At 36.3% G+C, this 60,948-nt stretch overlaps 2 long non-coding RNA genes across 3 annotated transcripts in view; both read left to right on the top strand.

The window, feature by feature from the left end:
- The first annotated feature begins 3,760 nt into the window (after window positions 1-3,760).
- Window positions 3,761-40,971, top strand: LOC126830423 (uncharacterized). The gene is made up of 7 exons (XR_008788977.1): window positions 3,761-3,883; window positions 12,086-12,188; window positions 17,089-17,457; window positions 30,959-31,066; window positions 32,018-32,104; window positions 32,889-32,987; window positions 34,640-40,971. It is a non-coding gene; the product is annotated as an uncharacterized LOC126830423 (long non-coding RNA).
- A 16,776-nt stretch (window positions 40,972-57,747) lies between these two features.
- Window positions 57,748-60,948, top strand: part of LOC126830422 (uncharacterized) — a 27,322-nt gene continuing 24,121 nt past the window's right edge. For both annotated transcript variants that reach the window (XR_007683842.2, XR_007683840.2), the window contains exons 1-3: window positions 57,748-57,847; window positions 59,857-59,937; window positions 60,848-60,948. The exon at window positions 60,848-60,948 is cut by the window's right edge and continues 205 nt beyond it. This is a non-coding gene — a long non-coding RNA (uncharacterized LOC126830422). The remainder of the gene's footprint in view (window positions 57,848-59,856; window positions 59,938-60,847) is intronic.

Below are 60,948 nucleotides of genomic sequence, written 5' to 3'. Positions count from 1 at the left end.
CCCAGACAAACTATATCTAGAGAAAAATTATATATTTCTGGATATAGGACCATGGATGTAATATAATAACACTACACGCGTGTCTATCAAGGGGCACCAGGGCGACATGGGTCGGTCCTGAAAGGGGGGCGGGGGCACAAGCTCATTGTTGAAAATTTAGAAAAACAAATTCTACCCGCAAAACAGGAACATAACCTCCACAAAACTAGGTAATGTCCAGTTTAATCCTTTAGTCGTTTTTCTGGCTGCTAACTGTGACAGCACTGTATATTCTAAGCCATCCCTAGTGCAGCTACAAGCACACGTACAACATGACCTGTCACTCTTGCATCCACATCTTGTAATGTTCTCAGTTTAGTATCCTTCTCCCAGCAATACTGTTCCAGATTAAGTTCCAGTGGATTGCGATCTTCCAGTGAACGCCACACAATAGCTTGGTGATGAGCTCGTTTTACGTTCTCTGCAAATGTATCATTTGTTAAGCAAGACTACATCGTTTGGGTGGGGAATAATGACGATACATTTCCAGTTTTAGATGTCCACACCCTCCAGCGTTTTTCAGGCATAGATTTTTAGAACTCTGTCCATAACAAGCTGAAATAAATACAGTGGCCCGTGTAACTGTGTAAGCAATGATTCTATTGGAGTGTCTATTACTCCGACGAGTGAGAAAGAACACAATCAATTTCTAACCACTTTCAAAGCTGTTCCTTTCCCCCCACGACGTAGCCACATGTAACCGTGTCATATAGAGTAAGAGCACGAGTTGGCAGGCTTTCAATGACAATTTGATAATTAACATGTGTTTCTCCGTAGTTTGACCAATGTCAACGGTTGTTCTTTCCTCGATTTGGCGATTCCACTGTAAGCTTGTTATGGACAGAGCTCATGCAAATCGATGACTGAAACACACTGGGGGTATAGGCATATAAAACTGGAAATGTGTCGTCATCATCCCCACCTAAACCATGTAATCTAGCTCCAACGAATGATGCCTTTGTAGCGAACTTAGAAGTATGTCATCGCAAATCTATTGTGTGACGTTCACTGGAAGATCGGAATCCGCCGGAACTGTATTGCTCGGAGAAGGACACTAAATTGAAAACATTACAACCGGTAAACTTGCTCCGGAGTCTGTCATGTGGCTCATCAGATGTTGATCAAGAGTGACAGCTCGAGCAGCACTAGGGATGGCTTAGAATATACAGGGTTTTTTGCGCTTGTGCCGTCACAGGTTGCAGTCAGAAACACGACTAAAGGATTAAACTGGATATTACCTATTTTTGTGGAGGTTATGTTCTTGTTTTGCGGGTAGAATTTTTTTTTTAAATATTCATCAAACAGCTCGTGTCTCCCATTTCGGGACCGACCATATGGTCCTTGAGCCCCTTATAAGGATGTATGTGGTGTTATCCTATATAGGCTATAGTTTGTCTCTAGATATAGTTTGGTTCGGTGAATTAATCGCCCCAACCGCTGCTAACGAGTTAAAGGGCCATGTTGTCTGGCATGTTTGATTTTACTATCATCTAATCACCTAACAACATAATGGACGATTTCTGTGTATTCCTTGACCCCCAAAACATACGATTAGACACCAAAATTATCATCCTAGAACAAATACTATGTATGGGAGTTTTAGGGGATTATTTGATATGGCAGTCGTCTTTGGCGCCATCATAAATTTCTCAAAACGCTCAAGGGTGACCGGGGTTCACCCGGCAGATTCTGAAGAGGACACCCCCCTAGGCTACTTACAAAATCAAGTGGACACAGATCACCAAATATTCATACGCCGAAACAAGGGCCAAAGCTATTTTTAGTCTTCCTCTCCCTTTTCCTTTTTCCCCCTTTTGCATGGCGATTTTTGTTGACTTTTTGGTGTAGAATCGAGGAAAAGGGTTTGAAAATACATTTTCTGCCAGGTTTTGGTGAATATTCATAATTTTGATGCGGAAGGATACAAGAGTTGAGAGGTTGGTTAGGTTGAAATGTAGGGCCTGAAATTGCATGTTTATTTGTCTCTACTTCCAGCTTGTGTATCTCAAGTTTTTCATGAAGAACCTCATACGTGCTTTTGGGCAAGTGGTTGCCACATGTTGCTCCATCTTTGGTAGAAAGCGTTCTACCCAACGAAAATTTGGGAAAAAGTTAGAGCCGGTCTAAGATACAAGAATTAACATTGGAGTCAATGGGGAAATCTTTAGTGATCTGTGTCCAAGTGCTCGGTACAACGTATTCCGCGCCTTCGATATATAAAATAAATTGAAAGTAGTCTATTTTTAGTAACTGGGTTATTGTCTGATGGCGACATATTTCTTTTTATCTGATGTAAAGTATGTAATCGTGAATATGCCGGGAAATAACAAGTAGCTAAGTCTCTAACTCAATATCATCCAAAGTCTTACACGTTGAAAATGCGAATTATTTGTCAATTCAAATCAACATTGATGTTGTGATCTTACCAGGAAAAAGCAGGCTTCTGATATCCAATATATTTACTAAGACAAAATAAATATTTTACCATTGGTACATGAATCGTGTGCCATAGTGCGTTTTAGCGTCATTTGCAACAAGTGACCAGAAAGAACGAGGCTAGACATATTCAACTGGAGAGCCTGCTGAATAAACTTGAATAACCAGACGCTAGACATAACTGATTTGAAATTAGAGTCAAAACGGAAACAATTGAATGTAAATCAGTTTATATACAATCAGATTACCTTACTATATGCGTTGCGACCCATTTGGGTCAACTTCTACGTCCCAAGTATTAGCGATTTAGCACCTTTAAATAGCCATGAATAAGAGTATACGCAATTTTGGTTTAAGCCCCGCATTTTTATCTCACTACCCCACCCTGCCCCCACTCGAGAACGTGAAAGGGCCGGGGATGACGGGTGCAAATTAAAAATGCTACGTTTAATCCAAAATTCTGTGTATATATATATATATATATATACTGAAAAGTAAAGTTAATCCTCTCTTTAAGTATGTTCATTATCTTTTAGGAAGAATGCGTATATAGGCCTATATATACTTGTTTTTTTTGGGGTGTTTTTTTTTTTAAAAAAAAATGATAAAAGTTTGTTAGCTTGCACTGGTTGAATTATAATAAAGTGGTGGGAGGGGCGAGTGTTTGATGTCAAAATACGTGTTAATACGAAATTCCAATTAAATCAACTTGTTATTTTCTGGCACATTATAATTTACATACTTTAGACGAGATTAAAGTTGAGCAAAGAAATAGGTCGCCATCAGACAGGTTCCAAAAATAGCCTACTTTCAATTTATTTTATTTGTTGAAGGCTCGGATTAGTCATAGAACTAAATAAAATTTTATTGATTAGCCCTTGTACACTGATAAGTCCATCCAAGCATGGATCGTGTACAGGGGCTTGTTTCACGAAATTTTAACAGTAGATACTTTAATTTTGATTGGCTAAGCACTTAAATCAATTTAATATTATCCAATCAAATTACTAAAATTTGGATTTTATCTTAGTTAAAATTTTGTGAAACAGGCCCCCGTTCTAATTTCTATGATCAAAGCATGTGATTTCACTGAAGTCATGGTTATCCAACGAATTCCTTTCTGTATATTGAGTTGATTCGCCCTTATTGCATGGTGGCTTATATTGTCTGCCAGGTTGATCTAACGTTAGCTAATAGTCCCGACTAACACACTCGGCAAACCTCCGCAGACTCCAGTATCCAACATCTAACTAGATGTATAAAACCGGAATAAACCGATGTTTAGCGAGTGTCGACTACCGGACAAATGCTCTAATGTTAATAGATGTGTAAAATTCCCGGAGAATGAGTGTTACGCCCAATCCCTTTTATTATTGTGGTTTGTACAACTAGCTGTGACTAACGAACGGTAGGAGCTAAATTCTATTTTCGCCCATTCATTACACTGGATTACAATTGTTCTAACATCATAGTCTTAATCTTTGAAATTCGTATGCGTTACCGTTGGGTTGATTGACCCAACTGAATTTTAACGTTGTTTGTAGCGGCGCTATTGCACTTTCGTACCTCTACCAGTTCCCGTGGTCGTAGGCACTTGAAATTTTCAGAGGATGTTAAGGGGGGCTAGCAATGACCACACACCAAATTTCAGCCGAATCGATAAATAACTTTTTATTTTACCGACCTTTTAATTTCTAACGAGAGAGAACTTCATCCGTTTGACGCCATTTGCTTTGTTTACTAATTAGACTTGAATAACAAGACACTAAGACGGAAACCGACTCGAATAACAAGACACTTAGACGGAAACCGACACACTGCACTAGCTGCCTAACACTGCAGTTCATAAAAATTAATATAATTTTCGTATACTTTAATTTTTGCGCGAAGCCACCATTTTCTATAAAATACTATTTGGTGTTGATCAGTGGATTGGCCTTTAGGTGTGAATATTGCCGTGACCTTGATTTTGACCTTGAGGCCAAACTTCCCATCCATATCGGGGCCTTTGCGTTTATGCTTGCCGTGGCCTTATTTCCTACTGTATTATCAAAGTTAATGTTCGAGGTGAAAGCAGAGATGACGTCCTTCAGAAAAGATACTTGGGTTAAAGTCGTAGGTCAAGGTCATGTTACAGAAAACTAAACTCAAACTTTTCAAAGTCATTTTTGGGACATTTGACCTTGACTTACGACCTTGACCCCGTTACCATTTTCGAAGGCTATCACATTGGCTTGAATCATGAACGTTTACCTTGGTCCTATAGCACACTGCTCGGTCAGAAAACGGTCAAACGCAGAGGGTCCGTGTCCGAAAGGAAGTCAATGGGCGTGGTCAATGTGAAAGGTCGTGGTGACCTCCACTAGTCACCGTTAACCATCCGTAACCTTGACTCTGACCTTGAGTCCAAACGTCCCATCCATCTCGGGCCCTTTGCGTTTATGCTTGCCGTGGCCTTATTTCTAACTGTATTATCAAAGTTAATGTTCGAGGTGAAAGCAGAGACGACGTCCTCCAGAAAAGATAATTGGGTCAAAGTCGTAGGTCAAGGTCATCTTACAGAAAACTAAACTCGGACTTTTCAAAGTCAGTTTTGGGACATTTGACCTTGACTTACGACCTTGACCTCGTAACCATTTTCGAAGGATATCACCTTGACTTGAACCATCGACGTTTACTTTGGTCCTGTCACACACTGTTCGGTCAGAAAAGGGTCAAACGCAAAGGGCCCGTGTCCGAAAGGAAGTCAATGGGCGTGGTCAATGTGAAAGGTCGTGGTGACCTCCACTAGTCACCTTTAACCATCTGTGACCTTGACTTTGACCTTGAGTCCAAACTTCCTATCCATCTCGGGCCCTTTTCGTTTATGCTTGCCGTGACCCTATTTCTTACTGTATTATCAAAGTTAATGCTTGAGGTCAAAGCAGAGACAACGTCCTTCAGAAAAGTTAAAAGGTCAAAGTCGTAGGTCAAGGTCTTGTTACAGAAAACTAAACTCAAACTTTCAAAGTCAGTTTTGGGACATTTGACCTTGACTTACGACCTTGACCTCGTAACCATTTTCGAAGGCTATCACCTTGACTTGAACCATCGACGTTTACTTTGGTCCTGTCGCACACTGTTCGGTCAGAAAAGGGTCAAACGCAAAGGGCCCGTGTCCGAAAGGAAGTCAATGGGCGTGGTCAATGTGAAAGGTCGTGGTGACCTCCACAAGTCACCTTTAACCATCTGTGACCTTGACTTTGACCTTGAGTCCAAACTTCCTATCCATCTCGGGCCCTTTTCGTTTATGCTTGCCGTGACCCTATTTCTTACTGTATTATCAAAGTTAATGCTTGAGGTGAAAGCAGAGACAACGTCCTTCAGAAAAGTTAAAAGGTCAAAGTCGTAGGTCAAGGTCATGTTACAGAAAACTAAACTCAAACTTTCAAAGTCAGTTTTGGGAAATTTGACCTTGACTTACGACCTTGACCTCGTAACCATTTTCGAAGGCTATCAACTTGGCTTGAATCATGGGCGTTTACCTTGGTCCTGTCGCACACTGCTCGATCAGAAAACGGTCAAACGCAGAGGGGCCTATGCCCGAAAGGAAGTCAAGGGCGTGGTCAATGTGAAAGTTCGTGGTGACCTCCACTAGTCACCTTTAACCATACGTGACCTCGACATCGACCTTGAGTCCAAACTTCCCATCCATCTCGGGCCCTTTTCGTTTATGCTTGCCGTGACCCTATTTCTTACTGTATTATCAAAGTTAATGCTTGAGGTGAAAGCAGAGACAACGTCCTTCAGAAAAGATAAATGGGTCAAAGTCGTAGGTCAAGGTCATGTTACAGAAAACTGAACTCAAACTTTTCAAGGTCAGTTTTGGGACATTTGACCTTGACTTACGAGCTTGACCCGTAACCATTTTCAAAGCCCATCATCTTGGCTTGAACCATCGACTTTTACCCTGGCCCTGTCCCAAAAATGAAATAAGGTCACGGCACGCATAAACGCAAAGGGTCCGAGATGGATGGGAAGTTCGGACTCTAGGTCAGGGTCAAGGTCACGGATGGTTAACGGTGACTAGTGGAGGTCACCACGACCTTTCACATTGACCACGCCCATTGACTTCCTTTCGGACACGGGCCCCTCTCCGTTTGACCCTTTTCTGACCGAGCAGTGTGTGACAGAACCAAGGTAAGCGTCCATGATTCAAGCCATGGTGATAGCCTTCGAAAATGGTTACGGGGTCAAGGTCGTAAGTCAAGGTCAAATGTCCAAAAAATGACTTTGAAAAGTTTGAGTTTAGTTTTCTGTAACATGACCTTGACCTACGACTTTGACCCAATCATCTTTTCCGAAGGACGTCGTCTCTGCTTTCACCTCGAACATTAACTTTGAAAATACAGTAAGAAATAAGGCCACGGCAATCATAAACGCAAAGGCCCTGATATGGATGGGAAGTTAAGACTCAAGGTCAAAATCAAGGTCACGGCAATATTCACACCTAAAGGCCAATCCACTGATCAACACCAAATAGTATTTTATAGAACATGGTGGCTTCGCGCAAAAATTAAAGTATACGAAAATTATATTAATTTTTATGAACTGCAGAGATAGGCAGCTAGTGCAGTGTGTCGGTTTCCGTCTTAGTGTCTTGTTATTCGAGTCTAAATAGTAAACAAAGCAAATGGCGTCAAACAGATGAAGTTCTCTCTCGTTAGAAATTAAAAGGTCGGTAAAATAAAAATGTTATTGATCGATTCGGCTGAAATTTGGTGTGTGGTCATTGCTAGTCCCCCTTAACATCCTCTAATAATTTCAAGTTCCTACGACCACGGGAACTGGTAGAGGTACGAAAGTGCAATAGCGCCGTTTGTAGCTAAGTCTCTAACTCAATATATCATCCAAAATCTCCAACATTGAAAACACGAATTATTTGTCAATTTAAAACAACGTTGATGCTGTGATCTTACCGGAAAAAGATGGGCTTCTGATATCCAATATTTAAGACAAAATAAATATTTTACCATGTCCATAATTGGTACACGAATCGTGTACCATATGCGTTTCAGCCCCAGTTCTAGCAAGAGAAATGAAATGAAATGAAATGAAATGGGGTTTAACGTCCTACTGTTCTGCTCCGTTTTAGCAAGAGACTCGAGGAACGAGGCTAGACATATTGCACCAAACCAAACGGCGTATGTAGACTGGAATAACCAGAAGCAAGGAATTTGCTAGTTACTATACTTGTAACATTAAACTGTGTGTTTAACGTTACAATTGATACAGTCTAAGAATCCTTACGCAAGTTCAAATAGGTTCAAACGCACCATTGTCAACACGTATCATTACAGTTTGTATTGGAATAATTAATTCTATGACAAATAGTGAAGACGGACCACAGTGCAAACAGTTACGAAGGAGTTTTTCTTTGTGGTTATGCGTTCTGCATAAGGGAGGTATAGGCCAGTAAACTTTTTGTAGTGATTTCACTAAAAAACTTGCGCAAAGGAACTCTGTAAGGACGAGCCACTACTGTGGCTGGAGTAAGGCGGAAGACATCAGTAGTGGTACCATTTCTAGGAATTTGCATTCGATTGAGACTGCTGGCTTATTTCACGGAACATAACTGATTTGAAATTAGAGTAAAAACGGAAACGATTGAATGTAAATCAGTTTATATACATTCATATTACAGTGCGACCCACTTGTGTCAATTTCTAGGTCCCAAATGTTAGCGATTTAGCTCCTTTAAGTTTAACCGCTGGTGGGAGCCCAATCTGTTTCACAGAGGATTACGAGAGCCTTAAATATCTCTGTAAAAGATGATTACCTTTAACACATGACCTCTTATCACGCGGGGTCAATCATTGGCTCAATGGCGCGTGTATTGTTTACATAACTATAAGACGTTCTAGTTTGGGCAGAATGGAGACTTTTATTCATTTTAATACCCATTGCACTAAATAGGAAATAATTTTTACCTACAAATACGCCTTTATTTATTTTTCTTATACATAAAAAAATGTTTTAGAATTTAATTTGTTGCAGGAAAAAAGTTAATATTTCTGGCTCATTAAGTCCTTATCACTAAGTGATTGTAGCGGCCTAGCGAAAAATTCACTGCTGATCAAAACCAAACCTCATCTCTGAACCCTCCGTGTTTCGAGAGGAGAGATGGTGCTACATACATGTATATAGTTCCACGTAGCATATCCGACACAAATCACATCGGGCCTCGCCCTCACGGCCTGCAGTAAGCAAAACTGACAATATTTCATCAAAACAACAATTGATTATTGTTATTTATATTTCTGCCACATCCAACTACAATTAAGCATATAATCCTACCTGAAACGGGTATAAATCATCGTATTTAAAATCGAAGCGTTAAGCCGTTACTAGGAACGTGATTTTTAAACGGGATATGTATGATTGATGGTGTATGTCCGATAAAAACAATGCTTCATTAATCTAAACGCGTTACATTGGCCTTTGTAAGTTTAATTAGTCATAATAAAATTATCTTATTTTTAAGATGTTACATGCATTAATTAAGAAATTCAGTTTTCTACTTGGATCTAAATGAAATCTATACTGGGCAAATGAAGACGGGCATACGCCATACAGTGTGCTATGAGGGAAATTTTGCCCGGGCAGCGGCACTATCGCTTACTCTTATATCGAACTCCAATAGCCATGGGATCTTTTATGTGCATTCCAATGTATACACGGGACCTCGTTTTTTACTCTCATCCAAAAGGACTAGACAGCTGTCCTTGTCATGCCCTCCGTACTTGGAATGAAATGCACCCAATCGTAGCTAAAAACAAGAACGTAGCTAAAAATGTTGAGATATACTGATGTTCAGCTCTGAACCAGCCTAAGGACAGCACTGTCTAGTCATTTAGATGGCACAAAAAAACTGAGGCCCTACATGTAAACATTGGCATGCATGTAAAAGATTCCTTGGCAGTTGAAATTTGATATAAGAGTAGACTGTAGCGCCTCTGTCGGCAAAATTTCCCTCGTAGCACACTGTATTTTTATGGCGTAGGGCCTATGCCTATCTTCATTAGCCCAGTCGGAGCAGAACCTTAGGACATTTAACCCTATTTCATTTCATTTCATTTTTTCGACCCCTGGCAGTAGCATGTACCAACCAAATTATATTTTTAAGCAAATTTAATTTGCCTTTTGGCACAAAAATTCTCTCAAATCATAGAATTTGACTTAATGTTGTCTTCGCCCTTGTCTGTCCCGTCCCGTCCACAGTATGTTTGTGGACACTCTACACTAAAGGTCACAATTTTTATCCGATTTTCACAAAACTTGAAGTATAGGTTTATTTCGCAAAGATCAATTGGCTCCTTTCCGGATCGTACCTTCCTGGATTATGTCCCCTGATTGTACGAAAAATCACGTTTTTAGCTTGTGGACACTCTAGAAATCACAATGTTTATCCAAATTTAAAAAACATTCATATATTATACCGTTATACCCTAATGATGTTTGAGTTCGAATTTTGTGAAAATCGGACGGAAACTACACAACAAAATGATCGCTCCTCATACTCATGCCACACTCTAGAGATCACAATTTTTATCAGATTTTGAAGAATTTTGAAAGATGTTTAACTTTTTATCCAAAGATCTTAGTTTTCCTTTTTATACCCCACATTTTCATGTGGACGTATATTGTCGTCGCCCCTGTCCGTCCGTCCGTCCACAATTTGTTTGTGGACTCTCTACAGGTCACAATTCTTGTCCTATTTTAACGAAACTTGAAATATAGCTTTATCCCCAAAAGATCTCGGCTGCTTTCGATATTGGCATGTATCAGATCGGAACTTCATGGATTATGGCAACTGTTTGTACGAAAAATCACGTTTTTAGCTTGTGGACCCTATAGAGGTCACAATTTTTATCCGATTTTGTTGAAACTTGACATGTAAGTTTATAACCCAAAGATCTCAGTTCCTTTTGATATTCGTGCATATCGGACCATAACGTCCTGAATTATGGCCCCTGATTGTACGAAAAATCGCGTTTTTAGCTTGTGGACCCTATATAGGTCATAATTTTTATCCGATTTAAAAAACCGTATTATTATATCACCGTTACACCCTAAGGAAGGTTGAATTCGAATTTGTAGAAAATTGGACCAAAATTGCTGGACAAAATGGCCGCTGTTTGTACGCGAATAGTGTAAAAATAGAATAAATCAAGGTTGTGGACCCTGTATGGGTCACAATTTTAATTCATTTTTGATGAAACTTGAAAAGCATGTTTATAACCTAAAGATCTTGGTTCTTTTCGATATTGTCACATATCGGATCGTAACTTCCTGAATTATGGCCCCTGATTGTACGCAAAATCGCCTTTTTTAGCTTGTGGTCCCTCTGGAGGTCACAATTATTATCCGATTTAAAAAACATTTGATTATATCACTGTTACACCGTATTGAAGGTTGAGTTCGAATTTCGTGAAAATCGGACCAAAATTGCCGGACAAAATGGCCGCCGCTTGTACGCGAATAGTGTAAAAATATGGTATATGTCAAGGTTGTGGACCCTGTAGAGGTCGCAATTTTAATTCGATTTTGATGAAACTTGAAATGCATGTTTATAACCTAAAGATCTTGGTTCCTTTCGATATTGTCGCATATCGGATCGTAACTTCATGAATTATGGCCCCTGATTATACGAAAAATCGCCACTTTTACCTTGTGGTCCCTCTGAAGGTCACAGTTATTATCTGATTTTAAAAATCGTTTGAATATAGCACCGTAACACCATAATAAAGGTTGAGTTCAAATTTCCTGAAAATCAAACCAAAACTGCCGGACAAAGTGGCCGCGGCTTGTACGCAAAAGGTGTAAAAATATGGTATATCAAGGTTGTGGACCCTTTAGAGGATACAATTTTTAATCCGATTTTGATGAAACTTGAAATGTATGGTTATCACCCAAAGATCTTGGTTCCTTTCGATATTTGCGCATATCGAATTGTAACTACATGAATTATGGCCCTTGATTGTAGGAAAAATCACTTTCTTTTTAGCTTGTTCTCTATCCATCTCTCAAAAATGTGGGCGTATCCTGCCTGGCAGCCGCTGGTTATATTCGGTCGCAAATATTGGACTGTAACTTCTGGATTATGGCCCCTTAGTGTACGAAAATTCTCATTTTTAGCTTGTTGACCCTTTAGAGGTCACAACTTTTTATCTGATTTCTATGAAACCTAATATATATATATATTTATATCGCAAAGATCTTGATTGCTTTCTATATCGGCGCATATTGGATCATAACTTAGCTTGTGCGGGCTTTCAAGAGAGGACAATAATTATCTGATTTTGATGAAACTTATAATATATGTTTATAATCCAAACATCACGATCACAGTGTCATTCGATGTTGTCCATGTCGTATCGTGACATACTGGATTATAGCCCCTGATTGTTCGAAAAATTGCTTTTTTTTAGAGCTTGTTCTCTGTCCACTCTTGCAAAATGTTGGTGTATGTTTGTTTCACTTTTGACTCTGAAACCTGATGCAAGCTTGTTTTTGTTTCAATTGATATTATTTGCTTGTTAGAAATGTGCGTTAATATTTCTATTTGTAGATTGGTATAACCTCAACAAACAGTATCAGTATGGTTTGTGTAGTAAGGCATGATGTTTATCAACTGGTCTTGACAATATGCATGTTTGTAGTCTCTGTCAATGGTAAGAATCAGGAAAAGATTTAAGTGGGTGTTAATGAATAAAATTTCCAATGCGTCCATGGCTGTCTATCATTTAATTTTCCCAGAATTTTTATACGGACACATTTCCATGTCGGCTGCTTTCGATATTGGCATGTATCGAATCGAAACTTCATGGATTATGGCCCCTGATTGTACGAAAAATCACGTTATTAGCTTCTGGACCCTATACACACATGCGTTGAGATACTCACAGGGTAAAAAAAAAGTTCACTGAGTAATGTTTATATATTCTTGAAGGAGACATGGGTGGTTTCAAAAAATGGTATAAACAAAAAAAATCGAATGAGCCCTTTAGAAACAGGGAACACCGTTCAGAAAATTTTCTGATATCAACTCCCCAAAGGTTACCGCCCAATCCACCCTTTGGGGAGATGACATCAGAAGATTTTCCCAAACTGAAAAACCGTAGGGTTGATATCAGAAACTTTTCTGAGAGGTATCCCCCCGCATCCCGTTCACCTATAGTATGAGAGCTACAAAAATAGCTTCTTCACCGGGTAAATATAAAAGTTTCCTGGCTTGCCTGAGTATCACAAAAGTTTCCTGGCTGACCCAACTCATACATAATTGTTTGCAGTATTACATTTTATACATATTACCCAGTGTATAATAACAAGCTCAAGTATTTAATTTTAATGACAACTGTCAGAAATGCCGAAAGATGCGCTATCACACGAGGAAAATATTGTATATCAAGGTTGTGGACCCAATAGAGGTCACAATTTTTATCCGATTTTGTTGAAACTTTAAATTGAAGTTTATAACCCAAAGATCTCTGGGCCTTTTGATATATGCACATATCAGACCTTAACTTCCTGAATTATGTTTCTGATTGTACGACAAATTACGTTTTTAGTTTGTGGACCCTTTAGAGGTCATAATTTTTATCCGATTTAAAAAATCGTTTTAATATATCACCGTTACACCCTAAGGATGGTTGGGTTCGAATTTCGTGAAAACTGGCCCAAAAATGAAAGACAAAATGGCCGCCCCTCTTTCTCAAATAGCGTAAAAATATGGTATATCAAGGTTGTGGACCTTATAGAGGTCACAATTTAAGTTCAGCTTGTGGACCTTCTAAAGGACATAATTTTTATCCGATTTAAAAAAAACATTTAAGTATATCACCGTTACACCCTAAGGATGGTTGAGTTCGAATTTCGTGAAAATCGGCCCAGTACTGACAGACAAAATGGCCGCACCTTGTTCTCAAATAGCTTAAAAATATGGTACATCAATGTTGTGGATCCTGTAGAGGTCACAATTTTATAAGTTTTTAACCCAAAGATCTCGGTTCCTTTCGATACTCACGTATATCGGACTGTAACTTCCTAAATTATGGCCCCTAAGTGTACGAAAAATCGCGTTTTTAGCTTGTGGGCCCTATAGCAGTCATAATTTTAATCCGATTTAAAAAGACGTTTAAATATATCACTGTTAAAACCTAAGGATGGTGGAATTCAAATTTTGTAAAAATCGACCCAAAACTGACAGACGAAATGGCCACCCTCGCACTCAAATAGCGTAAAAATATGGTATATCAATGTTGTGGACCCTCTAGAGGTCACAATTTTCTTTTGATTTTGATGAAACTTGAAATGTAATTTTATAACCCAAAGATCTTGGTTCCTTTCGATATTCATGCATATCGGATAGTAACTACCTGAATTATGGCGCATTTCAGACCATAACTTTCTGGATTATGGCCCTTGATTGTACAAAAAAACCTGTTTGTTTTTAGCTTGTCCTGGCAGCCACTGGTCTTTTATTAAACATTTAAGATATTTAATGGTAAATTAGTATACAGTTGCATCAGACAGAGGGCCTAACAACGGCTACATGTTTTGTTTGTGGACACTGTACCTACAGCTAATAATTTTTGTATCCGATTTTGACGAAACTTGAAGTTTTGGTTGAGTTCTCAAAGATTTTGAAAGAATCGAAAAGTAACTTCATGGATGATGATGGCCCCTGACTACAAAAAATCATGTCTGTAGCTTATTTTTATCTGATTTTGATGAAACTTGAATAACACAAAGATCTAGGTACCTTTCGATATTCATGCATATCAGACCCTAACTTCCAGGATTCTGACCCCCTATTGTACGCACAATCACGTGTTTAGCTTTTTGTCCCTCTAGACATCACAATTTTTATCCGATTTAAATATACGTTCGACAATATCGCTGTTACACTATAGTGATGGTTGAGTCCGTGTTTCATGAAAATCGGACCAAAACTGCCCGACAAAATGGCCACTCCTAGCATAAATGAAAAGTACACATATAGTGTAAAAGTATGGTATGGTATATCAAGGTTGTGAACCCTCTAGAGGTGACAATTTTGATCTGATTTTGATGAAACTTGAAATGCATGTTTATATCCTAACGATCTCAGTTCCTGTCAATAATAGCGAATATTGGAAGTAACTTTCTGGATTGTGGCCCTGATTGCATTTTTATACGCCCACATTTTCATGTGGACGTATTATGCCGTCGCCCCTGTCCGTTCGGACGTCCGTCCGTCCGTCTGTCCACAATTGTTTGTGGACTCTCTACAGGTCACAATTCTTATCCGATTTCGACGAAACTTGAAATATAGATTTATCCCCAAAAGATCTCGGCTGCTTTCGATATTGGCATGTATCGGATCGAAACTTCATGGATTATGGCCCCTGTTTGTACGAAAAATCACGTTTTTAGCTTGTGGACCCTATAGAGGTCACAATTTTTATCCGATTTTGTTGAAACTTGAAATGTAAGTTTATAACCCAAAGATCTCAGTTCCTTTCGATATTTGCGCATATCGGACAGTAACTTCCTGAATTATGGCCCCTGATTGTACGAAAAATCACGTTTTTAGCTTGTGGACCCTATAGAGGTCATAATTTTTATCCGATTTAAAAAATAACGTTCTATTATATCACCGTTACACCCTAAGGCTGACTAAGTTCGAATTTCGTGAAAATCGGCCCAAAATTGACAGACAAAATGGCCGCCATTCGTTCCCAAATAGCGTAAGAAAATGGTATATCAAGGTTGTTTTTTAGCTTGTGGACCCTATAGGGGTCACAATTTTTATCCGATTTTGTTGAAACTTGAAATGTAAGTTTATAACTCAAAGATCTCGGTTCCTTTCGATATTCGTGCATATCGGACCGTAACTTCCTGAATTATGACCCCTGATTGTACGAAAAATCACGTTTTTAGCTTGTGGACCCTATAGAAGTCATAATTTTTACCCGATTTAAAAAAACTTATTATTATATCACTGTTACACCCTAGGGACGACTGAATTCGAATTTCGAGAAAATCGGCTAAAAATTGACAGACAAAATGGCCGCCGTTCGTTCTCAAATAGCGTAAAAAAATGGTATATCAAGGTTGTATACCCTATAGAGGTCACAATTTTTATCCGATTTTGTTGAAACTTGAAATGTAAGTCTATAACCCAAAGATCTCGGTTCCTTTCGATATTCGCGCATATCGGACCGTAATTTCCTGAATTATGGCCCCTGATTGTACGAAAAATCACGTTTTTAGCTTGTGGACCCTATAGAGGTAAGACGCTGGCTCGCTGGCCTGGAGGTTGTGTGTTCAATCCCTGCGTGGTTCCCCCTTGTCAGTGATGCAGGATGGAGGACCTGACAAGGACAGCTGTCTAGTTGTTCGGATGGTAGGAATAACTGAGGTCCCGTGTACACATTGGAATTTGATATTTGAGTAGGCCGTAGAGCCGCTGTCCGGGCAAAATTTCCCTCATAGCAGACTGTAGGACATATGCCTGTCTTCATTAGCCCAGTTCGGAGCAGAACATGAGGACCTTAAACCTCAGTTCATTTCATTTCTAATCTATACCAATGTGGTTTCTCCTTGTCAGTGGTGCAGGACCGAGGGCCTGATAAGCACAGCTGTTAAGTTGTTCTGATGGGACAAAAAAAAACAAAACAAGGCCCTGTGTATACATTGGCATGCACGTAAAAGATCCCTTGGCAGTTGGAATTTGATATAAGAGTAGGCCATACATGTAGTGCTGCTGCCCGGGCAAAATTTCCCTCATAGTACTCTGTATGGTGTATGCATGTTTTCATTAGCCCAATATAGGAGCACAACATTAGGATGTTAAACCACATTTCATTTTTGTGGACACTCTAGAGGTCTCAAATTTTTATCCGATTTTGTATGGTTATATCCCAAATATCTAGGTTCCTTTGATATTCGCACATATCGCACCATAACTTCCTGAATTATGGCCCCTGATTGTACGAAATTTGGTTCCTTTTGATATTGTCAATTGTCGGACTATTACATACTGGTAACTGGATAATGACCCCCGATTGTAGGAAGAATCACTTTCTTTTTTTAGCTTGTTATCCGATTTCTACGAAACTTGAAAGTTAGGTTTATCTCCCTAAGATTTCGACCCTTCTGTATGTCACATGTCAAGTAAAACGTTCATATCTTTTCTTTGGAACATGACAATGAGAAATCACCAACTGTCCTTCAAATGGTGGCGGGTGGATGGCCTAATGGTTAGCATGTGTCGGCTGTCATTGAGTTAACTGGCGTGGTTTCGATTACCCAGTTGTACATACAAGGAGTAGTGCCGCCTGTCTAACCTTGTGGGTTTTCTCCGGGTCCAAATTATTGAATTAAAATTGAACCATACGTTAGTCCTGAAATGACCTAGTTTGTAACAAGTAGACCTTAAACCCCATCTCTTTCTTTCTCTCGCTCTCTCTTCAAATGGCATACATTACTCCTATTATTGGTTTCATTTTGTCAGCGATTGTCAATTGAGGTATCTTTATATCACACATTAATGGAATTACCCATGTAGATATTCTTTTCTTTATTTAGGTGTTGCACAGACAGCAATATCTTGTGGTGAATCTGAAGGAGTTGTAGGACAGCCACAAGTCCTAAGTTGTAGTATTTCTGGTAGTATAGAAAACAATATATTCTGGTATCGTTATAATGCAACTTATAACGAGAATATAGTTCAATGTTCTACTTCATTGGCCAAAACTGTTAGTACATGTGTAGCACCACCTGATTTAAGATCTCGGTATAATGTTAGCACTGAGAAACAACCCCCAAGAAAGCCATCATTTACAATTATCTCTGTATCAGAGGAAGATTTAGAAGTATTGTGGTTATGTTTGGACAGGATTACGTTCCCAGATAGAGCATCAATACCGTATTCTTCAACATGCAGTTTAAAACAAGGTTTGTAGGATTTTGTAATTACCAAATTCAATGTTAGCACATACATTTCAGTCTAGACATCCGGGTTAGCAAAGTTTAATATTTCCATAATTTAGCACTGCAATATTATTTTGACCTATGCCAAATGGTTGTTTCATGTGGAATAATATAGAAGGAAACTATGTAAACACATCCATCACAGTTTCTTACCAAACATCATTTAACATATTATGTGACCTGTGCTGGCAAAATGAGTCACAATAAGGAAATTTCGACAATTGAGTTATTGTTATTTTCACATTCTCCAACTTATTACCTGCAAAACGATGTATGATTGAGTAACAATGGGAGACTCCTTTTTTCCGGTTTATAGAAGGTTTTAAAAGGTTTGTTAAAAAGAAATATAGCAACAATAAATTGGAATATCATACACTCGAAGCCATTAAAAGTGCAATGCCAAATTCAAAGTTTATTTACTGCAACAACTTTTAACAAATGTACATAACAATTGACAAAATCGAGATAACAAGCATCTGTGGATAATTTCATGAAAGAATTCACTACAAATGCACAAAACAATAAAAGTGAGCAGGTGTCAGCTGAAGTCAATATCGGGTATTGCGTTTTTAATAGCTTTGAGTGAATAATAGTACAGAATGAAGATTGGGACATTTTATTTAGTTACAGCAAGATTGAGATCGGCACTTTAAAGATGTTAGTATGTTCCAAGACAACATCACATAGCAACCAGGCAATTTATTTGCTATTTAGTCGTATGATATCCACATTTCCATTGATCAAAATTCGTGAAATTGGAACAAAGGCATTTTTTTCAAAAAATGCCACAGTAATTCCTTCGTGACTACGGCAGTTTTTATATGCACTAAGCCAAAACTTTTAATTTACCTTCGTCACTACGGTATTTTTTTAAACTGGGAAACTTTGACATATATCGATATTATTACGGAATTTGTCCAGAATCAGGTCACCACAACACCCTTAAATTTACGTACACCGCAGTCCATGAATATCGTAATATGAATCCGTTTTATTTCTTCGAAATCAGAAGACCTAAAAATTCTTGCAAGTCCGCGAATCTGCTTTGGCTCAGCGACACGAAGATTTGTGCAATTCTATAATCCGTATCCACGTGAATTCCACCAAATATAAGTATCGTGGTACCAAACTTGCGTTTTAAATGAATACTTCGCCGTTGAGGTGTTGAATTCTGATTCTAAAATATCCATAATACTGTAAATTGATTCTCAAAACACGACTTCACACCTGTGCATCGCATTATATAATTACATGCACCTCGTGCGGTGGACATGTAACGCCCTCTAGATTTTTTTCTTCTCACAACCCGTCTATATTTACGCTGACAATTATATTATATGCAATATTTCCCCTACCTAATTATTTGATTTGGTCATATTTTCCAGTAAATTATTCATAGCCTTTATATCTGGAAATTGTTTTGAACTTCTAAAATGATTAAATTTACTAGACAACGAGCCGTGTGTATTTCCATTCCAGCCACCAGCAAGTGATGTTATGTAGAATTAGGTCAGATAGAAAAATACAGTCACGAGAACTCGGGAAAGAAACAAAACAATAAATTCCTACTTTCGATTATGCCGTGGATTACGCACGTATACAACAGCGATTTTATTGTCAACATCGGCAAACTGCCATTGTGATATTCTTAAATAAATTACCACGGCTAAATATGCCGTAGTTATTATTTATTTTCTACGGCAATTTCACTAAATACTACGGCAATTGCAGTGGGTGCCATCGTGAATTTTGACCCCAGATTTCCAATGACAGTGTTACAAGTTAGAACAAATGAGAATAGTCCATACTTTAGTAATCCATGTTTTGTATATTATAACTTTTATGAGAATAACTTCTGTTAATCTCATCAATTAATTAGAACCTTTAGTGGTCAGGAGATTAAAATTGTTTATTGGATAATCAAGTTTAGTTTCTTGACCATCAAAGAAACCACCAGAGCTATACGTGATTTCTGTTATCATCGTCACACGACTCAACTAAAATAAGGTTTTGTATGTTGTAATGGTACCAGAATCTAAATCACTGATGGAATGATAGAAACTTCAATTTTAATTGTAAGAAATGCTTACATTCACTTCAGTGCATTTTGGCGATGGTATAGTGAAACAAATGGCGGAGAATTTTCTCAGTCGAGAATCATGGTTCTAACGTTTCTGACCCTTGGTGATAAATTTAAAACAATAATATCCAATTCGGCGTGCTTGTACATTTAACATACTATATGAAGCCAAAGTAAATGGAATTCAATTACCAGAATATGATTTTTATACGTCCACATGAATATGTGGATGTATATTGTCGTCACCCCTGTCCATCCGTCCATCAACAATTTGTTTGTGGACACTCTGCAAGTCCCAATTTCTATCCAATTTCAACGAAAATTGAAATGTAGGTTTATCTCCCTATGATCTTTGTTCCTTTCAATATTGGCATGTATCAGACAGTAACTTCATAGATTATGGCCCCTGATTGTTTGGAAAAATCATGTTTTTAGCTTGTGGGCACAGTATAGGTCACAATTTTTATCCTATATTCGTGGAAATTGGACCAAAACTTTCAGACAAAATGGCCACTCCTTTTATGCAAATATTGCAAATGTATGTATTTCCATTGTTGTGGACACTCTAGAGGTCACAATTTTTGTCCGATTTTGATGAAACGTGAAATATATGTTGATATTATTTGATATATGCTTGTTTTTGTGTTGTATCTCTCTATCCAGTGATCCACAATTATTGTACAGTACAGTAGCTTATATGATAAATGTTTTACAATAGCTTGGTGGCATCTCAGATCAGAATAGTTGAACTTGTTCTTTATATGAATAGATTGATTCAGTTTGAATGAATTTATTCTTTAAACATTAAACTCAGAACAACTGTATCAAAAAAATACCCAGATCAAATAAATGGACACCATTGTGTTTCTTTATGAATTTGATACAAAGTTTTGATGGGATTTTCTAAGGAATCTTTTTGTGTTTTTTGATTGGGACATCATGTTAGAACCTCACCAGAACCCCTGTGCTTCAAACTTGTGTTGTTTACAATTAGTTCCATGATTTCTGTCCTGTTCCACATTGTGGAGAATTCCGTAACAAACAGATTCATGCGTGATCTGTTATAATTCCCATTTCTACCCCTTCGTAGAGTACCTAAATAAATTACTGCACTGATACCCCTTCATAGAGTACCTAAATAAATTACTGCCCTGATACCCCTTCATAGAGTACCTAAATAAATTACTGCACTGATACCCCTTCATAGAGTACCTAAATAAATTACTGCACTGACAGGTTGAAAATATCATGTGTGATCTGTTATAATTTCCATTTCTACCCCTTCATAGAGGACCTAAATAAATTACTGCCCTGACAGGCCTTGAGATGAAAATATCATGTGAGTGTACAATATGGTACCCCTCATTGCCTTTAATTCTTCTCTTATTGGTAATTTATAATATTATATATATCACATAATTTATAATATTATATATATCACATAATTTATAATATTATTATATCACATAATTTATAATATTATTATATCACATAATTTATAATATTATATATATCACATAATTTATAATATTATTATATCACATAATTTATAATATTATATATATCACATAATTTATAATATTATTATATCACATAATTTATAATATTATTATATCACATAATTTCCTTAGAAATCTTCAAATCATTGGTAATTTATAATCATTTTCTAAGCTGGCTTAAAATCAAACTTTTACTAATTTATAATAGGGAATGTGGTCGTATGTTATCGTCGGTCTGGCGTCCACAATTGCTTGTGGACGCTCTAGAGGCCAAAGTTAATATCGATTGACCTTAAATTTATACACAGTCTTTAAAGTCATGTGACGAAGAAGCTTATTGATTTTCATTGATTTCCGATAATTACTGCCAGAGTTATGGCCCTTGATCACTTTGCAAAATCTTGTGACGCTCTAAAGGCTAAAGTTATCATCCCATTGACTTTAAATTTATACACAGTGTTTGAGGTGATGAGACGAAGAAGTCTATTGATCTTCAATGAATTTTTATGACTTGAACAGCTAAATCCATGATATTAAAAGTTTTGTATACAAAACGTTAGCATGGGGCAGAACTTTATAAAAACCAAACAAATTCTAATGGTTTTCTGATAATTAATTCATGCGTTGTTGCTCTTAATCAATTTTTAGTGTATTATAAATGTTTCATTACCGAAAAAGTAAAATATGCGGCAACTCTTGTTGACTGCCTGGACGATTTAACTGCTGTGGGCGTATGTTTCTTTGCCTGGCAACCAATCTTTATATCAAAATATTTTCCAAAACGTTACTCATTTTTATACGCCCACATTGAAATGTGGATGTATATTGCCGTCCGTCTGTCGTCTACAATTTCTTGTGAACGCAAAAATTGTTCGCGTTCACAAGAAATTGTAGACGACAGACGGACGATACATGACCCTATAAGACTGCAAGCTTTCTAGTATATAGTTATATTAACCTGATACAAGTCAAACTTTCTGTTTTATCTACCCATATTGAAATGTGGTCGTATATCGTTGTAATCTATGTGGACATATATTGTCGTCGCCCCTGTCCACCTGTATGTCTGTCCGTCCGTTCACATTTGGTTTGTAGAAACTGACACTCTCTGTAGGTCACAATATTTGGGAAACTTGAAATATATAGCTTTACATTCATAAAATCTTGGTTACTTTCGATCTTGGTATGTATCGGACCATAGCTTCGAGATTATTATGGCCCTTGATTGTACGAACTACGTTTTTAACTTGTGGATCCTCTAGAGGTCACAAGTTTTATTTGATTTTAAAATACGTTTAAATATATCACCGTTACACCTAAATGGTGATTTTCGTGAAAATCGGAACAAAACTGTCTGACAAAAGGCTACTCCTTGTACATATAGTGTAAAAGTATGGAATACCAAAGTTGTTTATCCTCTAAATGTCACAGTTTTTGTCCAATTTTTATGAAACTTACGATATATGTTTATATCCCAAAGATCTCGGTACCTGTCGATGTTCATGCATATCGGACTACGATTTCCTGGATTATGACCCCTTATTGTAAGAAAAATCAAGTTCTTGGTCCATCTCATGCAAAATGTGGGTGTATCATGCATGGCAACTGCTTGTTACAACTTAATTGGCTGGCAGATTTTCAAGTTATTTGTAGAGTGATAATAATTAATTTAGGTCCCTGTTTTCAGACTTATTTAACACTTCCAGAAAGCAAACTTGAAAACCAGTTGATTTTATAGATAGATCTATGTATTGGTATATCCGTTGTGTTTGTATCGATAAGGAAGAATGAATAAAGGAAGTTTAATGTCTGTTCTAGAATATCTGTGTGAAGTAGAGATTGTAAAATCAACGAGGAAGGTTAAACATGATGTATAACCACTACCATATATATCATATTGACCTATAATAATACCATATATATTATAATAAACTAGATATACACATATCATATCAGCCCCAACATATATCTATACAGGTCATGGGTCCCATGAAATGGGGTTTAACATCCTACTGTTTTGCCCCCAACTGGGCTAATAAAGACTGCCATATGCCATACATTGTGCTATGAGAAAGGTTTGCCGGAACAGTGGCGCTTCAGCCTACTCTTGTATTTTATGTCGAGGGTTTACACTGGACCTTGGTTTTTCATCTTTTCCGACGACTAAAGATTATCTCTTGCCAGGCCCTCTGTCCTACACCACTGAAGAGGAACCATGCCGGAAAATCCAGATGAAGTTTCTCAGCCTACGGAAAGATCGAATATGGGACATCCAGGTTAGTGAGCCAACATTACTTAGCCACTGACTCAACCAGTGTCAACCATACTTCATATTACTCAAGGGGGTCACGGTGGCTAAGTGGGTAAGATGCTGGCTCGCTAGCCTGGAGGTCGGGGGTTCGATCCCTGCATTGTTCCCCCTTGTCAGTGATGCAGGACGGAGGGCCTGACAAGGACAGCTGTCTAGTTGTTCAGATGGGATGAAAAACTGAGGTCCTGTGTACACATTGGCATGCATGTAAAAGATCCCTTGACAGTTGGAATTCAATATAAGAGTCGGTAGTGCTGCTGTCCGGGCAAAATTTCCCTCATAGCACACTGTATGGTGTATGCCTATCTTCATTAGCCCTGTTCGGAGCAGAACAGTAGGATGTTAAACCCCATTTCATTTCAGTTACATTTCATTTCATATTAATCAACCAGTGTCAACCATGACTCAGATATACCACAAATCAACTCTTGCATGTTCCACACATAGTCCATAATTTCTTGTCTCTTGAACCCTCCTTAACCATATAAATATTCGGTTTTTGTTTCCCAAAAGGATCTTGTTTAGGAAATGGTCCCCTTCCCCCCACTCTGATATCTTTACTCGGATACTTATATCTTCTATAGGCCCCTATGGGAATAGGGGCTACATGAGCCAGGCCCCTATGGGAATAGGGGCTACATGAGCCAGACCCCTATGGGAATAGGGACCACATGAGCCAGGCCCCTATGGGAATAGGGGCTACATGAGCCACATATATATCTAATTGATCTTATCCAAAGATATTGTTTGATTGCAATGTCTGATAGAAATGGTTCAATTCCTTTCTGTATTAATAAAGATATGTCATCAATCTACTGGTGTTTGCTATGTAATAAGCCCACCGTCACTTTGTTGTCCCCGAATATTTAATGATAGGCCTGTTTTAAACCAGATTCATTCCAAGTCGAGACATTATCTAGCGTTGGTATTTAGATTTTGTTTTTTTTTTCTAATCATATATTTAGATAATGGGTATATTAGGCATGGATTCAGCCGTAAGAAATTTGATATTTTTGCAAATGCCGCATCGTCACTGTAATTAGATTTTAAAAAAACTTGGAACCTTAAATATTTTAAAATCTTTATTAGCATAATTGAGAAAATTGATTCAGATTATGACAAGTGCGGGAAGTCAAGTGGTTTAACGCTTGCACGTCTGTCATTAAGTCAAGTGATGTTGTTTCGATTTCCCGTAAAGAACTAGTTTATTCTACATGTAGTTTATTTCTCTCTCTCTCTCTCTATAACAAGTGGCTTTTATTTGGTTAAATACTGTAGTTGAATAAGTAATCACACATATACATGTACCAAGAAATAGCTGTAACATGATAGGATATAAATACCCTTGAAATGTCCTTGATCATATTGAATCATCCAATCAAAATATATCCTTGTTGGCCAATATATCCTGTAAAACTTCTAAACCATTTTAAATCTGTTCATCTTCTTAATCCCTTGAAAACTATGATTTTGTAAGACTTAAATCTCGGAAAGGAATAACGGTCCAAAAAAGTTTCAATTTTGTTTAAAATCTACCATGATATAATAAATGTAAAATTTGAAATAAAAACATTGAATCATTAGATCGGAGATTATCTACTATTATTATTAAAAAATCAATTTAATAGGGATTATATATTGACCAGAAAATAACATCAGTCTGCTGCTTTAATGGTTAGCGTGCGCACGCTGTATCATAAAGTCTGTCATTGGGACACAGTCTGTCATTGGGACGTGGTTTCGAATCCCTGGTTGTACGTGACAAGGAGTAGGATCGCCTGTCCAACCCCGTGGGTTTTCTACGGGTCCTCCAGTTTCCTCCCACTGCTAAAGACCCCTACGCACAAGCGAATTATTGAAATAAAATTACACCATATGTTAGTCCCAAAATGATATAGTTTGTGTGGAGTGGACATTAAACCCAATCTCTCTCTCTCTCTCTCTCTCTCTCTCTCTCTCTTATGAGAAGATGAATCCTATGATATTCAACTTCTGCAACCTTCTGTTCCAAAGTTACCCCCCATTTTCCATGGATTTTTTTGTGTGGAGCATTGTTGTCATGAGAAGACGAAAGCCTATCTACCTGGGTTATTCCATTAATGTGTAACATACATATATTTCAATCACTGATAAAATTATACCAATAATAGGAATAATGTATGTCATTTGAAGAGAGAGAGAGAGAGAGAGAGAGAGAGAGAGAGAGCTCCACTCAACACAAACTAGGTCATTTCGGGACTAACATATGGAAATGTAATATTGCTGTTGCCTCTGTCAGTCCATCGGCCACAATTTCTTGTGAACGCTATAATGCCAAAAGATATCATCAAATTATTTTAAAATTGATGTATGTTGATTACATATAAAGAATCCTATTTAATTTCAATAATTTCCGTTTATTGCGTCTAGAGTTGTGGCCCTCGTTTCACTTTGTTGAACCTTGTGAACGCTCTAATGCCAATAGTTAACATCCGATCTTTTTGAAATTCATATGCAATATTTAAATTAGGGAAACGAAGTAGCCTATTGAATTTCAGCAATTTCCGTTTATTACTTCTAGAGTCATGGCCCTTGTTTCACTTTTTTTAACCTTGTGAATGCTCTAACACCAAAAGTTATCATCCGATCTTTGTGAATTTTATATGTATTATTTAAATTAGTGAAACGAAGAAGCCTGTTATGGCCCTTGTTTCATTTTGTTGCACCTTGTGAATGCTCTAACATCAAAAGTTATCTGCCAATCTGTATGAAATTGATATGTGTCATTTAAATTAGTAAAATTACTAAAAAGAAGAATCCTATTGAATTTCGTCAATTTCCGTTTATTACTTCTAGAGTTATGGCTCTTGTTTCATTTTGTTGCACCTTGTGAATGCTCTAACAAATAACGTTAACTGCCGATTTGTATGAAATTTATATGTGTCATTTCAATTAGTATAAAAAAGAATCCTATTGAATTTCAGCAATTTCAGTTTATTACATCTAGAGTCATGGCCCTTGTTTCACTTGTTGTACCGTCTTCATTAGCCCAGTTCGGACATAACAGTAAGACGTTAATCCACATTTCATTTCATTTCATTTCATTTCACTTGTTGTACCTTTTGAATGTTCTTATGCCAAAAATTATCATCCAATCTTTGTGAAATTTATATGCATTAAATAAATTAGTGAAACGAAGAAGCCTATCGAATCTCGGCAGTTTCCAATTATAACCTCTAGAGTTATGGCCCTTGTTTCACTTTGTTGAACCTTGTGAACACTCTAATGCCAAAAGTTATCAGCCGATCTGTATGAAATTTATATGCATAATTTAGATTAGTGAAATCACGAAGCCTATTGGATTTCAGCAATTTACAATAATTACTTGTCGAGTTATGGTCCTTGTTTCACTTTGTTCAACCTTGTTAATGCTCAATTGATGAAAATTATCATCAGATATGTATGAAATTTATATGCATCATTTAAATTTGTGAAACGGAGGTCTATTGAATATAGCAATTTCCGTCAATTATTTCTAGAGTTAAGGCCCTTGTTTTACTTTGTGAACCTTGTGAACGTTTGAATGACAAAATTATCATCCGATTTGTATGAAATTTATATCAAATTTCAAAATTTTCTGTAAATTACTTCCAACGTTAAGGCCCTTGCTTCAGTTTGTAGAACCTTGTGAACCCTCAAACGACAAAAATTATATTCTGATCTATATGGCAACCTATCTTCTTGATTAGAAGCAAATAAGTTTGAATGTGTTTTTGTCAGAAAAAATACAAATGATCAACAAATTTAATCAAGCGCCCGACATATTATTAGATGTGTGATCTTACTAATCAGTGACAAGAACGTTTTTTGGTCTGTATTCAAATAGATATTAATATTATACAGATCATATCCAAAATATAAAGGTGTTCATAAAAGTGACCGACCAGGAAATATACTCTTCAAAAAAAGTAGGTGATATTCAGAAACAATACAAAACTGCGGAAATGCACTGCTGTTTTTATTAGAGGTAACCGGTGTTTGTTAATACAGGCCAATTGCCTACACATGAACATAAACAGTTCATATGGGTGCCTTATCTGATGGCCCCATTTCACTCGCAAAGAGATACACTGTCAAAAGTGAAAATGGACGTTTTAATACGCCCACATTTTCATGTGGACGTATATTGTCGTCGCCCCTGTCCGTCAGGACGTCTGTCCGTCCATGTTTGTGGACACTCTACAGGTCACAATTCTTATCCAATTTTGACGAAACTTGACATATAGGTTTATCCCCAAAAGATCTCGGCTGCTTTCGATATTGGCATGCATCGGATCGAAACTTCATGGATTATGGCCCCTGTTTGTACGAAAAATCACGTTTTTAGCTTGTGGACCCTATGGAGGTCACAATTTTTATCCGAGTTTGAAGAAACTTGAAATGTAAGTTTATAACCCACAGATCTCAGTTCTTTTCGATATTCGCACATATCGGACCGTAACTTCCTGAATTATGGCTCCTGATTGTACGAAAAATCGCATTTTTAGCTTGTGGGCCCTATAGAAGTCATAATTTTTATCCGATTTATAAAAACGTATTATTATATCACCGTTACACCCTAATTTCGTGAAAATCGGACCAAAATTGCGTACAAAATGGCCGTCTGTTGTACGCGTATTGTGTAAAAATATGGTAAATCAAGGTTGTGTACCCTGTATAGTCACAATTTTAATTCGATTTTGATGAAACTTGAAATGCATATTTATAACCTAAAGATCATGGTTCTTTTAGATATTTGCACATATCGGATAGTATCTTCCTGAATTATGTCCCCTGATTTTACGCAAAATCGCCTTTTTTAGCTTGTCCCTCTGGAGGTCACAATTATTATCCGATTTAAAAAAACGGTTGATTATATCACCGTTACACTGTAATGAAGGTTGAGTTTGAATTCGTGAAAATCGGAGATTGCAATTTTAATTTGATTTTGACGAAACTTGAAATGCCTGTTTATAACCTAAAGATCTTGGTTGCTTTCGATATTTTCGCATATCGGATCGTAACTATATGGCCCTAGATTATATGAAAAATCGCCTTTTTTAGCTTGTGGTCCCTCTGAAGGTCACAGTTATTATCTGATTTTAAAAATTGTTTAAATATATCACCATAACAGCATAAAAAAGGTTGAGTTCAAATTTCCTGAAAATCAAACCAAAACTGCCGGACAAAATGGCCGCCCCTTGTATTTGAAAGGTGTAAAAATATGGTATATCAAGGTTGTGGACCCTGTAGAGGTCACAATGTTAATCCGATTTTGATGAAACTTGAAATGCATGTTTATAACCCAGAGATCTTGGTTCCTTTCGATATTTGCGAATATCAAATTGTAACTTCATGAATAATGGCCCTTGATGTAGGAACAATCACTTTCTTTTTAGCTTGTTCTCTATCCATCTCTCGAAAATGTGGGCGTATCCTGCCTGGCAGCCGCTGGTTGATTTTTGTTTTAATAATGGTTAATTGCTCCACCAATCTTCGTCGTGGCATGCTCCTAATCAACTGTCCAATCACGATTTGAGGCAATCTGACCCACTCCTCTTGCAGTGCCACAGCCAATTCTTGCAGTGTTGTTCGTTGATGTCGACGAACACATCTCCCGATCATGTCCAACACATACTCTATAGGGGAAAGGTCAGGACTCATGGCTGGCCAAGGCATATGGACAATATGGTGACGCTGGAGGTTGTCATTCACGACATGAGCGAGGTGGGCACAGGCATTATCATCTTGAAAGATGAAACGTCTACCTACACGTTGAGCAAAGGGCAGAACTATCAGTGGTCAGGGTAGTACACACCGGTGACCCTTCCTTCATCAATATGCATGTCCGTTCTGCCAGTCATGGTGATTCCTCCCCACACCATAACAGACCCACGCCCTAATCTGTCATGCTGGCAGACGTTAACGTTAGCATGACGCTCATTTACACGCCTCCAAACGCGAGCACGCCTATCAGTGAAATCCAGAGTAAATCTGGACTCACCTGAGAACATTACACGCGCCCATCGACGATTACCCCAATTTCTACGCTGCCTACACCAGTGACGCCTGTTTGCCATGTGCTGACGAGTGAATGGAGGCACAACACGCGGTCGTCGCCATGCAAATGGGCTGCATGTAGCCGATTTCTAACTGTTTGGGGTGTAACTCAAAATCCTGTAACTTGGTACAAGTGTACGAATGTATCGATCCTAGGCTTGTGTAGTGGCTCTAGGACGACCTGAACGAGGTCTATCATTATCATTGTGTATTTGTTGGTACCGGTTCCGCAGTCTGCTGATCACAGACTGTGACACATTAAGCATGTTGGCTACTGCTCGCTGTGTAGAACCCATTTGAAGCATGCCACTAGCATGTAGATGTTTATCATGTTGAAGACGTCTCATTGCAAATTAAACGTAACACACTAAAGCAAAGATACGCTAAACAGTAAATCTTATGCATGAACCGATAGAAAAGCAAACATGGATAAGATAAACCAGCACGCGGCAGTTTTCATCAACCCTTCCTTGAAGTGTCAAATTTGACAATCAACCCCTCCCACGTGTATGGCGCTATTGCGTGTCGAACTGGTGCAGCTCAGTGGTTCTGTTGGGACGATAAGTTCTTGATCTGTGAACATATTCTCAAAGCATGTCAAGTGTCCATATCACAACCTGCATAGGTATTTGCATTTCAATATCCCGAAATGTTTTTGAAGAGTATATATGTTATAGATATGAATATTTTACAGATCATATCCAAAATTTAAAGGATTTCTTAAAAAAATTAAAAAAAATTATGGATATATTGAATACTATGAAGACTTTCCTGTAGAGAAAAGTTGAAAAGTGTAATATATTATTTTGGTTTAGTTTTATTGCACGTTATAAACCTATAACGGTAAATCACTTTGATCTTTGGGGTATATTCTATGCCCGGACCGTCTTCATAAGCCCAGATCGGAGGAGAAAAGTAGGACATTAAACCCCATTTCATGTCATTCTATGCCCGGAATAACTTGTGGTCTGAAAGTAAGGGGCGGCTTTGGATATATACAGGGGAATTTGGGTTTTTTCCCCATAAGAAAACTTCTCATTTTACGTACATGTAAACATAGATGGTGTATAAATGAGATAAGTCCTCAATTCGTCGGTTATGATGGGGAAGAATAACTTCAGAAAATAAAACGTCAGTTTTTTGTCTGCAGTCTTTCCCTCCCCAGCATAAATCAGGCTCTTGCTATAGTATAGACATACAGATGCAGGATTCATATTAAAAGCTGTTCGTTTGTTTGAGACACTTCTAATTGAGGTAGAATGTTTAAACCTGCTGTAGATGTTCGTTAGGTAAATACCTTGACCCAGTAGTTCATTAGGTAAATACCTTGACCCAGTAGTTCGTTAGGTAAATACCATGTCCCAGTATATAATATATACATTTGTGTCTCACAATGTCTGTGCGTTATTTATTTATTTTGGGGATTTAGGTTGGAGTCATCCGCCTCGCTGTTGACATGTTTGTATATATCTAATGCCTGTATGTATTTTTTCCAAGGACCTGCACCTGATCGACAATGCAGTTGGGAAGGTGGTGTGGCATTTATCTGTGATTTTGTTGCTGGTGTTGTTGTTTTCTTGGTGATAATCTTTGTTATTAAACCAGGTATGATAATATTTAATATTTTAATTACTACGGAACATCAGCATTTAGTAAAGTCACATCTGAAGATCTCCTTTAAAGCAAAATAAAACCATTCTAAATGATTCGGCCAAAACCACTTGTCTCATCACTGACTACCAGCTTCTTCTCTGAAACCTTTTGATGGATTTCAACAGAATTTGGCAGGGATATATATGTTGCCAAGGTGATGTAATTCAGGACTAGAGAGGGGACGGCAGCACTCCCTTAAAAGAATAACAAATAACACTAGCTGAATCAGCTGGTAGTTCTGTGTAGCTGCTAGATCAAACAATAATGATCCCGACTGAGAGAGCAGAGAGTAATAGATATTTATAAATCCCTGCAAAATACAGTTAAAAAAAATATATATTTTAAATATTTATTGAGATTTGTTGGTATCTGTAAACGCTAGTCAAATTTAGGTAATCTTAAAATCCAGTGTTGGGATTTCAAAATTTTCTTGTTTGACATTTTTCCCGAATTAAAGGGGCATAACTCTTTTCATTTTTTAAGCTGACGGGGTCAGAATTCAGACCACAAATTAAAAATCACATGTCGAAAAAATACTGAAATTCGTATGTAATAAAAAAAATAGGTGCACACATGGAAATGTGGTTACTGTGGTCCACATATTCTTATGAACTCTCTACAGACTACTTTATTATCCAAACTTTTTTAAATTTATATTTGTTGTTAACATTAGTTAGATGAAGAACCCTATTGATTTTCTGCAATTTCTGTCGATTACAATTCTTTATATAAAGACAAATAGATTTCTGATAAATCACTGCTAGAGTTATTGCTCTTGATTACTTTGCACAATCTTGCAGATGGTTCTACAACAAAAGTTATCATCTGATCTGCTTGAAATTTATATATTGTCCTATTTGAACAATTTCCATGGTAATGATTTTTTATACTCCCATTTCACAGATCTTGCTACCCAGTTCAAGATTGTTGTCATGGTTATTTTTGCTGTTGCATCTGGAATTCTTGCTGCTGGATCTTCCCCAGCATGTAGTAAGTATTAACACCTTTACTGTGAAGAGAGAGAGAGTTACCTCTTTCCTAACGTAAATATTAGAATTGTCTCTGATTGTATTAAAATTATAAAATACAAGAAATCATCCTGTTTTTATGGACGATACTTTCATCTATTTTATAATTTTCGACAGAATATTTGTCGTAGTCGAAACGGAAACAGTATGGACTGGAATGATCAAGACTATCAAACAATTCTAATGTCAAGAGTTTTGTTGATTGGTTCGCAAATACAGGCCCATGTTCACAAAACATACTCAGACTCAAGTTGTTTGTCTTATTTTAACAAAAGTATAGCCCTTTATAAAACGTTGGTTGTTTTAATGTATCAAATACATCAATAAGAAACTATGTGCAAAGTTTTGTGTTTCTGGATCAAAGATATTTCTCAAAAACAGAGATTGAAAGTTGAGTAAATTCTTAACTTTGGTGTGAGAATGCTTTGTGAACTCGTGAGCAGGTTATTTAGGATTTGTTTAAATTTTAGTCTGTATATCAGGTCAGATCGTCAAGATAGCTATAGTATAAAATATAATGTATCAGGTCTCAATAATATTATAATGTAAATTACTGTCACCCAGATTCAGAGCCTGATCAGAATGTTTTATCAATGGAGGGTGGTGAATGGTATATGTTTTATCAATGGTGGGTAGTTAGGTCAAATGGTATAATATATATTTACCTTATGTGTTAGTCCCAAAATGATCTCTAAATAACCTAGTTGTGTAGAATAAATATTAAACCATATTTCTTGTAATTTTAGATAATGGTATATCAGTTGGTGGAATAGTTGGTATCAATATCGGCTGTATGCTCGCTGTATTTATAATAACAATTCTAGTTATGAGAGCCGCTTGTTAATGTAAGTATTAGTTTTATTATACGCCCACATTTTCATGTGGACGTATATTGTCGTCCCCCCTGTCCGTCCGTCCACAATTGCTTGTGAACACTCTACAGGTCACAATTCTTATCCGATTTCAACGAAAATTGAAATATAGGTTTATTTATATAGGTTCGATATTGACATGTATCGGACCGTAACTTCATGGATTATGGCCCCTGATTGTACGAAAACCGCGTTTTTAGCTTGTGAACACTGTAGAGGTCACAATTTTTATCCGATTTAGTTGAAACGTGAAATGTAAGTTTATAACCCAAAGATCTTGGTTCCTGTCGATATTCGCTTATATCAGACCGTAACTTCTTGAATTATGGCCCCTGATTGTACGAAAAATCACGTTTTTAGCTTGTGGACCCTATAGAGGTCATAATTTTTATCCGATTTAAAAAAACGTATTATTATATCTCCGTTACACACTCTAAGGACGGCTGAGTTCGAATTTCGTGAAAATCTGCCCAAAATTGACAGACAAAATGGCCGCCGTTCGTTCTCAAATAGCGTAAAGATATATCAAGGTTGTGGACCCTATAGAGGTCACAATTTTTATCCGATTTTGTTGAAACTTGAAATGTAAGTTTATAACCCAAAGATCTTGGTTCCTTTCGATATTCGCGTATATCAGACTGTAACTTCCTGAATTATGGCCCCTGATTGTACGAAAAATCGCGTTTTTAGCTTGTGGACGCTATAGAGGTCATAATTTTTATTCGATTTAAAAAAACGTTTTAATATATCGTTCCCAAATAGCGTAAAAATATGATATATCAAAGGTTGTGGACTCTCTAGAGGTCACAATTTTCTTCTGATTTTGATGGAACTTGAAATGTAAGTTTATAACCCAAAGATCTTGGTTACTTTCGATATTCGTGCATATCGAATTATAACTTCCTGAATTATTGCTCCTGATTGTACGAAAAATCACCTCTTTTTTTGAGCTTGTTCTCTGTCCATCTCTTGCAAAATGTGGGCGTATCTTGCATGGCAACCGCTTGTCTTACTATTTACGGCATTTTGTCTCTGACCACAGGGAAGAACCATATCGCAACTTGTAGGGTTATATTTCCTCTAAGTCTCGAAGAAAGGACAGTTCTGGCTTAAATTATTAAAACTTTGGCAATAGTATTCATTGCAGTATAAGTTTGATTTGCATCACAATTCAGAGTTATGTCCCTTTGTACATTCAGCCTGATGGAATGTAAGTGTGTGATGATACAGGACAGTAATATTAATATTGATGGTATATTTATAGCTGGCTTGGTTTTATAGTTCTAGCACAGAAAACTTTACTACAACTGGTGGGTTTATAAAACAGGGCCTGATAAAAATCTCATGATACAAAAGGCTCCGGACAGTGGAGGGGGGGGGGGTCATACAAGACAAGGAGCAGAAGGCTTACACCCAGGGGGCGGGGATTGTAGTCAAGAACTTTATATCTTACGGTCTGTGATTGAGGTAAGTGCTGTGATATCTTTGCCAAGCTTTTACAAGACAAGGAGAAGGTTAGCTGGTCCAGCCATGTGGTTCTTCTCCAGTTATACCCACTATATAAAGAGCCATATGTGCAAGTGAGTTGTTTTGTGTATGAATCTGTTTTTTCTATTTTTTTCTAGAAACTGAAATGACTGAAAGATGAACAAGTAGTTTTCATCATATGAAGAAATTAAAGACATAGCAGAATAATTTACATTTAGACAAACTGGCATTATTTAAATAGAGTCTAGCTGCCATATTCCGCATAAAAGAAAACTTGAAATAAATTTCAAAAATTAATTTGTTTTAATAACAAATTTTTATCTGAATTTAGAAGAAAACGCTTTTGCCCGATTAATCCTTTCTGTTTGGTTGGATGAATATCAGACATATTACTTTAAACTTTGAACAGAACAGTAGGACATTAAACCCCATTTTATTTCATTTAAACATTGAATTTTAATTCAACATTTTCTTTTTACTGGAATTTTAAATTATTATAAAACAACACTACAGACCTACAGCAGAATTATTTCTTATATTTACAGTACGTTACAATACAGTACAAACTTGAATGATTGAACAGTTCATTAGATACCATCATAACACCATGGTTGCTGTGTCATGTCATGTCTCTTTCTTCCTATCTACATGTTGATAGGTTGGACTTTAAACTGTCTATATGTTGTCAGTATGTCTGCACTAATTTTTATACGCCCACATTTTCATGTGGACGTATATATTGTCGTCGCCCCTGTCAAACCGTCCGTCCACAATTGATTTTGGACACTCTACATGTCACAATTCTTATCCGATTTTGACGAAACTTGAAATATAGGTTTATCTCCAAAAGATCTTGGTCGCTTTACATATTGGCATGTATCGGATCGAAACTTCATGGATTATGGCCCCCGATTGTACGAAAAAATCATGTTTTTAGCTTGTGGAACCTATAGAGGTCACAATTTTTATCCGATTTTGTTGAAACTTGAAATGTAAGTTTATATTCGAGAATATCGGACCGTAACTTCCTGAATCATGGCCCCTGATTGTACGAAAAATCGCGTTTTTAGCTTGTGGACCCTATAGAGGTCATAATTTTTATCTGATTTAACAAACCGTTGTAGTATTTCACCGTTACATCCTAAGGATGGTTGAGTTCGAATTTCGTGAAAATCGGCCCAAAACTGACAGACAAAATGGCCGGCCCTCGTTCTCAAATGGCGTAAAAATATGCTGTATCAAGGTTCTGGACCCTATAGAGGTCACAATTTTTATCCGATTTTGTTGAAACTTGAAATGTAAGTTTATAACCCAAAGATCTCGGTTCCTGTCGATATTCGTGCATTACGAACCGTAACTTCCTGAATTATGGCCCTAATTGTCCGAAAAATCGCATTTTTAGCTTGTGGACCCTATAGAGGTCATAATTTTTATCCCATTTAAAAAACCGTATTATTATATCACCGTTACACCCTAAGGACGGCTGAGTTAGAATTTCATGAAAATCGGACCTAAACTGACAGACAAAATGGCCACCCCTCGTACTCAAATAGCATAAAAAGATGTTGTGGACCCTCTAGAGGTTACAATTTTCTTTTGATATTGATGAAACTTGAAATATAAGTTTATAACTCAAAGATCTTGGTTCCTTTCGATAATCGCTCATAGTAACTTACTTCCTGAATTATGGCCCCTGATTGTACGAAAAACCGCGTTTTTAAAAAAAACGTTCAAATATATCACTGTTACACGGTATTTCTGGCTGAGTTCGAATTTTATGAAAATCAGACCAAAACTGCCGGACAAAATGGCCACCCCTCGTACACAATTAGCGTAAAAATATGGTATATCAATGTTGTGGACCCTCTAGAGGTCACAATTTTCTTCTGATTTTGATGAAACTTGAAATGTAAGTTTATAACCCAAAGATTGCTTTCGATATCCGTGCATATCGAATCGTAACGTCCTGAATTATGGCCCTTGATTGAACAAAAAAATCATGTTTTTAGCTTGTGATCCCTGTAGAGGTCACAATTTTTATCTGATTTAAAAAAAATGTGTGAATATATCACCATTACACACGAAGATCTTGGATCCTTTTGATAATCGCGGATACCTGAACTTAACTTCCTGGATAATGGCCCCTGATTGTTTGAAAAGTGGCATTTTCAGCTTGCGGATTCTCTAGAGGTCACAATTTTTTTTCCGATTTTAAATAACGTTCAAATATTTCACCACCATAATGAAGGTTGAATTCGAATTTCGGGAAAATCGAAATGAACCTGCCCAACAAAATGGCCGCTCTTTGTACACAAATTGTGTAAAAGTATGCAATACGAAGGTTGTCAACTCTCTACAGGTCACAATTTTTGTCCGATTCTGATGAAACTAAACATATCTTTATATCCCAAAGATCTCAGTCCCTTTTGATATTTGCGCATTTCAGACCATAACTGTCTGGATTATTGCTCTTGATTGTACAAAAAATCCTGTTTGTTTTTAGCTTGTTCTCTATCCATCTCTTGCAAAATGTGGACGTATCCTGCCTTTAAACCTGTTTAAATGGTGCTTCAAAAAAAAAAATTTACAAGCAAATAATGTTTAATTGCTTTTCTCAAAAGCTTTTAATTCCAAATTTTTACCTGGATATTTATCAGTAAAACAAAAAATGAAATAACCACGACCACAGCCTAATCTTTTTAATAGACCTGTACGTCATGTATTTATTTATGATTGTTTATGATTATTTATGAAGTAAAGCGAAACACAAATTAAACAATTAAAATTATTATTTAATGCTTTATTTAATAATCTTTATGATGACATTTGTTAATAATTTGTACCTTTTTTCACATTTTTATGTACAAAATATTCTTGTTAATTTTTTTTATATAAAATTAGTTAAATTTATTTCCAAGAAGTATTTGTTGGTTTTTTGTTTTTTTTTAAAGTTTTTATAACTCTTATTTAATCATTATGCATAATTTAGGCCTAAGTGAGTTATCTTGCCTTTTCTTGCTTTAAGTTCCAATATATTAACAATACCAATCAATGTACCCGGTGTTTACTTATCCTGCTTCAAGTTTCAATATATTAACAAGTGATTATAATACCCTCAACCTGCTGCAAGTTTCAATATAGATTATAATACCTGTCAGGGTAGCTATTGATGATTTTTGAGAGCTCTTCTTCCGCAGTATTCAGTCATTGAAAATATTTAACAACATTTTGAATAAATTATATATGGAAGCATGTATTGTTTTATTATATCAATCAAATTAAACAATTAAAACATTCACGCTGAAAGCTCAATTTTCATATTATTGTGCCATATGTCTATAAGCTAGTTTTTTTATGATTTAATGTATGTCAAAATGAAGTAAAGTGGAGAATTTTTTACCTGGATGTATTTTTTATTTATTTATGCATTTATCTACCGTAAACATACAAGTATTTGAACTTTATTTATTTGAATATACATATATATATATATATAATATATTATGTGTAATAATCATATTTAATATGATCTAAAAATAATATTTATCTTGCTATTTCTTTTTCTTAATGAGACAAAAAGTCAGATTTACAATCATGCCCAAAACAAAAATTTTATTAAAACAAATTGATGTTTATTGTTTTATTAAATCAGTCAAATAAACAAATAACATACATTATGCAAGAGCTAAATCTGCCTATTACAGGTCTTACTTTAGGCCTGAAATGGTATCTAAATTATCAATTAGACATCTATTAACTTATCCAGATCATAATCAACTCTCGATGTCATCGCTAGTCTGCGATGGTTATTGGATTAGGTTCCGATTTGCTGTTCGACTTCCATTGATGATTTAATCATGAAATGGATAATTGAGACCAATTTTTTTTTATCGTACCGACTTTAGTAATGATGATCGAGGCTAGTCCGAAAATTCAATCACTAAAATCTCGGTTCAGAGTGGATCACTTTGACTGAAATTGTCAGCAAATTGCCTTTACATTATCTAGTTTTTATACGCCCACATTGAAATGTGGTCGTATATTGTCGTCGCCCCCATCCGTCCGGCGGTCCGGCGTCCACAAGTTAATATCCGATTGACTTTAAATTTATACACAGTGTTTAAGGCCATGAGACGAAGAAGCCTATTGATTTTCAGCGATTTCCGATAATTACTGCCAAAGTTATGGCCCTTGATCACTTAAAAAATTGTTGTGGACGTTCTAGAGGCCAAAGTTAATATCCGATTGACTTTAAATTTATACACAGTGTTTAAGGCCATGAGACGAAGAAGCCTATTGATTTTCAGCGATTTCCGATAATTACTGCCAAAGTTATGGCCCTTGATCACTTCAAAAAATGTTGTGGACGTTCTAGAGGCCAAAGTTAATATCAGATTGACTTTAAATTTATACACAGTGTTTAAGGCCATGAGACGAAGAAGCATATTGATTTTCAGCGATTTCCGATAATTACTGCCAGAGTTATGGCCCTTGATCACTTCAAAAAATCTTGTGGACGCTCTGGAGGCCAAAGTTAATATCCGATTGACTTTTAAATTTATACACAGTGTTTAAGGCCATGAAACGAAGAAGCCTATTGATTTTCAGCGATTTCTGATAATTACTGCCAAAGTTATGGCCCTTGATTACTTCAAAAAATCTTGTGGATGCTCTAGAGGCCAAAGTTAATATCCGATTGACTTTAAATTTATACACAGTGTTTAAGGTCATGCGACGAAGAAACCTATTGATTTTCACTGATTTCCGATAATTACTGCCAGAGTTATGGCCCTTGATCACTTTGAAAAATCTTGTGGACGCTCTAGAGGCCAAAGTTAATATCCGATTGACTTTAAATCTACATACAGTGTTTAAGACCATGAGACGAAGAAGGCTATTGATTTTCAACGATTTCCGATAATTACTGCCAGAGTTATGGCCCTTGATCACTTCAAAAAATCTTGTGGACATTCTAGGGGCCAAAGTTAATATCCGATTGAATTTAAATTTATACACAGTGTTTAAGGCCATGAGACGAAGAATCCTATTGATTTTCAGCAATTTCCGATAATTACTGCCAAAGTTATGGCCCTTGATCACTTCAAAAAATCTTGTGGACGCTCTAGAGGCCAAAGTTAATATCCGATTGACTTTAAATTTATATACAGTGTTTAAGGCCATGAGACGAAGAAGACTATTGATTTTCAGCAATTTCCGATAATTACTGCCAGAGTTATGGCCCTTGATCACTTCAAAAAATCTTGTGGACACCTTAGAGGCCAAAGTTAATATCAGATTTACTTTAAATTTATACACAGTGTTTAAGACCATGAGACGAAGAAGCCTATTGATTTTCAGCGATTTCTGATAATTTTTGCCAGAGTTATGGCCCTTGATCACTTTGAAAAATCTTGTGGACACTCTAGAGGTCAAAGTTAATATCCGATTGACTTCAAATTTATACACAGTGTTTAAGGTCATTAGATGAAGAATTCTATTGATTTTCAGCGATTTCCGATAATTACTGCCAGAGTTATGGCCCTTGATCACTTCAAAAAATCTTGTGGACGCCTTAGAGGCCAAAGTTAATATCAGATTGACTTTAAATTTATACACAGTGTTTAAGACCATGAGACGAAGAAGCCTATTGATTTTCAGCGATTTCTGATAATTTTTGCCAGAGTTATGGCCCTTGATCACTTTGAAAAATCTTGTGGACACTCTAGAGGTCAAAGTTAATATCCGATTGACTTTAAATTTATACACAGTGTTTAAGGTCTTGAGAAAAATCTTGTGGATGCTCTAGAGGCTAAAGTTAATATTCGATTGACTTTAAATTTATACACAGTGTTTGAGGCCATGAGCTGAAGAATCATATTGATTTTCAAAGTGATCAAGTTATGGCCCTTGATCACTTTGAAAAATCTTGTGACGCTCTAGAGACTAAAGTTATCATCTGATTGACTTCAGATTGATACACAGAGTTTAAGGTCTTGAGACAAACAAGTATATTGATTTTCAATGAATCTTTATGACTTGAACAGCTAAATGCATGATGTTAAAAGTTTCGTATACCAAACGTTATCATGGGGCAGAACTAATGGTTTTCTGATAATTACTTAATGAGTTGTTACTCTTAATCAGATTTTAATGTATTATATATGTTTCATTACCGAAAAAAGTAAAAATATGCGACAACTCTTGTTGACTGCCCGGACGATATAGCTGCTGTGGGCGTATGTTTCGTTGCCTGGCAACCTATCTTTAACTATTATAGTGAGAACTGCCAGTTCTTTATCTAATCTCATATAATGTATGTTTAAGACATTCATGGTTAATCCATTGTATATATATTGTCATATATAGTGTCATATGTAGATATATTATTAACACCTGAAGATGTCTATAGAGGGCAGATAGATAGATTGCGATTTGGTGTATATCAAAATAAAGTAAAGTGCTTGATTTTTATACGTCCATATTTAAATTTGGTCGTATATTGTTGTCATCCCCGTCGGTCAGATGTCCATAATTACTGCCAGAGTTTCACTTTGAAAAATCCTGTAGACACTCTATAAGTTAATATCCGATTGACTTTAAATTTAGGGGGTCACGGTGGCTAAGTGGGTAAGGCGCTGGCTCGCTAGCCTGGTGGTCGGGTGTTTGATCCCTGCATTGGCCGAGAAAGTTCATCCCGATTTTCCGGCGTGGTTCCCCCTTGTCAGTGATGCAGGACGGAGGGCCTGACAAGGACAGCTGTCTAGTCATTTGGATGAGACGAAAAACCGAGGTCCCGTGTACACATTAGCGTGCACATAAAAGATCCCTTGACAGTTGGAATTCGATATAAGAGTAGGCCGTAGTGCCACTGTCCAGGCAAAATTTCCCTCATAGCACACTGTATGGCGTATGCCCATCTTCATTAGCCCAGGTTAGGAGCAGAACAGTAGGACGTTAAACCCCATTTCATTTCATTTCACTTTAAATTTATACACAGTGTTTAAGGTCATGAGATAAAGAAGCCTATTGATTTTCAGCAATTTCCAATAATTTTCCCCCAATAATTGTCATCTATTTATTTTGGTATTTCGGCGGGGGACATCAGCCTCACTGTTTACTTGTTACTGTCAGAGTTATGGTCCGTGATCACTTTGAAATATCTTGTAAGTGATCTAGAGACTAAAGTTAACATCCGATTGACTTTAAATTTATACACATTAATTAAGGCCATGAAACGAATAATCCTATTGATTTGCAATAATTATTGCCAGAGTTTTGGCCCCCTGATCACTTTGAAATATCTTGTGGACGCTCTAGAGGCCTAAAGTCATAGGTGTAGGGGGCCAATCTCAGTTGTGTGGTGGGGGGAGGAGGGTCTGAGACTATTTGCTAGAAAATTTTCTTTGTCACCCAAATTTTCAGAATAAATCAATCATTTACTAAAACAAATTTTCCACAAATGTTATTGTGCGAGGTATTATAGTATTATAATTATATTCCTATGATATAGGGTCTCATTCTCTCATGTTTATGATTTCTGATAATTACTTAATGGGATGTTACTGGTATAATATTTTCATGTGTTGTAAAAGTTTAATTACTGACAACTCTTTTGTTGACTAGGGGGGGTTGGATGGCCAAATGGTTAGCATGTGCGTGCTTTAACATACGGCCTGTCATTGAGTCAACCGGCATGGTTTCGAATCTCCGGTTGTACGTGACAAGGAGTAACTATAGGGTCGCCTGTCCAATCTCGTGGGTTTTCTCTGGGTCCCACTGCTAAAGACCCCTACGCGCAAGCAAATTATTGAAATAAAATTAAACCATATGTTTGTCCTGAAATGACCTAGTTTGTGTCGAGTGGATGTTAAACCCCATTTCTCTCTCTCTCTCTTTTGTTGACTTCCCGTACAATTCAGCTGCTGGGGGTGTATGTTTCATTACATGGCAACCTATCTTTTACCTGACATTTTTTTATTTATTTGTTTTTGTTTTTGTTATATTGAAATTGTTTAATCCACACTGTAGTCATGGCAACATGATAGTTTACTATTATGATATCTGTAAGTTTTATAAATATATATATGATATATTTTAAGACTTGATTTATTGATATGTTTTTCTCCTCGAGAACTATTATTTTATTCATCATCTGAGAATTATTAACGACCAATTTATTTGTATTTGTTTTCTTATTTGTTAAAATAATGGATTTAAAACGGAAACTTTTCCAATTTTGTTTAATAATAGATTTAAAATCTGAAACTTGTTTATTTTGTTTAAAAAACAACAAAGTGCTATTAATGAAGTCATCAAATTTGCGTCCTAATTGTTGTGTTTGTGTTTTTTATAGACTTGATGTAGAGAGATTTATACCAACATCTCATCATTTACCACATTGTTTTCTATTTTACATTAATTTGTATAACAAATCTCTGTACATCAAGTGTTGGTATAACAAATCTCTGTACATCAAGTGTTCTAGTCTTTACTTATTGTATTGACATATCTATCAACATTTGTTGTATGTCAGTACCCATTGTATTAGTTAGGTTTTAGTCAGTATAAACTCTACCAATTCTATTCAGTACAAATTAAAATGACTACACATTGTAATATTTTAATTAATACAATTTAAACTATGTACATCTTAATAAGATAATTGATTATTCGCAACACTCAGTTTTTCATTCTACCTTGTCATCAATGCACTTGTCAGTTCTATCCGTACTGTATTCCCAGTGACTGGGGATTCTTTTCCTTGTGACTGTGTACTCTTTATCAATAATTTCAGCAGTTCCATTTTAACAAGATACAAGGAAATAGGAAATATATTAAAAATTAAATTCAAGATTCAATGAAATATGAGGTGATACTATCAGATCCAAAGATATATTTTTAATGTATAAGTATGTTGAATATTAAAGGACAATATTGGTGCCAGTCATTATCACATATGTGATAGAACTGGTTAAACATGTTCCAACTATTATTTTGGTCTTCGAAAGAATTATTAGTGAGCAGAAATTCGCCCCTGTATCTGTTATCATTCGTCACTTCAGTGATTTATATAGAGGGATAACTTGTGTTTTCCTTTTGCGTTCATCACTTCCGATTGTTCAAGCATTGATTACGCATCTATCGTAGCAATGATCTCTGTGATAAAATAATATTTGGAACGTGTTTAGCCAGTTCTAGATTAAAGCGTGACATGTTAAGCGCGCAACATCAGTTGAATAATGACCCCCAGAATAAATTTCTACGTAAAATATCTTCGGAACGTAAAAAAATATATAAAAAGACTATAAAATTTAAAAGTAAACAAGCCAAAACCGCAATATTAGATAAACTAAATGATCTACAAACGAACAACCCACGTGAGTATTGGAAATTAGTAAATTCACTTCTTCAAGATGACAGTAAAAGTAAAGAAACTAATGATATTCCGCTGAAAACATGGGAAAACCATTTTTCAAAATTATTCCAACAAAAAACACCTGAGAAAACAAGCATTAACAACGATAACATAGACATGAATATCAAAATGCTCATAAACTCCTCTACTTTAATAAATTATAAAATAAATCAAGTATCTACTGAAGAGATACACACAGCTTTAAAAAAAAAATTAAAGAAAAAAAGCCAATGGCCCAGACCTAATTTTGAATGAAATGCTAATTACATCTAATGAATATATGATTGACCAGTTTCTTAAACTCTTTAATCTAATACTTAAGTCAGGTACATTCCCCCACTCATGGGGTGAATCTTTTATCATACCAATTTATAAAAAAGGAGACAAACTTGACACAAACAACTGTAGGGGTATTGCCCTTGCGAGTTGCCTAAGCAAATGTTTTCTCTCCATAATAAATAAACGTGTAACCGATTATCTGGAAGCACACAGCCTTATTGACGCAGCTCAGTGTGGTTTTAGAGAAAACCACAGAACAGTGGACAATGTTTTGTTTTAAAGAAATGCTGTATCAAGCGGAATAGAATCAAGGATTGAGTTTAATTATCCTATATACTCTCTCTGACATTGTTGGCAATGTTTAAGTCTATGTTTGCAAAGGATTATAATGCGCTAAAATGAGAATTTTAACAAGTTCCGGTGTTATATAAGCATGTGCACAACACCTGACATTGTCGAGTGCGTCAAGTAAGATTTAGGTTTAAAATATTGTCTTGTCCCAATCCATAAAACATGTTACTGGGTCCACCAAACCTTATGTTTTACTGTTGCCCATCTGTTACTGTAAAGCAACATACGTTTGATGCCCTTGATGACGATAAATAAATTATCTCACAAACGTCGAATGTATTTGACCAGATCCATCGATTGTTGTATGTGCCTGTAGAGTTTCTACATTTAAACTACTTCCATTGAACAACAACAACAACTATATTCCTATCTGTTATATTTTAGGATTAACCTGGGTGTTTGGATTTCTCGCCATATCAGATGCTCGTCTGGTGTTTCAGTATATCTTCACAGTACTCAACTCTCTACAGGGCTTTCTGATATTTATCTTATTCACTGCCAGAGATAAACAAGTCAGAGATTACTGGAAACAACGTTTCTGGTCCTGCAAAACCAGGAGTACAACATCAAAATCTTCAAAGGCCACCAGTTCCAGTACGGCCTTATAGGGATGATTTCAATTTTACTGATATCAGACAAAATTACACTAAAATATATAAAAAATAATGAAATTAAATCCACTAAAATTAAACATGGTTCATGTGAAGTATTAATAAATCCACGAATTCAATTGGATATATTCTTTTCATCCATGGATGTAATATAATTATCATGATAATGCATGAATGTAATAGTATTTATCATGTCCACCCATGGATTCAGTATACATGTGCATGTATAATTAATCATCATAAAAATTCAGGAGTATTAACGACAGTAGATACAGGAAGATAATATAAGTATCATGATAATCCAACAGTAGGCTTTCGTCGATATGGTTAATCATCTCGATACAGGAATATATTTATATCACTATGTTAATCAGCTCGATACAGGAATATACTTATATCACTATGCTATTTTATTTGATCTTTGTATATCTTTTAACCCGATTTATATTTGTTGTTTTTTTCTTTTCTTTATAATTGTTTAATTTTATATTCATTTATTGGTCTTAAATAATATACGTAATATAATTTAACCCGATTCCTATTTTCTTTTGTTTTACGTTTGTTCTTGTCAATAAATTATATTATTTTATATTGGTTTATAAGAAATACATTGTGTATATACATCAATTTGGGTTTAACGTCCTACGTTTCTGCTGGGCTAATGAAGACGGACATACACCATGCAGTGTGCTATGAAATAAATATTGTCCGGACAGCGGCATCAGGGGCGTGGTGACACATGATTTTGCATGAGAAACAGGATCCCGCCCGGGCCCCAAAAAAACAATATTATGTGTGTGCGAGGAAGGGGGTAGGGTCCTTCCCAGTGCGGCCGAGTAACATTGGGCTGTGTGGAACATGCTAAAGTCGATTTGTAGCACATCTGACACATGGTAAATGTTTCAAACTTGTTATAATGTTTATAATGTTGAAATCGCGTGATAATTGACATTTGCGAGAGGGCGCAAAAACTCACAACCATGACGCAAAGCGCGTCATTGCGCCCCTCTCACTTAACCCCTGGGCGTCATTACATATGCCTTACTCTTTATTTCGAATCCCAACTGTCAAGGGTTCTTTTACGTGCATGTCATTGTTTTTTCGTAGCATTGGAACGACTAGACACAGTCCTTTATCATTGACAAAGGATAACCTAGCTGATAAATCACCAGGAACTGTCCCGGTCAATATCGGGCGTGAACCTGAGCTACCACAGCTTCACCGCTATTCAATGAACAAAATTCTTAATCAGGATATTAAAACCTTCAACTACTACTCATATCGTTATTATAATCAGAATGTCTGGTTAATCTGGTCTATGTTTAATCGGGACAGGATCTCAACTCCTACTCATATCGGTATTATAATCAAAATGACTGGTTAATCTGGTCTATGTTTGTTAACTTCCGTGACGTATGAAGTTTATGACTGAATGAATAAAAGTTATCAACTCTAAAGAAGTTTCTACTGTCTTAACCGTTGTAAATTTTAAACGGATTTCTTCGATTGTGAAGAAACTACTAAATTATGGTTATCAAAAACGTGTGTTCGAAATCAACTCCTGATAAATAACATCCACTGTACAATTAAATATCCCAACAAATGAAAAAATTCTTTGTTGTAAAATTAAAATCGTCACGAATTTTGACATCGAGAAATGCAAAAATGGAAGCTAATACGTCACTTATCGGGGTAGATCATTTCGTAGAAGGGGGTGAAAGCAAGGCGTGTCTATCTAATGTAACGGTGTTTGGCTCTTTTACGACAATTGAAATGTTTCTCTCGGGCAAAGTAATGCGTTTAGGCGCTTACACACATAAAAACGCCTTCATTAGCCCAGCATAGGAGCAGAACAGTAGGACGTTAAACCCCATTTCAATTCATTTCTATTTTATTTTTATAGGTTTATTCATCGATAAATACCGTAAATTATCAACATATCATATCACCCAACGGTTAAATTATCTGCATACTTCGTCTTCAGTTGATATATTTGCCTCCCAAACTCAAACAGTCCAAAAGAACGTGCGTTGTTTTTATAGCAAAAGTCAACACAAAGATGTGTCAACCTTTACCAACTAAAGGAGGGTCACGTGGATAATTTTAAAACGTCATTGTAAACTCGATTGTCTACCTAGCGAAAATTTTTGAGTATTGCCACTGGTTGACGGAATCCAGAGTAGTGAACTTTGACCCCACCTATTTTAAACCAAATGTCTCTTTCCTTGGTATTATTATACTGAAAGAGAATCGGTTTCAGACGAGTTATTTGCCCCTGAGTTAGAAATCGGAATCAGACCAGTTATTTGATAGTCTCGCTTACGAACATGGATGTAAAAGACTTTAGATAGCTTGGTGTTATTTTTGAAATATATTCTCCACATTACAGGCGCCTGTGCCTTTACCACCTTCAATATCTTACGATCGTGTCGCCCATCACGTGACATGAATAATGTTTTGATGAACCCTCTGAAATATCTAAATCGCGTGGTTTTCAATGCGACTTTCAACGATATTGGCACACAATTGCCATATCTGTTCAAACAGTGTCTCAGACTTTAGCATGTTCCAAAGGCAACAAATGTTTCGACTGCGGTACGAGACACCCCCCACCCCAAAGAAACATATCGTGGGTTTTTGTGCCCCCTCGGGGATACCATTCCTCATACAAAATTACGTGTCACCACGCCCCTGCGGTATTTCAACTCATCCTCGCCACGCCATGCCCTTTTTGATGAAACATTTCATTTTGTTGGTGTGGCAGACATTTCCGACATTTTATGTCCCCACAATCTGTTCCATTGTATACAACTGCCTTTGTCCCCAAATAGTAATCCCACCTCACAACCCCGAGGCATGGCGACGGGATGTATACCACCCCCTCCCGATAATTATATAACGACTAGGTATATTCCTGTAGATAAACCTACCCGGCATTTTCCGGTGCCAGTGATTCAGGACAGATAGCCTGACAAGGTGGGGGGTAAAAACTCGCGGTACCGTGTTTACTTTAGCGTGCCCGTAAAAGAACCCTTGACAGGTGGAATTAGAAACATTTTTCTTTGCGATCCCGATCAAATTTCCTCATAGCACATCTTCATACAGAAAGTAGGACGTTGAATCCCATTTACCATCAACTCTACTACTACTAACGCCCCCTCTCTTCCTCGTGTAGATATATATGTTTACTATATTTACCCGATAAGACACACACACATACGGTAAACATGACTGTTAGCTGTAGATAAATCATATGATATTTTATATAAATGAATATTAAAAAATTCCAAAGAATTACCTGATGGTTTGCAATCTAGATCACTTGCTTCAATCTCATCTATACAAACGTTTGACTTTTCTATGTACACTAAAATTCCCCATAGTAAATTAAAAGCTCGGTTAAAAGACGTTATTCACAGTGTCTTTTCATCTAAAACGGGAAATGTTAGATATCATATTTAGTTGTTAATTACAATTCCACATATTTTGTTAAGAACCATAGTGATTCTAAAAATAAATTCACCGCCAACAAGATAATTCAGATGTTGGTTTTTTTAATTGATAATATCTTTGTTGAATTTGGAGGGGAAATTTATCAGCAAGTGGTAGGTATCCCCAAGGGCACCAACTGTGAACTTTTGCTTGCTGATTTGTTTCTCTATTCCTACGAAGTCGATTACATACAGGCACTCGTAAAATCAAAAAAACGATTAGTCAGACATTTTAATTTCACTTATCAATATATCGATGATGTTCTATCAATGAATAATCCAAAATTTAGTGATTATGTAGAATTCATATATCCTGATGAGCTCGAAATTAAAAACACTACTCACAGTGACAATTACGCTTCCTACTTGGATCTGCGTCTCGATTTTGACAATTGCCATAAACTAATTGTTAAATTGTACGATAAACGTGATGACTTTGACTTTCCGATTGTTAACTTTCCATGTATTAGTAGTAACATTTCGATATTACCAGCTTATGGAGTGTTTGTGTCTCAGCTAACACGTTATGCTAGAGCTTGTTCATTTTATTCTGATTTTTTAAGTAGATCGAGGCATTTGTCATCTAAGCTTCAACTATAGGGGTACTTGCGAACTAAACTTATTAAAACCTTTAAAAAGTTTTATGGTCGTCATATTGACTTGATTGGTAAATATAACATGTCTCTCTCGGCTATTATTCTAGATATATTTAATTGACGCGTATACTATCTCCCTGATAATATCTGTCTACTACATCGTTAACACTGTTTATCACGTGCATTTTGCATACCAATAGTCCATTGGCCAATCACGCTGTTTTACTGAGATTTCGCCTAATAGTTTGGATGCAGCTATGGCGGGTGTGGCGCCAGGCAGGGTAAGCTTACTCTTCCGGACACCCGTTACCACTGTTTGTCGTGTATTTTGTACACGGTGAACAGTCCATATGCTGATTACACTATTTTGCCTATACCGTTTTTTTAGGACTTCGAATTTTGTCTAATGGTTTGGATTGTTCGTACTTGGTTTTATTTTATGTTTGACCTCAAAAGTTATAATGCATATACATTAGTGTGGAGGCCTTAAGGGGAAGGGGCACAAAAACAAACCGAACGTTTTGATAGTTTTTTGTTCACGTAAGCCCAGTGGTAAACAGTGGGCGGTTTCAATATATTGCCGGCGCAGCCATTTGTTTTATCTAAAATACCCTATGGTTCCTCCCTGCATCTTGAAACCATGCTTAAAATGATCAAAACTAATCACATTTTAAATAAAATTGGTATTATCTCATTTGTCCTTTGATATACTGGGGCTACGATACCCTGAAGTCACAAACACGGAAATGAAATGGAGTTTAACGTCCGACTGATATGCCCCTACTGGGCTAATGAAGACGGAATTTACATAAAACAATTGAATAGTTTTTGATTGGTCTCCAACCTACATGTCTGGTGGATTTAAAGGAATTCCAATCCGGGAACTCTGACATTAATCTGTAAACGACGTGATCAAATTTTGGCAACGGGCTGAGACCTTGGCAAGATTTTATTTCATTAGTTTTCATGGATTTCACGGGAACAGATTAACATCGGTTTTCCGGACCCATTCTTTATACATTCAGATGAGAAGCTGAATGTGTATTATTGTCCAGCGTTTGTAATTGTAAATACATTTGTATACATAATTAAATTGATGGTTTGGACAATATCAGTCATGTGTATATCTACTCTTTTCTAGGTGAAACATACAGTTTATCAGGATCAGCACCATATGGTATTAGAGGAGGGGATCATAGATTTACATGTCTCTTACTTCTGTTACAGGTCAAACATACAGTTTATCAGGATCAGCATCATATGTTATTAGAGGAGGGGATTACAGATTTACATGTCTCTTACTTCTGTTACAGGTCAAACATACAGTTTATCAGGATCAGCATCATATGGTATTAGAGGAGATGATTACAGATTTACATGTCTCTTACTTCTGTTACAGGTCAAACATACAGTTTATCAGGATCAGCATCATATGGTATTAGAGGAGAAGATTACAGATTTACATGTCTCTTACTTCTGTTACAGGTCAAACATACAGTTTATCAGGATCAGCATCATATGGTATTAGAGGAGAAGATTATAGATTTACATGTCTCTTACTTCTGTTACAGGTCAAACATACAGTTTATCAGGATCAGCATCATATGGTATTAGAGGAGATGATTATAGATTTACATGTCAGATATCTGGTGGTAATATACCTCAAGGTGTGGAGTTTAAAAAAGATGGTTCACAAATCTGTTCGTTATTACTAGTTGGTGGTACATGTCTACCATCTGATCCTACTAGATATACATGTGTTTGTATCAATGGTAACAGCAGATTACTATATCTTAATATAACTGATGTTAAATCAACTGATGCTGGTGACTGGATCTGTAAAGATTTAGATGAGAATGGTGTCAGTAGCCAACCTGTTAATCTTCTTGTTTATTGTAAGTTGATATATTTATAACGTATTGATGGTAAAAACAGTAATATTTCTGTTCTACTGATTTATTATAAGCTGTTATATTTATACACAGAAACAGTTTAATTCATCACTTTATTTCAAACGTACTGCTAAGGATGGAGCACCAATACGTTTAACCGAAATTTCGATGCTTCTGTTCTTCAACAAACTAAATTTGACATTTCTGGCCAGTATATAGATGATTATATATATTTTTGTGCAATGATAGTTTTTTTCTTAATACCCTAGAATTAAAATTCTAGACGTCTTAGCGTTTTCTTATCTGCATTTTTGTGCACTATTTTTTTTTATACCTAAATGGTTAATTCTAACCTTCTTAGCGTTTATTTGTATTATCGCCCTTATGACGTCATTTAGCATACGCCGTCAGGAATGGTCACATATTTCGATTGTTTCCATGTATTCTGTAATTTACTATTTTATAAATAACAAGTAAGACATTTAATCTTGTTGGTTATTTATAAAAAATTCCATGATTATATTAAATTGACTGTTTCTCAATTATTACAGTTTGAATTCTATTTCCATGATTACTTTTAATTTACTTTCATAGTTTTTATATTAAAGCCGATTGTTCACACAAATGTTACAAGACGCAGTTCAAGCGAAATAATGAGTGTTGATAGTGTGCAAGATCACCCTATTCAAAACCGACATGAAGACATTCAGAAAAATTATATTAAATATAAATATACGGCCACAAAATAAAATGTAACTAAAAAAAACAATTAATTTAAAACACACAATCAGTTCTTTTATAAGTATTACATCACAAAATTTTATATATTTTCAGATTATAGGTCCACAGGTTTTTGTAAAGTAGAATTTTTAGTTTTAAAATTCAGTTATTACATGGGTCTTCCTTTGTCTTGTTCTTACTTTGATCTTTCTTTGTCTCGCGAAGTGCGACCAGCAAGGCAGGGGTGAATGGGCAGCTCGAAGTACGACCAGCAAGGCAGGGGTGAAACGTCAGATAGATCATGCTACTGATCAGACTAAAAACTGAATTTTATATAATTCAAACTGTTTTTGTGTGGTTTAAGTTGTATTTGTCTGAAAGGCGTGGCGGCTAGTACTAAAGATTATAGGAACTTAAATCGGTGAACAAATTCTGTCAGTAAATCTTGTATCTTTCTATACCCGCTGTTGTTAAGACAAGCGTTTGATCTTTGGTACATATTTACGATTTAAAAATGTCTCAGAAATTGTTAATAGGCTGACGACACTATTGATTAGGTTAAAATAAAGTATTGAACTGATTTGAGTTGCGATTTCGATTAGTAACAGGCAGTCTCTATGTGATTATATATTGTAATTTTTGTTCAAAGATTGATTGAGTGTAACTTTTTTAAAACTACTTTTGGCTGACAGTGTCGACAGTCGAACGAAACATCAGCTATATCATAACATTTGCCTTATCTTTAGAAGTACTATTTTCACTCTACAAGAACAAATCATTACATACATGTAAATAAAATGCTGACCTACCCAGTCAAACCCCCAAATATGAATTAGTGAACAAAAAGTAAACCATGCACTGCATCTGTTATATATTAATTGTTTATTATACGTGATCTGATTTATACGTAGTGGGTACCTGTATTTTATTTTGATATTTACATTTTAATAGATGGACCAGAGAATATCAGATTTACACCAACTGGTTCTAGTATAACAGTGATAGAAAATGAAAATAGATCGGTAACCTGTTCAGCTGACTGTAATCCACCACCGTGTAATAAAATAAATAGAACATTTGTCTAAGCAAGAAAACGTTTATATTTTCACCCATGCTACGCATTCGTGAAAATATAAGTTTTCTTGCTTCTCGATGAAATAAAATATGTTATTCACTCTAAAACGACAAATATCCTCTATATCTTCATCGACATATGACGGACTGGATGCACGGAGTAAGGAAGAACATCCAGACATTTATCAACAACTCAGTACGTGAACAACACCATATGAAGGTCTGGATGTACAAAGCAAAGACAAGCACCAACACACTTATCAGCAACTTAACATCTATGAAACCCAGAAGCTGTGATTAGCTAGCATTTGCTTTGTTACAAAAGTTAACATTACTGACTCCGAAACAAAAGAGTCCTAACGGAAGCACGGGTTTATTATCCCCCTTGCTATTTAATCGATTTCTACTTGTAACTAGCTTTATATATACTCCGATTTCCTCCCACTTCTAAAGACCCCTACGCGCATCCGAATTATTGAAATAAAATTAAACCATATGTTAGTCCCGAAATGACCTAGTTTGTGGCGAGTGGACGTCAAACCCCATTTCTCTCTCTCTTTATATATATATATATATATATATACGTTCGTTTATTTGTTACGTGTATATTTGTTGTACTGTACACACCTCTGGTGAAGTCGCATCGGGTTAAAAAAAAAGTTCACGGCATATTGTTTGCATTTTCATTGAACACATACATATGGCTGTTCAGAAGTGAAAAAATGAAAATCTTCTATAGACTAAATTCGAAAATATACCAAATACAAGAAAAAATACCTAAAGTTTACTTCTTCTGCGATATTCTGACATTCATTCTCGAAATTACTTGACAATTGAAGCAATATAGTAAAATGCATATATACCATTTATCGCTGACGAGACATTATGTGAAAATTGGATATCCCCGCCAAGTTCTGACGTCATTAGGAGTCCGGAAAATAAGATTGGCACCTTGTGAGTATACACACACGTTACATGCGCTGGGAACAATATGAAATCACACATTCCAATAGTTTCTTTTCCTAATCCTTATGAATCAGGTTTCTTTTGTAACCCCTTCCAACCCATAAGGCTTTGAAATCTGAATGTACCGATTCAGATGTATGTTCAGACCACCTGCCAAGTCCCTTCCCAGGCCTTGCTGATTGGCGGGCCAAATACTGGGGAATGTGGTCTATCACTGTGTGACAATTGCTTGTTTTTGGAATGCCCAGTGCATCATACGCCGCCTCAAACCCAGCAATCGACTCTTTGCAGGAACCGTCTAAATCTCTGCCATCTAGCTGTTAAGACTGTTTTTTTAACTACTTGGAACAGGTACGTCGCTATTTAGATGATAATTTAACAACAGGAAACAGGTAATCCGCTATCTAGATGTTAAAACTATTTTACTACTCTACAACATGAACAGATGCTCCGTTCTCTGTCGTTTATTATGAATGTGAAGGATGAACCTACCGAAGCGGATACGCTATGAAGCTAAGTTCTTTTAATTTCGGTTTCATATTTCTGCCATTTCGATATAATGGTGAATTTACAATCTATTCAGCTTCTTCATGTTTTTTAAATATTCCTTCAAACCTTTCATACCTGTAGAACTAATCTAAATAAAAGTGTATTGGACGCTTTTAAATTTCTTTTCTTTGTATATCATTTAATTTAATTATCAATGGTTATGTAGCGTCCATTGATAATATGTGTGCCATGTCCATGTGGAAATCTGTTGAACGCTTCCATTGGTACTTGAAGTGACGTTCTTTCAAGGGTACCGTGGCACCGGTGAAACCGGTCATCACTGCATTGTAGTTCTAATCTTAAATTTGATTTTGGTTTTGAAAGATTAAAATTTTTTTTTTTTGCTATTATCTGAAGTTTTAAACTGTGGTTACTTCCCTTTGTTGTCGTGGGCAATCATAAGCCCGACTAATTATTATTTTGGAAGTTTGCGGTATACAGAGCAGGTTATTTACAAATAAATGTTTGGCCTTCATAGTCACCACTATTATTTTATATCAGTTCTTTTATTGGTTACCAAATAGGATACAGGATGACTTGAACCTTACAAATGTCACCAAATAGGATACAGGGTGAAAGATATGAACATAAAATATGATAGCACACAATGTCAATGAGAAACTGCTTACTGTCTGATTCATCGTAAATTTTAAACGGATTTCTTCGATTATGAACAAACTACTTAACTTTGGTTATTATAAACTTACCTGTGTGTTTGTAATGAACTCCCGTTCGATAAAATCCATTGCACAACTAATTATCACAACGATGAGAACAATTTCTCTCTTGAAAAATTTGAAAATTTACTTGTAATTTCGACAGAGTCGATGTCAACAATGTCTTCGTGACGTATTGGTCGAATCCAATATACCTGTTGCGGGGGTTGGTTAACATTGAAAGATAGTTTGACAGCGCGATCATTTTGATCGTATATGGGTTTGGGCGACGAAAAATATCAATTGAAGGCAATTACATAGGAGATTTATATGGAAACCATTGATCGCCAGTCTATCAAATTTTCTTCACAATTAAAATATCACTGATTGCACGGATACTCGTAAAAATAAAGTCATGAATAAACTATAAATATCCTATCTTCTTTATGTTATAAATAATTTAACAAGGATCATGAAGCTTACCTCCGAATTCTCTGAGTGTATTTTTAATTTTATACGCATTCTTTCGATCGAATAATAACCGCTTCAGTAACATCTTTAAGCGTGTTGCGGCAGCCCTCAGCGTGTCTATTGCCGTATTGGGTGCCCGGGTGGGTATATAATGCTACTAAGCCCGTATGACCCCGTAAGAAGCGGAAAATTAATTCTCGATTCGACATTTTTGACCGAAGTGTGATAAAGCCCGTAAAACGAATGTATAGTTGTGTTTGTGCGGCATGCGTGTTCAAAAGTAAATAATCCCATCTGAGTCGCTAATCAAATAATTAGAACAAAATATTTCAAAAAGTAAAGCTATAAAATTTGCAGAGATTTTACTAGAATGTAAAAGACGGCAACTAAATACAGGAATGCGGGTAGTTATGTGTGCGAACGCTCAAACTCAATGCCAATTGTCGTAGGTATCCAGACCACTCGGACCAAAGACTGCTCGGACTAAGACCAGTCGGACCAAAACAAGACCAGTCGGACCAATTAAATTATATTATAAGGCTAGACAATATGCTATTTATTTATTATTAGATCACAATACAAAGAAGCAAATAATTCTTATAAGGAATTCTTATATTTAGAGTTGTTTGGTTCAATTTTGTGTACGGAAAATAAATCAACGATTAGTTTTAAAATTAATTAATAATGGTGCCAAAAAAAAATATCAATCTAATTTTTCTTTACTCTTGCAATGAGACTCGGTATGTCCAGACTTTTGACAGTTTCTACATATACGGGTATACTGTTCTTGTCTGATAGCCTAATTTTACTTTTTCCACATTCGCGGTATCCCCAGTGGTTTCATTCCGTTCTACCCCACTAACCCCTGGGTTACTATATATGGGGTGGGGGGGGGTGGAGACACGTTTTCAAGTTATCCGCCCTTGATGCGTTAATATAAACAGCACATAATAATACGAAGACCGGACGTTTATATGCCCCTTTTTAAACGTGACTACAAGTGTGGTTCTCGATATTTTGCGATTTGGAATACAATTATCAATTTATTCAAACAACACGTTATTATTAGTTCGAGTAGTCATATTAAAACACACACAATTATCAATTTATTCAAATAACACTTTATTATTGGTTCGAGTAGTCATATTAAAATAAACACAATTATCAATTTATTAAAATAACACTTTATTATTGGTTCGAGTAATTATATTAAAACAAACGCAATTATCAATTTATTAAAACAACATTTTATTATTGGTCCGAGTCGTCTTTCTGTTGGGTCCGAATAGTCTTTTTGTATGGTCCGAGTAGTCTATTTGTTTGGGCTGAGTGGTCTATCACTTGGTCCGACTGGTCTTGAACCGAGTGATCTTTGGTCCGAGTGGTCATGGATTCTTGTCGTAATTGTACTTGAATTTCCTATGCTGTCACCCCTAATACGAAATGATATCTTCCGCAGAGTGACGTAACCATCTTCCATATTGGTATTTTTCTCTGGGAAAAGTTTGTGATATTTCAATTTTTCAAGAGAGAACTTGTTTTCATCGTTGTGATAATTAGTTGTGCAATGGATTTTATCGAACGGGAGTTCATTACAAACACACAGGTAAGTTTATAATAACCAACGTTAAGTAGTTTGTTCATAATCGAAGAAATCCGTTTAAAATTTACGATGAATCAGACAGTAACAATTTTCGCCCATGTAACTATTTTGATAAATTAGTGGTCCGATTGCCTTCATATTCCTGAAGCTATCGCTCCATGAACCCCTCTCTAGCCATTGCTGGATTGACTTTTGAGGGAACGTGTCCATTCTTTGTATTCAATCAAATCTCAACATGTCAGCAACTTGACAGCCTTTCTCCTTGATCCGGTGTCTTCTCTAAAACTTCGGACAGTGATTTAATGTATTAAAAACGGTGAAAATATCGTTCGTCTCAAAACAGTATTGTTTTACCTTTTAGCATCGTTTGTCACACAATTAGGTTTTTAGGTTTTATGCAATATTCTGTGATGCACTGGTAAGTTGGACGTAATAAATTTCGCGAGTCATGATGTAACGTGATGTAAACGTTTTTGGAGCTCTGTTTAAACCCGGTTGATATTGTTACCTAGTTATGTATTGATTGTTAATCGATCTATTTTCCAGTCATATAATTTGCAATAGAAATTAGCTTTTATTACGACAGTGTTTAGAGAGATTAAGTCTAATGAAACGAAACACTGCGGGGAATATGGATTCCATTTGGGTTCAAGAATTAACAGTAGTGCCTGGTATGTACCTATTGATTAGTTCACATTATATATTTTATGCGTCGATTTTCTTGCATAGTGAGCCACATACCCTATAATTTATGTGTATACGTACTGTGCAAACCAATCTTGGTCGATCCATATTCTTAACATGCATCCATTAGTAGTTGATTTAAGTTCAATGCGAGACTTTAAATATAAGGCAAAATAGCGCGGATTTCCCAGCACATGGTTTTGGAGTTGGGGCATGATAGCCGAAAGGTTGAATCCAGTTCATTTGCCTTTAATTAAGTTCAACCCGAGCCTTTAAATATAAGGTGAAATATCAAGGATTTCTGTGAACATGGTTTTGGAGTTTATTTCCTTGTACTCTGATAGAGATGTTACGTGTGAAATTGGTTTAAAACTGTCTGTAAATCATCAGGATATCTATTGGTATAAGATGTTATCAATATAAACATTATCAGTCAGTAAAATAATATGAAACTTAGATGAATTTAGCAGTGTTCTAAATCTAGACACAATATATCAGAATTAGGAAAAGACAAAGTCCAGTATGCCATGCCTGTCTTACTGTCATGTCATCTTCACAGACAAGGAGAGGATTTTACACGAAACCAATTTTAAAGAGTATATGATCTCTTTTTAATGTAACTCATTTCACTCATATTCTTACTCCTAACTCACGCCTCTTTTCCACGCCTCCTTTTCACCCCTCCTTCTCACACCTCCTTCTCACGCCTCCTTTCTCACGCCTCCTTTCTCACACCTCCTTCTCACGCATCCTTCAGACGCCTCCTTCTCACGACCCCTTCTCACGACCCCTTCTCACCCCCCTCCTTCTCACGCCTCCTTTTCACACCTCCTTCTCACGCCTCCTTCTCACACCTCCTTTATCACGCCTCCTTCTCACACCTCGTGCTCTCACACTTCCTACAGCGTAAAATTAAAATAAATCCCACCTCTGCAGCTATTGTCGTTTCCATGTTTAATCAAGTGATTCACGTGAAACGTGATACGGAGAATTCGTCAAGAGTGGCTACTCAATCGGGCGAATGAATTAAGCTGGAATCCGGCAGCAATTGATTCGGCAGAAATTCGCCTAGTATGTGTCCCGCGTTAGATAGTATCGTGATCGTATATAGTGGGATGACCCACCATAACATACAATATTACTTTTTATATCTCAGATAGAAAATTTTGTGTTGTCGGCGCTGTTTCTACATATCTTTTTCATATTCCACAGACCCACAACGGCTAACATTGACACAGTTGGACGTTAAGCCCCATTTCATTTCATTCAACATTGACACTGATTGTGACTCAATTCATGTAGGGTATGGCATTCAGGATATTCCTATAGATAAAGTTACCCAGGATTTTCCGGCCTCGTTTCCCCCTGTCGGTGATTCAGGACAGTTAGCCTGGTAAGGGACAGCGTGTAGTCATTCGGGTGGGATGAAAAACTGATTCCCGTGTACATTTTAGTGCGTGCACGTAAAAGAACCCTTGACATGTGGACATGAAAACATTTGCTCTAGCGTCGCTATCCGGATACCATTTCTCTCATAGCACACTGCTTGACCATCTTCATACAGACAATAGGAAGACAAACCCTATTTCACAATCACCTCTACTACTACTAACGTCCCCTCTCTTCCTCGTGTAGATATATATACTATATCTACCAGATATACCCAACCGTATAAATCTATTGGTCTATATAATAACACTAGACCAGTAGACTCATGTATTATAATAGTATAGTTATATCACTGACTGTACAATAACTACTCAATTATATAAACCTTATACAACAGTTAAATACAAACCTTCCTGATCTATATATATAACAGTAGGTTCATGTATTATAATATTATAGTTATGGTACTGAGACTATATTGTATATACTTACACAATATATATATTGTATATACTTACACTATTCATATAAACCTTACAACAATAATATAAACCTTATATAACAGTTAAACACCCATTACAATTTTTCTGGTCTCTATCTGTTACAGGTAAAATGTCGACCATGGATAGATACATGTATAATTATATTATAGTTATGTTACTGGCTGTACATATTATATATATGCAAGGTAACTGTTTTTATCTCTATTTTATTTTAACGTTAGCAATATACTATTATAGACATCGATGAATCTCTGTTTGGCATGTACTCGGTTATATCATAACATCCCTGATTCCCTGAACTTAATTCATGCCCCCTCCTCCAACTTCCGGGTAGGTGTAAGGTGCGATTTCGGTGACTCGGTGACAAGACAACACGAATGAGGCTGTATAGGACTGGTTTCAAGTTGCTGTACTCGCGGACTGGAATAGTATGAAAACAAGTTTGCGACAGTCTATATTTCAAAATAATGACCGTGACAGCTGACAGCAAACTGGATTTTGTGGAGCATTTCATTTCTATTGATCAACCACTACGACCAGTGGTCAGAATCCTGATCACACAGGACTCGTACGTCTATGTCGATCAATGTACGATGACGTGTTTAATCTAATAAGGACAATAATCAAACAAATAATATAAATGGCCTAAGTTAACTTTTGTTGCAGAAATTACATGTTTAAATTAACTGATGAAACTGGTAATGGTGAATAACCACTACGACCAGTGATGATGCATGTTTCGTTGTCTTTTGACATTTAACATAGGCACGGATTGACGAGGACGGAACCCTGTCTCAAATAAATGAAGCATGTACCCCCTCCTTTCTATGTTTACAGGACAAACATACAGTTTATCAGGATCAGCATCATATGGTATTAGAAGAGAAGATTATAGATTTACATGTCTCTTACTTCTGTTACAGGTCAAACATACAGTTTATCAGGATCAGCATCATATGGTATTAGAGGAGATGATTATAGATTTACATGTCCCTTACTTCTGTTACAGGTCAAACATACAGTTTATCAGGATCAGCACCATATGTTATTAGAGGAGGGGATTATAGATTTACATGTCTCTTACTTCTGTTACAGGTCAAACATACAGTTTATCAGGATCAGCACCATATGGTATTAAAGGTGAAGATTATAGATTTACATGTCAAATATCTGGTGGTGATTTACGTTCATCTGTA

Source organism: Patella vulgata, chromosome 8, assembly GCF_932274485.2.
Source record: "Patella vulgata chromosome 8, xgPatVulg1.2, whole genome shotgun sequence".
NCBI classification, from domain to species: Eukaryota; Metazoa; Mollusca; class Gastropoda; family Patellidae; genus Patella; species Patella vulgata.
The sequence above is the reverse complement of the archived record's forward strand: the minus strand, read 5'-3'. Positions and strand labels throughout refer to the sequence as shown.